The 72,089-nt window shown below is 42.5% G+C and overlaps 2 protein-coding genes across 3 annotated transcripts in view; one reads left to right on the forward strand and one right to left on the reverse strand.

The window, feature by feature from the left end:
- Window positions 1–12,236: 12,236 nt before the first annotated feature.
- SH3BGR (SH3 domain binding glutamate rich protein) lies at window positions 12,237–56,502 on the reverse strand. 2 transcript variants are annotated; one of them, XM_067545232.1, is made up of 7 exons: window positions 56,326–56,502; window positions 42,470–42,655; window positions 33,772–33,852; window positions 21,956–22,030; window positions 21,271–21,372; window positions 15,131–15,204; window positions 12,237–13,098 (listed from the first exon to the last, which is right to left on the reverse strand). In XM_067545232.1, the coding sequence occupies exons 1-6, from the start codon at window positions 56,386–56,388 to the stop codon at window positions 15,172–15,174; spliced, it is 540 nt and encodes a 179-aa protein (XP_067401333.1). In that variant the 5' UTR covers window positions 56,389–56,502; the 3' UTR covers window positions 12,237–13,098; window positions 15,131–15,171. The 2 variants fall into 2 exon arrangements, with proteins under 2 accessions (XP_067401333.1, XP_067401334.1); XM_067545233.1 differs by having other exon boundaries at window positions 12,238–13,098; window positions 56,344–56,502.
- Window positions 56,503–59,658: 3,156 nt separating this feature from the next.
- LCA5L (lebercilin LCA5 like) overlaps window positions 59,659–72,089 on the forward strand; it is a 23,539-nt gene continuing 11,108 nt past the window's right edge. The window contains 4 exon segments of the mRNA XM_067545231.1: window positions 59,659–59,744; window positions 61,751–62,103; window positions 65,037–65,551; window positions 68,791–68,928. Of these exon segments, the coding sequence (XP_067401332.1) occupies window positions 59,659–59,744; window positions 61,751–62,103; window positions 65,037–65,551; window positions 68,791–68,928 (1,092 nt within the window).

Raw genomic sequence — 72,089 nt, forward strand, 5'->3', positions numbered from 1 at the left:
AACCAGCTTGATTATAAGAGTTATTTTATTGCTAAGTATATAAAACTTATGATACTAATAGTAATACCATACAATGAGAGAAAAACAATCAAACACTTACAGTACTACACAATTACAATTGGGGTATTGGAGAAAGCTATCGCAGGTTTGATTACAAAAGTAGAAAGTTATACCTGGACTGAGAGAGGGGGGGGGAGAGAGACCAGTTGAGTTGGGGGAAGAAGGAGGGGGTTGATCTCACCACTCCATGCAGTTCAGAGGTTCCCAGGAACAGGCTTGTCATCTTAGGGTCTGGAGTGCTTTTACTCTGGCAGAGCCCTCAACACGATCAGTCAGGAAGAGAAGACAGGTTACAGTCGAACTGATGCAGAGTTTGGATCCAAGCATCAGAACAGAGGTTTGAGCTTTGATAGGGGATTTGTAGATGTCAGGTTTGTTTATGGATAAGCAATGTCTGGACAAAAGGAGCTGATCATTCCTGGAAGGGCGTCTTTTCTTGAGAGAGGGCTCACAATGCAACCAGGTTTCACTGTTTTGCATATCAATAACTAGAATGGTCTGATAACTGTGGAGCTGGATGTGTACAGGTGTGAGTTCATTTACATTGAGAGCAGAGATTTCCCAACATGCAGTGCTTCCCTGCTTCAGCAATCCCAGAGTTCAGTACATTCCCTGCTTCACCAATCCCAGAGTTCAGTGCGTGTTCCATCTTCGATGTAGATGAGGCTTCTGTTCTCCATTCATGTGCTAACTGAGATGCTTATGAGGCATGGGTCTCACCCTTGATGGGAGGGTTTCAGTTGTGTCTCCTGCCTTTTCATATTGAAATGCCTTTGGTTTCTGGTTCAAGCAGCCTTTGGTTTCTGGTTCAAGCATGGGCTGGTGGGGGGAGGGTTAATTCAGGTGAGCCAGAGAGAGAGAGTTGGGGTTTTGGGCCCTGGTTCCCCAAGAACACAGAGCTGCTAGGTAACAGTGAGCTAGGGACTTTAATGACGGATACCTCCTACACAGTTTTCTATAAGGAGAATGAGTTCCAGAGGGGTAGCCGTTTTAGTCTGTTTTTAGCAAAACAGGGAGAGTCCTGTGGCACCTTAAAGACTAACATATTTATTTGGGCATAAGCTTTCGTGGGCAGAAACCCACTTTGTCGGATGCATCTGAATTCCTGGATCAGTATTTTCACTGATTCTTGTAGATTTTTAATTGAGTCTTTGATCCCTCCATCTTCATTGCTGGGTCTCTGAGCTCCATGTTCCTGGATCCTTGGTACTATTGTTCCCCCCTCACCCCTCCATTTTTCCAACTTGTGGGTCTGCTTCAGTTTCCTGATTAATGCAATGTCTTCATCCAGCATCTGCAGTTTTGCACTCCAAAGCTGTATCTGGACATCCCTTTGTCCTGCATTAATAAAGAAATAATCTGGAACTAGGCCATCTTGTACCATTTGTGCCAGGAAAATAAATAAATTAATAAAAGAGCCCAGCTTCAGGAAATCCCATGCCAGTTTCTCCAGAACCTTTATTTTCCATTGTCTGAATTATAGAAATGGAGAAATGATCCTTGAGTATACTAGGAGAAACTCAAGGGTAACTAACAATTCCTCACATATATCCTTCCAGCCTGATTACACTTCCAAGATCCACTGATTCAAAAATCAGTAGGGAAATAGAATCCATCTAGGATTCAACATTTTTAAAGACAATAGAGCAGGAACAACCCCTTCCTGTAAGCAGCTGCACAGAAAGAATTCTAAACAACTAAGATGGAATCATACAATCTGGATTTGCAGCTGTCACAGCTGTAACATATCCCTTTCCAACTTCCCCTTTCCTTGAATTAAGACAGGGGTGGGGAACCTTTTTTCTGTCAAAGGCCTGATAGTGGCCCTGGCGGCGGGGGAGAATTCAGCGGCGGGGGGAATTCGGCCGTGGCGCAGTTTCACGGCGGCGGTGGGGTTCCGTGGGGGGCGGGGGACAGTGCCTGCCGCCGAAGTCCCCCCGCCGCCGAAAAGGGGCAAACGGCGGCAGGGTTTCGGCGGCGGACACTGCCCCCCCCACGGAACCCCGCCACTGCCGTGAAACCGCGCCGCCGCCGAATTCCCCGCCGCCGCCAGGGCCAGACCAAATGATTTCGCGGGCCTTATACGGCCCGCGGGCCGGACGTTCCCCACCCCTGAATTAGGACAATAATAGTTTCTCTGGCATTGGCCAATTAATGTAAAATCAACCACACAAGCTTCCTGGATCACCCTGCAACCATGCAACACTGTACACCTGGCAGGCTACCATATGCAACACCCTTTTAGAAATCTCTAGAGAGACTAAGGTCTAACAGGCAGGTAGGCTTGACAGTCATGGGGAAACAAACTCTAGGCACATGTGTAGGCCCAAAGTTTGATTCTGTTATACTAATTCTATATGAAATACCCTTATTCTTTTGTTACATGACAAACCATCACAGCAGTCTCTGTGGGGCTTTGCATTTTAAGTATATAGGGTGATCTGTTCACTATTAATAAATTTGTTTAAAACCACCATCTGTTTGTCTGAAACTAACACCTGGTCATTAATTATCCTGTTTCTAAAGTTACCAAAAACCATTCTGTGAAACTGTTGCTATTGTTAAAGTACATATGTTTTAAAATCACTGCTTAAAGTAACATCAGCAAATGTTCTAAAATAAAAAAATTCAATGTTAAATAAAAATGTTTTGTAACAATAATAAATGTTTTAAATAAAAAAAATGTTATTGTTTCTAAAAAAAACCACTTGTGTCTTCCAATTACAAGTTTTAAATAAATGTTAAAAAATTAGGGTATAAATAAATAAATAAGTAATGTGTGTGTGTAAAACCAAAAAGTAACAGAAAAAGGAGCCAACCTCAAATGTTCAAAAAAATAAAAATAACAACTTTTACAACCCAGATGGCTGAAGACTGCCCACCCTGATGACCCTGGGATCTACCTCAAAAAACAAAAACAAAATAAACTATAAAAAATAACAACAATGGTCATGCTTGCAAAACATGGGTGATTAATAATCACACCAGAATGCAGATGCAACATGACAAAGCAAAAGCCATAAAGTGGCATAAGAGCTTACCCCTATAAAAAGGGGACAAAAAATAAGGACTTTGGGTTTGGTTCTACAATCATCCTCCAGGAGCATCGATGCATGCCGACACCCCCGCTCCCTCCCTCATGCTTAGCCACCTGGCCAGTGGACTAACACAAGCAACTGAGGCTGGTAACTATACTCCATCTTTGTAAAACTTTGTGTGTGTATGTGTGTGTGTATTTACGTAGGCAGTTGCTTTTTAAAATTTTTGTATTCACAATAAACATGGTGTATTGCCTTGTCCCCCTAAATAAAATCCTGCTGTTTATTTTATAAATATAACACAGGGATAACAATTTGGGGAATATGCCTGTATTATTTATGAATTCTGAGTGAAAATATAAACTTTCCGTATGTATCTTTACCAAGCTGTAACCTCCATTTTGAGTGTGGGTGGGAGATATTTTCTCTGTGCTTGACCACTGAAATATAATAGTTCAAGACAAAAGGCTGGCCCCGGCCTAGAGGAGCAAATTTAGCAGGGGAGAGGTGGCCTAGCAATAAGATTATCCATTAGGACTGACCACGATGTCACTTGGCAAAGGATTTGGAAAGTTATAAAGGGATAGGTGCCAATCTGTTTGTTTTCTTTGGCTGTTTTTCACCAGCTCAAGCGAAGAGGAACTGAATGTCGGAGCCTGATAAGGGTGTGGGAACTCTGCCATCCTGAATATAGACGTTCCTCCAAGAACTCCCCAAGGAAAAGGTGAGCTAGTTAAATATATGACAGTTAAGATGTTTGTTGTTTTCTTAGAGATCTGTACTTATTCTCTTGGGCTTTATTTCTTAAATAAAGAGCAATGGTTTTGGAATTCTGTGCAAAGTGTTCATGCATTATACGCTATACCTACCACGTGCCCCTTAAAGAGGTAATCCAGAAAGCTTAACCCATTGGGTAGAGTTCTGGGAGAGGGTATACTTAAGCTATGGGGGTATGCTGCAGGTCAGCACTGGCCCTCAAGGCATACGGCAGGAGGGCTGCAGGGCCTCATTTCCATGAAAGGCTAACAGACCGAGAGTGGATTTGTGACAGATAGGACAAGGGAGGAAACAGTGCTTCAGCCTACTGAGACCCAGGGAAGCTTAGAGCACAAAGGGGAGTCAGTGTCTGGAGCCCCGTGCAACAGTCTGGTGAGCTGTCAGCATGGGGAGCCTGGCCAGATGTGTGATGCATGGACCCCAGTTGGAATGTAAGTACCCTGTGTTGGTATTCAGCTTAGTTTAATTCTTAAATCTCCATTTAATTCTTTGTTGCAGAATTGTTTTCCTGTTGGGTGAAGCAGTCTTGAGGAGATAGGGAGCATGGGCTTGATTCTCTGTGGCCTGTGTCACAGTTCAGGGCAACTGTATCTGTACTCTCCCTCTATGGTACACTAAAGGCAGGCACCTGCTCTCAGCATTGTGAGGTATCCAACGTTACAGGGCAGACAGTGAGGCACAGCTCCTCACTAGTCTGGATTGCACCCTGGAATGTGACACCCTGCACAGTCAGCTATGCCTGCACAAAATTGAATGCAGTGTGGATGTAGCCAGTCAGAAAATGGGGGGAGGGGATATCCCCAGTGGAAAATTTTGATGAAATCAGAAAGTCATTTTCATTGACATTTTACATGGGAAAATGTTGAGTTTTTGACAAAACAAAAACATTTTTTTTAAATAAAAAGTCAATTCTAAAATGCCACCATGGTGACTCGTGCTCCCATTCTCCTCTGTGGCCTTGGGTCCCTGCTCAGATTACATTTTCTGTGATACACCATGGTCTCTCCTCTTAATGAGGGGAGCTGGCACACCCTGGCAGTTGCGTGGCCACAGTGCATCATGAGAGATGATGTCCAGCTGGGGAGCTGGGTTCATAGAGGAGAATGGGAGCAGGTAGCCCCCAAACTACAACTCCCACGAAGCAGCAGCAGCAGCAGCATTTCTGAATGGGGTTTGAACTGTTGGTTTTTTCAACCAAAAAAAACAAAATTTTCTGCAAAAAAAGTTTCCAAAAAACATTTTTGATGGAAAATTTTCAGCCAGCCCTAAGTGCAGAGTATAAAACATTACCAGATCAGAATTCTTTCTTCCCTGACGACAGGCTGAATTCACAGAGCCCTGGACCTTGAATAAGTTATTTGCACCCTGAGGAAGTGGGTGTAAAGCATTACTATTCTGATCTGGTAACATTTTACACCTATTTAGGACTCATTTTGATCACATAAGGTGCAGGGCAGTGAAGTATCAGGCCACAAGAAATGGGACTGTTTTCTTTTCCTCCTTCTTTATATAGGAAATAGAGAGCATTATTGGGCAGGAGGCGATGGGGGATGGGGTGTTCCACTGAGATATAAATGCCCTGTCAATGTTTGCCTGTCAGGTCTTCTGGCTCTTCAGGTAAAAGGTATATATAGTTCTGCCATGTCTTATATAAACTTTATTAATATGGCTGTCATAGGGTAGCTGGCCCTTTAAAAGGAAATGGTCTCAGCCCACCCTTGTTGGGGAATTGTTTCAGTGTGTTTGTGAATAGTTCTGATGACTCCTGTAATAACAATAAGATGGCAACTAGGCCAGACCCCATATTGGATCTGATATCCAATATGGAGTCAGACACTGAGATGTCAAGGTGCAGCTGCTTGGCAGGATGCCAGCAATGCAAGTCTGCTCAGAGACAGGGGAAAAAAGGCAGGAAGCCATAGTTAAAGTGCAGTGTGCATAATACCTGAGTGCTGTGTGCAAAAGACTGGTGCCGTGTGCAACGCCCAAGAAGTGGGAAAAATGCTAGTCAGTGATTGGCTGGCATGAGAGCAGACCGAATTGATTTAAGGCCGTCAGTGCCACAATTCAGGGCTGCCCGCCTTAGTGGCAGAGGGACTAGGGTGTTCCGTCTATTTGCGCGTGCGTCAAAGACCAGGACGAGAAGCCGCCGACTGCGGACCTGGAGCCGAAGCAGTCGACTGACCAGATCGAAACCAACACTCTTGGGAAGGAGCGAAGAACCAACCGTGAATATTGATAAGAGACTAAGGGATCCAAGGGTTGTGTTATGGGTAGTGGATCTGGGGTTTATCCCCGCAGTTATTCTTCACTTCAGTGGTTTTATATTTATAATTTGTCACCTTAATAAATTGTCATTTGGATTGAACACCAACGGAGTGATTTGCAGTCTATCCCCTGCTGATAGACCCGGAGGTCAGGGTAAACGAACTTCCCCCGTAACACCCTAGTGAGGAAAATGGTTCTGTGAGCCAATCAGGCCTCTGGGATAAATAAGGGGGAGGTGTGGGTAATGGGAGAGAGAAGGAAAGGCCCCAAGGAAGGAACCAAGACCTGGGAGTTGCTGCTCACTGGAGAGCAGAGGTAGTGGGGGCTAGCACCTCCTGCAGTGGAAATATTGGGGGGGGTGTTGATCTGAGTGTCTGCCCCTGCAATATTTCCTCTATATCTGAGAAGGGTATGATATGGGGCAGCTTGGGCCCTGCTCTTCCTCTAGCCCAGCTTGGAAGAGAAGAGCCACCTGGTTTCAAGGGCTAGATCCAGGCTGGCTGAGTGGAATCACATAATTCGGGTCAGGGTGAGGAATCTCCCCTCCAGAGCAGGAGCCACTGCCAGTTGTGTAAAAGCAGCAGCTTGGACAGAGAGCTGGGTCGATGGCTGCTTTGGGTGCCTGGTGTTGGGGGGCAGGGACACCATGCTGCTGCAGCCATTCTGACCACACCGCTTTCTCAGCCTGCCGTGCCTCTTCAGACCAAGATGCATGCCTGCCCTGCTGCTGCCAGAGTCCCTGACACTGCGTGAGTGCCCTCTGCACCCCGAGATCCTTGGCGCATACCCCCAGCCTCTAGCTTCAGCCTTCCATTCAAAATGAGCTTCTGCTGCTTCTCGCAGGGAGCACCCCAAAAAGCCAAGGAGGAGCTGAGCGGGAGAGACTGAAAAGAGCCCAGGAAAGGCTAAAAGCCACATAGACCCAGGAAGGAGAGTTGTGGGACTCCTGAACCAGAGAGACGAAGGGCTGGGACTATAGGGCCAAAGGGTCTGTAGTTGGTAAAAGAAGGAATAAATAAGATCCCATGAAAGGGAATGTTATTGTGAAGATTCAGGTCTTAGCGTTAATTACTGCAAGGAACCTGAGGGCAGGGTGCCTGCAGGGCCATCCCAGACCAAGAGGGGGGCACTGTGGGGCCACACACACCCACAATGGCCAAGACATAATTAAATATCAGACACAGCTGAAAAGCACTATTTAGGTACAAAGCAATTAAGAAAAACAGTGTACTTACTTGTTGACATCTGTCACATTCTTTTTCACTTCTAATTTTAATTCTTTTGGCTTGTATTCTCCTACATCATTACATTATTTCTTTATATGATGATTTAATACAGTTAGTTGAGTTTTCAGCTAAACAAAAATTACATAACTCTCCACTAGGGTGAAAGGAGAGGATTCTAAATCAATGGTTCTCAACCTGTCCAGACCTCTGTACCCCTTTCAGGACACTGATTTGTCTTGTGTACCCTGGTTTCACCTCACTTAAAAACCATTTGCTTACAATCAGACATAAAAATACAAAAGTGTCACAGCACATTATCACTGAAAAATTGCTTACTTTCTCATTTTTACCATATAATTATAAAACAAATTGCAACCCCCCAGGTTGAGAAACACTGATATAGTATATACAGTAGTATAAAAAAATCATTGACTGTATGAAATTTTAGTTTGTACTGACTTTGCTAGTACTTTTCATGTTGCCTGTTGTAAAACTGGGCAAATATACAGATGAGTTGATGTACCCCCTAGAAGACCTCTGTCTATCCCCAAGGGTACATGTACCCCTGATTGAGAACCACTGTTCTAAATTATAGCTTCTATATTGTTTTGGTATGAGAATATAGAATTTATACTTCCAAAACTAAGAGACCAAGAAGAATGTACAAGCTGAATGTATCTTTGAAATGTACACTGTTAGTCAAATGTGTTCGCTGAGGGAAACAAGATTTAAAACTTAACTCAATGGCATTTCTCTGTTTGTTTATAGGACTGGACCATATGGGCATGTCTACAGTGCAGTTAGACACCCACAGCTGGCCTATGGCAGCTGACTTGGGCTCGTGGAGGGGTCTCAGGCTGTGGGACTGTAAAATTGCTGTATAGATGTTCAGGCTCAAACATCTACACAACAATTTTACAGCCCCACGATGTGAGTCCAAGTCAGCTGACATCGGCCAGCCAGGGGTATTTAATTGCAGTGTAAACATACCATAGATTTCCCCAGAGCAAAGATTCTGCTACCAGATCTTCTTAATTGATACACCAAAGTGGCTTACATCAACTATGGGGTTGATGTAGGGCTATTAACAATACAAATGGAGAGGTAATTAATAAGAAAATATTAATGACCGTATACTTAGCAAAGATCATAGACAGAGTGTAAAGGAAAAGGCTATTACAAACACCAAAGAAGATGCATTTTAATTAAATGTCAATATGCTGAGTAACTGGAGGAAAAAAAGGAAATTAGATTATTTTGTATGTGAAATTGATTATTCAGAACCCTATAACATAATCAGAGATCACTGTAATAAGATGTAATTATACTTTCATCTGTTAACGAACAAGTGAGATTATTAGCCAAAGGGTGAGCAGAGAATACCTTGTAGCATTAATCCTGTTTTTATAAACTTTAAAAGCATGGTAAGTATTATTCTAGTTTTACAGACAAGGAAATCAAGGCTCAAAGAGATTAATTGACTTGTCCAGGTTCAAAATGGCTGGGGTTAAAAGCCAGGCCTGCTGATTCCCAATCAATGTAACCACAACACCATGAAGGATAGATGTGGTCTCGGGAGAAAATGGTGGTTATTGAATCCAACTCTATGTTTTATTTCTAGATCTCCTAGGAAAGGGTACTCCGGAGTTCCCCTCTCTTTTCAATGATACGAAGGTCTGTCCAATTTATAAAAGGATGGTTTATGCGGTTTAAAGCAGAGAAATGTGAATCAGGAGACCTGATTTATTTATTTCTTATTCACCTTCTGCTGTAGCACTTAAGGCAAGTCATTTCACCTCTCTGTGCTTCCATTTCTCCATCTGTACAATGAAAATAATTTAGAGGTATTTTGAGGCTTAATTCACTAGTTATTATAACATGTGAGATTAGTTCCCCTCTTTAATTATCCTAATGTCAGTTAAATATTTCCATGTCCTTCTGGGATCATCAGTATAACTGGAGAAAAACATGCATTCTTTGCTATGTTTGGCTTAATTCCCTAAATTTTCAACTATGCTATTTTTTTAACGTTATCCCTAACTTTAAGTTTCGCTTGCAAGGTATATCTACAGCCTTCTGAAGTGACAGTGGGTTGTTTTCATTTCCAGGTGGGCTCTGTTAAGTGAAACACAACTGGTTTTTTTTTGTTTGTTTGTTTGTTTGTTTTTTTAAGAAAGATTTGTTTCTATCTTCTGTGTAATGTGACTAATGAAATTACCTGTACTAAAAGGTACCATGATTGTATCTAGAGATCTGAAAGGGTACTACTACCACTGCTCCCAGCTGCTGCCACCATTTCAGGCTCATGGGGAATTAGGTACGACTGGACAGCTCTGAGCTGAGATTTATTTCCCAGGGACTTTCCTACTTCAGCAATCAGTTAGGAGGGGAGGAGCCATACCCTTTCTCCTACTTCCCCTTTGAGCTCCGTTCCTCATCCCCTACCTTTTATACTAGACCCAGAGTAGCCATGTGAAAGGCAAGAACCTGTTACCCCAGGCTGCAAGGCCCTTTATTTGTCACAGCCCACCGTATGGTGCATATTTTTTTGAAAAAGTAGTTACTGTGTTTGTATCTGCCATACCTGATATTCCAAGATAGGGAGAGACATCCTTATCTTTCAAGGCCCTCTGTCAACCTCTTGAAACACAAATAAATTTAACAGGCATATCACTTTCATCATGGATACCTTTTCTGTATTAGTAAAAATGCGAAGGATAAGTGAAAAATGTTGACTTTGACTCTAAGGGGTTGCCAGTCTGGAATGGTTGAGAAACCCTAGAATAGATCAACTGCAGCTGACTAAAGAGGAAGATTACTAGATGCTTGTACTAAGGAAACTGTTTAAAAAGTCCAGTTGTCTCCATTGAATTCATCCTAAAGTTTAATCAGAAGAAACTCTTAAAGTAAATAAATGTCATGAAAGATGGTTAACCAAAATAGGATTCTGTAGTTTACTGGTATGATTTTACATCATTTGTTTCCTAACACAAAGGAAATTCCAATATAACTTCCCTCTCTAAATGAAACTAAAGGAAAACACAGGCATTGGGATAGAAAGCATTGTTTCAAATCCAGTGAAATCAGTGGCTCTCACACTTACACACTGGGAGGAGCAGAGAAAAGGGATTAATTCCAGAAACAATGTAAACAGATAACTCTACTTCAATCAGTGTTGCAGAAGAAGGGATGCTGCAACTAAGCCATCTGTAAACAACTCAAAGAGAGAAGATAAGGAGGGGGCATACGGCTGTTTAAAGACACATTTGGGCTCCAAATTCTAACAAAGTCTATCTGTTTATTTCGGGCCTTGTCTACACTGAGGATGTGCCACAGCTGCAATCATCACTGCCCATATCTTATAACTATACAAGTCTAAACCTTTAGCAAAGACAGGCAAAACCACTATAACCTACTGTTTGTACCAACCCCACATACTGCCCACTTGATACTGAGGGATACTGTCTACTGTAGCCATTTTCCATCTGCTGATGGCTGGCCACCAATGGCTGTAACTAAGGCAAATTCCACTGTAGAGAAGGGGCTTGATTCGCTTCACTCACATTGGTGTAAATCAGAAGTCAGTCCACTGAAGGCAATGGAGATGTCCCAATGTACAATCAGTGTGAGATCAGAATCAAGCTTAGGATCTCTGATAGAACTTTAAAACTTAATCTAATAGCTTACTTTGTCTTGTAAAAGAAAGCCTCCACAGAAGTGTGCAATTCACCCCTTCACGATGCAGGACAACAGCATTAGGCTTAGTGCACCACTTAAGTTCTCAGGCCAGGGTTTTACTGGTGTATGGGCTATGTGCCGGTTCTCTGCAGAGAAGAGCTGGTTCATCCATGCTGGTTTAATCCCTCCTCATTAAGAAGGGAAAGGATTGAAAAAGCAATCAATGGATTTAAAAAATAACTTGAGTGCTTTTATTAGAACTGGCTGCAGCCAGGTGTCTCCCTTCTTAGTACAGTTACTGCTGCCTAAAGTGTTCCAGCCAACCACCCCAGAGACCATCTGCCACCACAGGTGCGCAGCCGAGGTTCCAAGAGAATGGGACAGAGGATTTTTGCCTTGCACCCATCAATACATTGTTGTCCTTGTTTGGAAATGTTGTAGGGGAGATTTTTCAAACTACACAAGAGGCAGTTGGGCATCCTGCTCCGACTGATTTTCAGAGGGAATTAGGCATAAAGCTGTCCTTTGTATATCTGAAAATCTTCCACCTTAAGGAACAAGAAAATTATGGCAAGACAGGTCAATGTTGAATATTAAAGATGGCAGGCGGAGGGGCAGGGGAATTGTTGGTGAGGAGTCTTCCTGAAGTAATCTACTTTAAAAAGAAAAAAGGCACCATATACAACTATGGTGGCAATTTAACCCAACCGAGTCTCTAACTTACTGTGACGTCTGTATTTTTCATGACTATGGTGCATGCTTCAATGTGGTTATTAATGGTGGGTTATTTGCTATGGAGTTAGATCAAAAGTCTACACAGAAACCAAGCAGGAAAGGTGAAACAATGGCCTAGATAATGAGCTTCCCAACAAACACAACATCCAGATTTATAGCTATGAAAAGGAAGTCCTCAGCCCTAGTCCTGGTGACATAATTGTTGAAAAGGAAGTCCTCAGCCCTAGTCCTGGTGACATAATTGTTTCCCACAGTTCAGAAGAGAGAGGCCAAAGGGAACATTAAACCATGAGAGATGTCGGGGGAATGAGAGAGTGGCCAGGAGTTGCCCCAGGGTAGCAGCAAAAGCTGACAGGCTAGCAAGGAAACACACGGACAGGGAAAGGCTGCTGTGATCAGGACAGTCTCTTTCACCCAGACACAGATAGGGGGGTTAGCTGGGCTGAAGGGGACTAACAAAAGCTGGTGAGCAAAGATGCAGATGTACTAGATCCAGGTATATAGTGCTTTTATTAGTTATCCTTGGCTCTACGTGCTTTTGGCACAAGGAATAAATAAGGCTTTGGTGTGAAGGCACTGTTTAATCAACTCTCTGGTCACAGGTCCCCGTAGTGAAAGGACTGACAGGTGCTAAATGCAGTTGGACCTGTTGGGGAAACAGAGGGCCTGTAGCCCAGACGGCTGGTTTCAACCCAGGGTGAAGTGCTAGAAGCCAGGCCTGTCGATCAAGAGCGACTAAAGGAGACCTAAGATGCAGTTCTCCTTGTAACTGTGACACGTACTATGGTTAAATTAATGCCTCTGTGGACAAACAGAAGGACTGACCTAAAATGTGTTTATTTAAACTATAGTACAAGGGAAACCACATTTATTTTAAAGGCCAGTTCAAAGATAAGTGACACAAAGTTTGTACACAGGGATTTTCTTTGGAGTTTTCAATGCAGAAGTGTTTTACCTCCTGATACAGTTTCAATGCATAACTATGGTTATTTACTGAGTGCCAATAGTGTGCTTGGCAGAGTACAAACATGGAGGAAGACACAGTCCCTGCCCCAAGGCGCTTACAATCTAAAATTAGAGATAGACAGTACTGTTTGAACATTTAAAGCTAAGTCTGAGATCTTGTCAGCCAGAATTAAGATGATCCATTTTAACAAAAGACCAGAATACCAAATATATATATAATATAGGGCAGAGTGGTGTCTTGTGTTTTGGGTATATATGTCTATACATGTGTTGGGGCAAAAGGCAATGGTGGATTGTTGGGGGGAAGAGGTGGTCTGTATTTTTTCTGGTGCTGCACAGGCTTGTGCTTCCTGGAGAGGAAAAAAGCAAAGAAAGAAAGAAAATTAGCACAGCCCTAGAATTTCACATGTAAAGCACTGTACAACAGTAGGACACATTAATTCCCAAGCAGTGAAGAAACCCAGTGCTGAGATGGGGATAGAGTGGAAGGTGGTAAGGCTGCCTCCTCATCCCTCACAAAGTAGTGCTGAGACACTTGCCTCCATCCTGGCAACTATCATCTGCTGTGTCCTGTGGATGGAAGCCCAGCAACAGAAGTCACTGGGAATTCCATTAACTTCAGTGGACTTTGGATCAGCTGCTGCCTGTACTGCAGAGAGACTGAGAAACCTGCCCCACCAGGGGACAAACTGCTAGAAACGCTGTTTCCCATTCCCCCGACAAGTGTTTCCCAGTTAGGAGCTGATCTGGCCTTTAATCACCCTTGCCTCTTTGAGAAGAAAAAAAAAACAAAGAAAATCTGAGAAATTAAATACAAAAACATACTTTGATGTAACACTAAATCAAAAACCAGACATCTGGTCATGGAAGAATTAAGAGGCCCTATCCCTTCTCCCCTAACAGGTGTAAGTCAGGAGTAATCCTTTGAAGTCAATGGAGTTGCAGTGATGAAGAATATCATCATGGGCAAAATATCAATATGGGCAAAAAAAAAAAGGGAGAGAACTCACCCACATCATACATATTGAGTTTTATGATTTATTAGTTTATACTGCTCTGTCTATACCTTAATACAGAATGGACTCAGCCCTGTAGTTGTATATGCATTCAAAAATGCACATATAACTCCAGTAAGGGTTTCATGAATATTTCTGAGGGAAAAATGAAGCTCTATAGGTGCCATGTGAGTTATTACTGAGAATCTTAACCTTTACATTTCCAGACTTCAGTGTTTAAAGTTGGAACTTTATATTATTATTATTATTATGGAGATTTTTATTTTTTATATTAAAAAGTGCTTTGAATAGCACCGATTATCATTTTTACAAACCCTGTGTAGATTCCAGATGTACAGCAAGGAAAGAAAGTTCAATGTACTGGTGAATAGTACCCAAGTATGCAGCTACTGTACAGCAACTGTTTATTTATAGTAGGTAGCACAAGTCTATCAGATCACTATGACTTTGATCCATTGGCAAAATATCAATATGGGCAAAAAAAAATCTGGGAAGAATCAAACCAATAAAAAAAATTATCCAGAACACAGTATGCAGCTTTATGTATTAAAATAATGATGAATGCCCCTAGGGACTAGCTATAAAAGGACACTTTGAACATATCCACAGGGCCAAAAAAAAAAAAGAGGGTGCTATTCTCTCTGTCTTCTGCTTGTTACCAGCCAAATCAGAGCAGTGATAATGGCAGCCCTCAATGGATGTGAACATCTTTCCCTTCTAGTAAGGAAGTGAGTCCCCTATGATGACATCATTACATGGTTGAGGTCATAACGAGGGGTGGAAAGGGTAAGTGTTGGTCCCAGAAATAATGAGTATGGAAACCCCCAACACTCTTTCTATATTTTCTTTAGGGATAAGGAGAGGGGTTACGTAGAAGGGTCTGATGCTTGGATTCCTACCTTGCTCCTATTGCAAAAGTAAATATGAAAAACAGCCATCTGTTAAATTTAAAGGGGCACTGTCCCCTTATAATCTAGTTTAAAAAGGAGTTGAAAAGTAGCTCCACACACTAAATCTGCTTTGAGGCCTCCTGCTGTTCTTTTGATTTTACAAATCACTCTTCCTGTTTAAATACATATAGTTTTCTCACCCAAGGCTGTCTAAAAGACTCATGAAAACAGGGAAAAGTGACTAACTATACAGGGGGGCAGGAGGAACAGTAAATTGACTATATGCAAAGTGCTGTCACATGTACAAAGTGAACCAACATGAAAAATATTCTTTTGTCTGTAATCTCAGTTCTAGTCACCTCAGGTATTACTTGTAACAATAGCAGGTGACATGTCAGACAGAATCAGGATTTTCAATTATATGAGAGTTCTTTAAGTTTGTTTAAAAACTAAGGCCAAGCTGCCTTCATAATTACCTGGAAAAACTTTTGAAGAAAAAAAATGCCATAAAAAGGTACTAAGACTCTTCCTCCTGTTCTTCTTCTTCTCCCTTGTTTGTGGAACAGGGATACAGCAGGGGATCACAGGACAGTTGAAAGAAAAATGAACAGTCTTGAAATACAGATCCCTAAATTTGTTATGTTTCTAGCAGATGTCACATTCATTAGCGTATAAAACAAAAACAGAACAGAGACATTTCATGCAGGGTTACAGGCAAGCTTTGGGGTATAAAAATCCCTTTTGCAGAACAGTTGGGGGAAAAAAGATACATCTAAGATGTAAATAGATGCTAGGGATTAGATTTTGTATATACCTATATGTAAATAGGATAAGCATCTGGCATTTTGGATTAAACCTTATTCTACAGCAATGAAAAAGTCACTATGCATGCCCCAGAAACTAGGTGATGGCACAGCCTGAAGTCATTCAGAGCCAGATAAGAAGTCTGTGTTTCCATTTCCAACATGTTCTTTGCTTTTTGACATATAGAAGGAATGTCAAAAGTGAAAAAGAAAAAAAAAACCTTTCTAAGGAGCATCAGCCAGTCAAAGAAGCTATTATCTGAAAGTTGCCATTTACATACACACAGGCTGTATCCACTGTGGTGTGTCCACACTATAATAAAAGACCTGTGGCACAGCTGTGGCTGGCCTGGGTAAGCTGACTTGAGCCCAGGCTGGAGGGCTATAAAATCTGGCGTTTGGGATCAGGCTGATGTGTGGGCTCTGAGACCCCATGAAGGAGGAGAGTCTCAGAGCTTGGGCTCCAGCCCACCCTGAATGTCTACACTGAAATTTTATAGCCCCATGAGCCCAAGTCAGCTGACCCGGGATCTGAGACTTGGTTCTGTGGGTTTTTTAATCACAGTGTCATCATACGCCCTGTTTACTCTGTCTTCTGCTGCATAGCAAGTGAAACTTTAAAAAGCAGTTCTACTCTGAAAGTGACTAAAAATGGCATTATAATGTTCTCTCTTTAGTGTCTTTTAGTGACTTCAGGATCAAATCTGCTGCTTTTGCAAGTAAAAAGTACTGCTAACTGCCGCACCTACAAATTGAGCCAGGATTGTGAAAAATCAAGGTGGATTCTTTCAGGATTGTACATAACTAACCATTAAAGATTTAGCAACTAGACTTCAGTTTTTCTCTATCACTTACGTTCACTTTACCATCTAAAACCAGTTTGTGTTATTTTTTGTCCCTGTAGGCATTGCAAAGCCAGTGTGTTAGAAACTGGTTTAACTGGGACATTGTTCAAATAGGATTCCATATTGCAGCCCGAGCCTCAGACTGAGGTCTGATGTTAAAATTCAGAAAGACAAACAGTATACTACAGTAGCAGCTTGTGACTCCAGTCAGGATCAGGGCCCTATTGTGCTAGATGCTGCACAAAACACATACAAAGTCACAGTCCTTGCCCCAAAGACCTTACAATTCAAAAGGACAACAAAGAGATAAAAGTTAGGGAAAAGTAATACAACATCCAAGCAAAATGGGCAGGGTGATCGTAGGCCTTGTTCATTTCACACATGGTGGGAAATGGGGCTTTAAAAAAGGTACCAGGAAAAGGAGGGAGAGGTTGATGTTCATGGTGTGAGGGAAGAAAGCAGGAAAGAAAGAGAAGGTGGGAGTCTAGAGAGGAGAGAGGCAACGCTTGGGGTAGGCCAGTGAATAGAGCAGCATTCATAGTCTACAGAAATCCCAGTGTAGCTGTTCCTTGTGACAAGCAGAAGGTCAAGTACATGAGGGTTGTTTCTGCTGCGGCAGCTACGTAGATGACTTTCAGTGCTGCTGTTCCTGGCCACGAGTGAGTGAGGGGTGGAGCTGCTGAAGCCCAATGGCTCAGTGCATCTGTTGACAGCTCCAGTGATGTGTGTGGCAAGGAAGGTTGTCAGACACTGCACTTATCCCTCCTAGTTCCTGAGGGTGCTGCTGATGTACAGGGGGTGTTTTTCCAGGGCTTTCAGGCCTGCAGTTGGCCTCCTCAACAGCTCACCCTCACTGGCCTTTGCTACCTAGGTGTGGAGCTTTTGAGAACCAGTATCCTGGAGCAGCTGCCAGCAAGGAGTGAGTGGGAAGAGCTGGCAGGCCCTACATTTATCCCATTTGTAGCTAGTTCCTGGTCTTGCTGTTGTAGTTTTCGTTGTGGAGAGGCCTTCCAGAATCTGGGCCCTTCCATACACTCCTTAACTGAGACAGAGCCACAGCTTATTGTATCATCTGTCATATGTTTCTTGGCAGAGATCAATATGTCTTCACCTAGCCAGGACTCCATTAGAATGTTTCCACAAGACTTGTGTTGTCTGATAATCACCAGCACAATTAAACAGGCTGGATTATGTTCTACACTGAGGTTTCCTTTTTAAATTGTTTGAAACAAAACAGTGAATGGAGCTAAAATGTCAATACAAAGTTCATAACGGTGTATTAATTTAGGAGTGAAATATAAAACCACAGCACTGTAACTGGTTTGAAAGAGCAGAAGTTGGTCAACATCAGTAAACTGAAACTCCAACTGGGACCTGACTACAGTTCAGGCAATGCAACCAGATGGTTGCAAGTTACAGTGGGCACTGATAGAAAGGTCACCCTTTCAGTACATAACACATTGACAGCTTCTAAATTAACTGTAACCAATTAGGGAAAAGACCTGGGCATGGTGAATACATGAAAACTCAGTGAAAACATCTGCTCAATGGCCAGATATGATAAAATAAGCAAACAAAATAGGTTAGATTGTAGAATGAAGAGAGAATAATTATGGAACTAGTGTAATATTATATACATTGATGCTACATGCCCACCTTAAAGATGAACATCTACCTCTCTTAAGTACTTATACTTCCTCCATTACCATAGTACCGGAGCATCTGATAATCATTATATCCTCACACGATCCCTGTGAGGTAGGGAAGTGCTATGGCCCCTGCTTTATAGATAGGTAACCATACAGTATCTAAGTGACTTGTCCAGTGTCATATAGGAAGTCGATGGCAGACCAGGAAATTGAAGCCAGGTCTCTTCAGTCCTGGGCTCATACCCTAGCTACTATGCCACCCTTCCTTTCTTCAGTTTTGGTTACCCTCTCTTACAAAAAATATAGCAGAAATAGAAATGGTGACCTTCTAGGAGCAAGCAGAAGTTCCCAAGTTTGATGGGATTTGGAGTACTGTAGGATAGTTGTTTGGGGAGATATTTTCTTTATTTTGTACTCCTTGAAGGAACATTTGAACACTGCTGGAGTCTGGTGGGTGAAACATGCTCTATAAGAGAACTCATAAGAAAAATCAGCTTTATGCCATAACCATAAAAAGATCACTTTAAACACATTATTTTCCCCCATACCCTGCACTTATACTGGCCAAAAGACAATGTTTTCCACACAGGACTCAAACCTATCCTGTAAGAAATGAAGACCAGCAAGATGTTAGCTTTATAGAAATAGCATTACATTATGTCATTACAAAGCCTCTCATATGCAGCTGCTTAATACATTTTAAGATTTCAACAACTTGTTCCAGCATTCTGTTCTCATTTGAAAAACATTAGACTAGAATGCCAGCCAGAACAGCAAGTAACTCAATCCAGCCAAGGGCTGTTCTACAACCTTACCCAGGGCTTCCCCTAAGGTTTTAGGAAAGAGGTATTTAATGGCCTTCATGTGCAGCTGAAAGTGAGTGAAGCTTGGAAAATGAACAGATGCAACTGAAGGATGAAATTCAGGCCTGTGCTGAGAGCTGGCCCAAGGACTAGGCATCACCTAAATCCCACTAGAGCCCTATTTTGAGGGTTTAAATGGAAATGTAATGGGTGCCTAAGCCTTATGCATGGGATTGCATCTGATTCTTAATAATTTAGAATAAGTGAAGAGTGGGAAGAGGTTTGCCGAGACAGGTACATCCTTTGGGAAAACCCTGAAATCAGAGGAATAAAACTTCTGTCTTCATCTTTATGGTCTGTTGCTGGCAAAGAGGTGAAACATCTGTGACTGCCATTCAAAAAGGATAGATTCAGTTCAGCATAAGGTTTCTGCGATCTTTTGAGCCACACAAGCTACAGAAGAGTCTGGGAGCAGAAGCAACAGTAGGTTCATCTATTCAGAAGAAAGATCACCCTGCAGCAGAAAGACATGCTCCAACTCAAACAGCTACAGTCAGGCAGAGTAGTGGGTGGAGGAGAAAAGGAGGGCATGTGGAAAATCATCTCCCTGTCTCCATATACATTGGCAGTCTGTGCCCATTCACTCAGGGGAATTGGACCAGGCCAGTAACTTAAAACACCTAACCAAGGAGGAAGAGGTTCCCTTCTTCCACAAACATAACATAACCATCTCCACCATTTTGGGACTGCAGCATATCCACACACAGCACTCTATCTGGTTGTTGCTGTCCCAGACCGTTGAAGGATAGCTGTATAGTTCCCAGCAAATTTCTATCCATTAGTATCTTTCTGAAGTTAGCAAATTAGAGCAGGACCCGAATGATGTCTTTTACAAATATTATTCCATTGGGGCTCTGCTGGAACTCAAATGATTTCTTCCAGGAATTGTTTTCATAGCTGGTTCTGTCCTTTGCGTGCATCTGTATGAGGGCGATCATGCTCCACCACCTCACGTGATACAGGCAGAAAAAAGCAATAGACGAGCTCTCCCAGTACCTCTGTGCTTCATGTCTTGATATCTGTCACAATGAGCAACTTTACAGCTGACCAATGTGTGCTGCATGAGGCAAGCCCCTTGTTAATTTTTTTGCATTATGCCATGCTACTGAATGTTTTACTCTCTTCTGTGGTCTGTTTTCTATTTGAAAGAGCAGATTCTTTCTCTCAGGTTTCTTCCCTGTGATGGCCAGAATCAGATGATACCCACTCCTTTCCTCCCTGTCATGTACATGGCAATGGTCCCTAAAAAGCATCTATTGGTCAATCAAAAGAGGAACAATATCCAGTGGCACATCACTGTAAGTTTAAGGCTAAGCATTTATTGTGGAGAGCAAACAGCTTTGTTGAGTGAGTGTGTCTGCAATTTCAGTGTCATTAATGGTGATGAAGCTTTTCCTGTTTTTCTCCTGACAGGGTCTTAGAGGTGGGAAGGCTACTAAGGGAGGTCCTGGAGGACTCTGACAAGTCTAGCTCACATAAAGGTAAGTGGATGCTGAAGTTAAATATCAAACCACCATTTCCACCCCCCCCCCCCCCCCCGCCCAATGTTTCCCTTCCATTACTTTCTTTTGTGGAGATATCAGTGTCTTGTACAGACTTTGTCCACAGGAGTGGACACAGCCACAGTGTTTCCTTAATTCCTCCCCAATCATAAGTTATACATTGGGAAGTGGGGGAGGGGAGGAATCAAATTACTGCTTTCTGTTCATTCTATCTGTTTTTGCACAATATGGCTTGAGGGAGTCGGTCAGTTGAAGTCCTCCCTGGTTCTGCTGAAATGGGGGAAGGGCATTGGGAGTCACTGAATGCAGCAGAGGCACAGACTGGTTCATAAGAAGGTTTGGCACTGTCTTATGGCAATGGAATTTGGAGGACCAGCTGCATAGGGTCAGCTGCAACACCTATTGTTCCTGACCATAGTGGCATTGCACCAGTAAGTAATAAACTGGTGGAGATATTGTCCAGATTTGGGCCAAGGCATTGCACATGCAGTGGTACCAGCAATGCTTGTGCAACATGAGGAGCACTTTGGTATGTGGATAACAATGTTTTACAAGCACCGCAGGCGCCTGAACCATTGGTGGCAATAACTTCTCTCTAGTCTAGACAGTGTTTGAGCTTCTAGTTTCCTGATTATTCCTCATACTAGTGTTTGATTCATGGGGAGCGTAAAAAATGTGCATGTTTCTAAGTGGCAAGGGGAAGCTGTTAACTAAAAGACAGCTATTGTCAGTCAAGATTCAGAACCTAGCTCACCCATATTTACATGTTTCAAATGATTTTTTTGTGAATTTGAAGAAAAATGCACACAAAAGCCAGTTGTGGACATTTTTAGATATAGTGAGTTCCCCCCTGAGATTCACGCTGAGGGGTTTAAAGAGGAGAAGTCTGGATTTAATGAATTTAGCTCAGATGTGGATTAAACCCTCAACTCAGAGAAGAAAAGAGAAAATTACCTGTTGCTCTTCTGATGGCATTTCAGTAGAATTAGCGACTGCATCTACATTGTCTTCTGTGTGTGCTTCATTTTCTTCAGTTACTTCAGACTTTTCAGTCTCCTGACAATAAGGGAAAAGCACAGCAGAGAGAACATTAGGTAGCTACAGAGGGGGAAAGAGAGACAACAGATGTACAAAATTGATTGCTAATATGTGCTCTCATAAATTCACTGTTTAGAGCCACCAAGTAATCATTATACAGTTGCTTGCCTTTATTCATACATTGGGCCATCTGAGTTATTTCTTTCCAGGTAAGTGAACAGGCAGCTAGTACGGAGTTCTTCATTTTTAGTGTTGATGCAAGTTTAATCTGCGAGCTGTACGAGATCAAACTCATCCATACACAAACGATGGCTGTATCAGCGTACTCACTCCCCTTAAGACAAAAGAAGCCTCTTTCTTAAATGTGTGAATAGGATTTATTTGTCTGTTCATTTTTTTAAAAAACAACCTCATCTCTAGCTCTGCTGTTAGGAAAAAGGGCCACAATCCCTTTGAATTCAATCGAACTACTCAAATTCTTAAAGTTAAGCATGTGCTCAAAGGTTTTGTTGGACTGGGACTAAGAAGGAATAGAACACGCTGGATGACTGGAATGGGTGAAAGCGAACTTCTGAGAGTGAACAAAATACTCAGTTATTACTTCCACAGCTTTGTGCTCTTCACCAGAAACGTCACCGTTTGGAAGATTCAATGTCTCTTCAGCAGTTTTCACCTCCTGAACCAAGGAAAATGAACAATATGTGAGAACCTGAATGACTCTACAGAACAAAGTTGTAGAAAGAGCAAGCAACTGCTAAGAAAAAAGAATGTTTAAAGATCCCTACCAGTATCACACATTTTAGCAACTGACTCGGAACATCTTCACATTGATAGTATTGTTATTAAAAGGGCATTCCCAAAGCCGTTTGTTGGCTTAGTGTGCCCTTTATACTGCTGGCTTTTGGCCATGCAAACTAACAAAGGAATTCTAGAATGAAAATCATCTTTCTTAAAAAAGAATTCTACTATTATCAGATGTTTTATAAATTTGTTGAAATTCTCTTGCAAAATATTGTAATTCTCATTTTGCTTATGTGAATGATAATTCTCTTTAGAGAAACACTTTTTGTAGTGAATCATAAGATTAAAAGATATAGCTCTTATTGAACATAGACCTTTTTTAAAAAAAGTTTATGCCTTTAGATTTTTTACATCCTTATTGTCAATGGCATTAATGGCATTTTATAAATATTTAAAATATACACAAGAAATGAAGATAAAATAACCATAAAAATATACCACCATACAAAACTATCCCAAGCTAACAGGACACTTACCCAAAAGGAGTTATTAGGAGAATTAGACGGTTAGCAATATTTTACCGCCAAATATATACACACATACAGCTTCACTGCATGTGTACCAAGGGCAGAATTTAACTTTGTATGATGTGTGAAAGAAACTGAACCAAAAACATATGAATTATGAATATAGATAGCATTATTTCAATATGACTATTTCGAACCGAGTCATGACTCTACCACTGCAGAGCACTCCCAAATAATTTGCATTAATTTAAAATGAAGCAGTGTTCATGCAAACTAATGATTCTTTTTCCTGTCAATAAAGCACATCAGTAGGTTATACAGCTACCTTAAGGGTGCACATTTTCTCTTTTTCAATTTCACATTCAGAGATGCTTTAAAAGGAGAATTCTGCATTTGCTCAAGTATATGTGGGATTAAATCTCAAAATCAGCACAGCAAAAACGCAAAGGATTAAGGGATGAGTAACACATATGGGTCCAGATCCTCATCTGGTGTAAATCAGCATTACTCCATTGAATTCCTTGAACAACTGCAGAAAGAAATAGTCTAGCATGGAGCTATCTGCTTTCTGGAGTTCTAGGAGATGAAAGCTATGCTATACTTCTGCTAAAGAACAGTAGACAAGGATTAAACCCATTCTCTCCCCACAACAAATAACCCACTGTCAGTGTTCAAACCTGGTTAACTATTTAGAAGCCATGATGGTACAATACACTGCTTGCTAACTTAAAGTAACAGTCTTCTCATTAACAGCATGCCTCTTCCGTAACATTTGAGAAAAAAAATCAAAGGATCAGTCACTCTCTACTTCTGAATGCACAGAGCCACTGTTTTTAATTTGTCTCAAAATAAACATTCCCAGAAACAATCTCTTGCCTTCTTTGAAAAATGGGTTCCCTTTATTAAAATAGTAGCTGGAATATGCAAGAAATAGAAATATTTTTAAACCCAGGAGCATACTGGGGGATAAAGCTGTAAGAAGCCCTCAAACTAATCTGTACCCACTACAGATTAATATACCAAGTAGGCATTACATTGTGAGTGCTTTTCTGATTGCTGGTTCCATTGTCTTTACTTTATCTCTTCTAATTATTTCTTGAGAACCCATGTAAGTTGGGCAGGGAGTGGTAGATTGTTTTTAAGCTTACTCAGCAGCACAACAGTATTATCTTTCCATGCACATTAACAGAGACTGATAAAGAATGTTGAAAACAGAAATGCCACTCCCATTTTCTCCCAATTCAGCCAGATCTCTTGCATAGCCATTCAGTCTCTGATTATGCACATGGATAAAAGGGACGAGGGCATCAGGAAGATATCTCTCCACCCTGGGAACACCAGAGACTGAGGTAAGTGAGCCTAAATCACTAGAGTTACAACCTTTATTGATCATGGCTCAGATTCATATGCCAAAGCCCCACCACCTGCATTGGAGGTCTACTCCAAAGTCCATTAAAGTTAATGGAAAATCTGCCACTGACTTTTATGACCTTTGGATCAGGCTTAGAAGTACAGCCATCCCCTACCTTCAGGCCTGAAATGATACAGTCTTTTTTGTTTGGAAGTTAGGATTAAAATAGACTGGTTTTAAGATCAGGTGTTCCTTCAGTGCACATAAATAGATTAAAGAGCTTATAAACACACAAACTCCTTCTCTCCAGAGGGGTATAAAATTGTATTACTCATCCATGTTAAATGATACTGTAGGAGATGTAATAATGGTTTTGGAAGGCTAGAGATGTAGCAGCAGATTGAATTATTCCTGAGATAAATCAATAAGTAATTTGGCTCTTTGCAATATCAAATAAGTTTAGGGCCAACAAATCCATTGAAAATAATAATATGCTCAGCACTTAGGGAAAAACAGCAAGTGCTTTGCCCTGATCCTGCAAAGACCTGTGCATATGCTTCATGGTGAGCACATGAATGGTCTCATTGAGCTCAGCAGAGTCACTCATATACTTAAAGATAAGCACACATTTAAGTGCTTTGCTGGATAGGGCCTGCAAGTGCTGTAAAAACATTTATCAATATTATTATTAATTCTTTGTATTGTAGTAGCACTTAGGGATCCCAATCACGGAGCAAGGCCCCATTGTGCCAGGTGCAGTAAAACACAGAACAAAAAAAACAAAAACAAAAAACCTGTCCCTGCCACAAGAAGCTTAAAATCTAAATGTAAAATGAGAGACAACTGGTGGATTGTGAGAGACAACTGGCAGGGCTCCTCAGACAACACTGGTCAGCATGAAAAAGCCTCAGAGCATAACAGCTTCATGCTAATCATCTTAAAACCTCAGTGAGGTAGAGATACTGTGAGGGAGAAGCACACTGACCGACGTGTTGGCTTTATAAATTTTCCAGGTTATGATTTTTTAAAAATCACCAGGGTGTACTAGTTAGTACCTGAGACAAGAAGAGATTTACTGGGAAATACTGTGTAACGAGCTGCCATTACCACCACCACCAATACCATTCTAAATTCAACACATTTCTCCATATTGATGCCACTGGCCATTGGTTTCACCATACTCCCATTAAAATTCACACTAGGGTTAAATTGACAGCCAGGGGAAAGAAAAGCAGCAGCAGCACAATAAGGTCATTTATATGACAAGCTATAACCACTTTGGCCTCCAGTGAAGATGCTGAGAAATACTCTACAATAAATGTTAAAAACAGATGTGTATCCTGAGCTGTAGCTCTCTTTCTAATTCAGATGCAGATTTTAAAAGGTGCTAGATGTAAAGAGATTTCCATGTTTTAATTTTTTTTAAAAAAATGCTATATAGTATTCAACTCCAGATCTGAAAGGCAAGTGCCTTGGTACAGCAGTTAAGTCTGTAGAAACCATTCTTACTTGTTACTAATAGCAACAAAAGGTTATTTTTCTGGCAAAATGTGCTAAGCATATTGTTTTCAACATTTACAGAGTTTTCACTGACTGGACATTTTAATAGTGTCAGATGCAGGCTAGGAGTGAGTGAACTCTTTAAGGGGGGAAAAAATTTGTTCCACAGAAAAAACCACCTAGCTGAGCAGTGCACAAAGTAATGGACGGTGTATGAAGACAGGAGAAACACAATTTCTATCTTTGAACGATTGCTCATATCCTTTCCAATATAGGTGAGTGCGTGCCCCGTGCACTGGTTCCCGGAACTTTTTTGCCCTTAGCAAGCCCCGTAGGGTTGGCTCAGGCGCCCCCTGGAGTACTGCGCTCATGCCACAGTACATAGGGCGCCACCGACCCCGCAGGCCCTCAGTTCCTTCTTTCCGCCCATTGACGGTTGCTGGAATATCTGCCCCTTGCTCTATTAGAAAGTAGCAATCCCTTTTTTTCTAGTTGTTTGTTAGAGTTAAGTACAGTAGTTAAATAAAGTAGATTAGAGTTAGAAGATAGATTGTTAGCCCTTAGGGGCTTAGGGTTGAGCCATGCCTGGCTCAACCTGTTTTAAAGCCTGTGCCATCTGCACCAAGGCTTTCCTAGTGAGCGATCCTCATGACCGCTGCCTCCGTTGCCTTGGGGAGCAGCATCGTAAGGACAAGTGCCGGATCTGCAAGGCCTTCAAGCCCCAGACACAAAAGGAGCAGGATGCCTGCTTGAAGGCGATGCTAATGGAGTCTGCGCTCCAGCCGGACTCCGAACCATCCAGATCTCCGGCAGCACCGAGCGCATCGTCAGTGCGGAGCGCTCCGCCAGCACCAGTACCATCCCATAAACAACCTGCAGTACCGAAGAAAAAGAAGCGGCCGGAGGCTGCCCACATGGACTCCACCCTGTGACTGGTACAGCAGGGGATTACCCAGGAGATGCCCAGCCACGTGCTGTGAAGAGTACTCTGGCACCGGCATCTCCTCGCAGGGAGCCTCCCCCGACTCCTGGGGGTGGGGGAGTGCCCCTGCAAGGGCCGTCGACGCTGGAGGTTTTTGCTGTGGCACGCGCCCTCATGGGCATGCCCATGCCTCCGTCCCCCCCTTGGCCGAGGGTTCCGGGACCGGCGTCTTGGGGTAAACCCATGCTGGGTGCCCCCGGTGGGTGGCGGAGACAGGAGTCAACGTCTCCCCCCAGACGGTCGAGGAGGGTCGAGAGAGTGGGCTCCCCTCCTTGCTCCGACACAGAGTTGTTGAGCTCCTCGACACCGCGGCACCGAGAGCGGTCTCGAGGCTCCAGCACGAGGCGAAGTCGGTACAGTTTTGCCTCGCGCGCGGATCAGTCTTCGGGATCCCGGCACTGAGCCCTCGGCACCGCATCATCAGTCTCGCTCCTCAGAGTCCAGAGGAGGGCGCAGCCATGCTCAGCACCACTCTAGGTCTCCTAAGGGCAAGCGCTGATACAAGACCGCGGCACCTAGGAGGTGTTTGTCCTGCTCCTCCTGCCGGCACCGCAGGCACCGCCGAGACCGCTCTTCCTTATCCCGGAGCCGGTCATCGGGGAAGACAAGTCGGGACCGCAAGTCCCGGAGGCACCGATCCCGCAGCTCGGGGCGCCATGCACACTGGGCCTCCCCCTTGACGGCCCTGCCCTCGCCTCCCCCTCCGAGCCGGCCGGAGAAGGGCCATTCCTCCGAGGAGGAATCCAACTCTCAGGAAGGTCCCTCTACAGGGCCCCTCCCACAGTCCTCCTCCTCTTCCCCGGACGATGCAGCCGCCAGGGATAGGAGATTACCGCTCCCTGACTTTAAAGCCCATCAGGAGCTTCTTAAGAGGGTGGCAGACAATTTAAACCTGGAGCTGAAAGAGCTCTCTGAGGAGGAGGACCCCCTCTTCGGGGTCTCAGGATCAGCAGGCCCATCCAGGGCCATCCTCCCAGTCCACGAGCGGGTCCTGATGTTGGTTAAGGCCCTTTGGCAGACCCCCGCCTCGGTGGCCCCCACCTCCAAGGGCGCTGAGCATAAATATTACGTCCTGGCAGAGGGATTCGAATTCCTGTATAACCATCCTGCCCCAGGGTTGCTGGTTGTGGAGGCTGCCAACCAGCGTGATAGACGGGGGCCCAAGCAAATACCCCCAAGAACAAGGGCAATAAAACACTTGACTTGTTCGGCAGGAAGGTATACTCCACGGGGGCCTTGCAGCTGAGGATAGCTAACCACCAGGCTCTCCTCGGCCACTACAATTTAAATCTCTGGTCCTCCCTCCAGAGATTCTTACAAGAGTGGTCTCAGGACCAGGCGGCGGACTTTGTCACCCTTATCCAGAAGGGTGCGACAGTGGCAGCAGCAGCCCTCCAGTCCGCCAGTGATGCCGCAGATGCCGCACGGAGAGCTATGGCATCAGGTATTGTTATGCGGCGTTGCTCCTGGCTCCAGTCTTCAGGGTTGTCGAAGGAGGCCCAGCAGGCAATCCAGGACCTGCCCTTTGACTGTGCTGGCCTTTTTTTGGACCACATGGATGACAAGCTGCACGCCCTAAAGGACTCCAGGGCCACCCTGAAGTCATTAGGGCTGTATACGCGCAGGCTTCTCGGTGTCAGACGCAGCCACGTCCCCAGCGTCCGCCCCAGCAGGCACCGAGACCGCCTTCCCAACCCGCTCAACCCAAGAGGGATCGGGATAGATATAGGGCACCCAACCGCCAGGACCGCTAAGGCTCTTCGGCGGGTCCCCAGCAAGGGCCCCCTAAGGGAAAAAATAAAAAACAATGTTGATGGTGCGCATGAGGGTGGCACCTCCCACATCCCCCTGGATCGAAATTTTCTTTTTATGAACAGACTGAGGCCATACTCACCAAGTGGCAGAGCATTACCTCCGACCATTGGGTATTGAGCGTAGTGCACAGAGGTTATGCCCTGCAACTCTCGGCCTTCCCCCCAGACTCTCCCCCTACCCCTTCCCTCTTCAGGGACCCCTCTCACGAGCATCTCCTCATTCAGGAGGTGAATTTTCTTCTCCTCCTCGGAGCGGTAGAAGAGGTTCCTCCTCAGGAAAGAGGAAAGGGGTTCTACTCCCATTATTTCCTCATTCCCAAGGCAAAGGGGGGCCTGAGGCCCATTTTGGACCTCCACCATCTGAACAAGTTCATCAGGCAGCTCAGATTCCGTATGGTTTCCCTAGCCTCCATCATTCCCGCCCTAGATCCAGGGGACTGGTATGCTGCCCTCGACCTAAAGGACGCTTATTTCCATATTACTATCCTCCTCAGTCACAGAAGGTTCCTCCGGTTTGTGATAGCCGGGTGCCACTACCAGTTCTCAGCCCTGCCCTTTGGCCTTTCGTCTGCCCTCAGGGTCTTTACGAAATGCATGGCAGTGGTTGCGGCCCACTTACGCCGCAGAGGGGTTCAGATCTTTCCCTACCTGGACGACTGCCTGATCCGGGGCAGGTCCAGGGCCCATGTGAGGAACAGCCTGGCACTCACCTGCGCGACATGCACCAGACTGGGGCTGCTCATCAACAAGCAGAAGTCCACCTCGCCCTGGTGCAGCACATAGAGTTCATCAGGGCCACCCTGGACGCCATCCAGGCCAGAGCCTTCTTCCCACAGCCTCGCTTCGAGACAATGGCCACCATAATCGTTGATCTACACAGGTCCCCCACGATGACAGCCAGGCACTGCCTGCCGCTCTTGGGACACATGGCGGCATGCACGTATGTGGTGAGGCTGGCTCGCCTCAAACTCAGGCCTCTTCAGGGCTGGTTGGCCTCGGTATACATACCAGCCAGGCACTCATTGGACAGAGTAGTTATGGTCCCCACTCAGGTACTGGCCTCCCTAAATTGGTGAAGGGACCTGGGGGAAGTAATGAGGGGCGTCCCTTTCAGAGAACTGACACCCTCAGTAATTCTTATTATGGACGCCTCGGATGTGGGTTGGGGGGCCCACATCAGCAGCGACCTGAGCACCCACAGGCTCTGGTCAGCGCAGGAGCGCTGCCTCCACATCAACGTCCAGGAGCTCAGGGCAGTCCATCTGGCCTGCAAGGTGTTCCTCAGTTTCCTGAGGGGAAAGATGGTACAGATCCTGATGGACAACACAGCGGCCATGTTTTATATAAACAGGCAAGGGGGGCCGTGCTCCTCGGCCCTTTGCCAGGAAGCCATTCGCCTTTGGGATCTTGCGGTGAGGCACAACTTCCACATATCTGCCTCTTACCTCCCGGGGGTCAGGAACGACGAGACGGACCACCTCAGCAGGTCATTTCTACCCCGCCACGATTGGTCACTGCACCCGGAGGTGGTGACTTCCATCTTCCACAGGTGGGATGTTCCCCAACTGGACCTGTTCGTGTCGTCCTGGAACTGGAAGTGCCCGAGGTTCTGCTCGCTCCAGGGTCGCGAGCCGGACTCCATTTCTGACACGTTCCGTATAGATTGGACGGGGACCCTCATGTATGCGTTTCCCCCCATTCCGCTGCTGCCCAAAGTCCTCTTGAAGATCAAGAGGGACAAAGCGGACATCATTCTGGTCGCCCCGGACTGGCCGAGACAACATTGGTTCAGCATGTTGCTGGACCTGTCCATCGCCACGCCGATGCCGCTCCCGAGGCTCTACGACCTGCTCTCACAGGACCAGGGTCGCCTGCTGCACCCAGACCTGGACTCCCTCCACCTGACAGCATGGAGACTCTGTGGCTAACGGAGGGAGAGAGAGCTTGTTCAGTGCAAGTCCAACAGGTCCTGCTAGGTAGCAGGAAACCTTCCACTCAGGTGGTGTACAGGGCCAAGTGGAAGCACTTTATCTGTTGGGCGGACTCCTTGGGCATCCCACCGAGCCATTCACCCATACAGGCGATCTTGGAGTACCTGCTCCACCTGAAACTGTAGGGACTGGCCCTGGCCTCCCTAAGGGTACACCTGGCGGCCATCTCGGCCTTCCACCAGCCGTTGGAGGGGAGGTCGCTGTTCTCGCACCTTATGTCTTTCAGGTTCCTCAAAGGGGTGGAGAGGCTGTACCCACAGGTCCGTGACCCGGTGCCTCCCTGGGATTTGAACCTGGTCCTTGCCACTCTGACGGGACCCCCCCTTCAAGCCCATGGCTACATGCCCGCTGCTCATCCTCTCCTGGAAGGTAGCCTTCCTGGTAGCCATTACATCAGCTAGGAGGGTCTCTGAGATTAGAGCCTTGACCTTGGAGCCCCCCATACTGTCTTCTACAAAGACAAGGTGCGGCTGAGACCCCACCTGGCCTTCCTGCCTAAGGTGGTGTCTCAGTTTCACTATAACCAGGATATCTTCCTCCCTGTGTTCTTTCCTAAACCACACAGTTCGGCGGATGAAAGGAGATGGCACTCGCTGGACAACAGACGAGCCCTGGCCTACTACATCGAGCGGACCAGGCCTTTCCGGAAGTCAACACAGCTGTTCATGGCAGTGGCAGACTGGATGAAGGGCTCACCTGTCTCCACCCAGCGCATCTCCACCTGGATCATCGCCTGCATCAGGACCTGCTACGAACAGGCAAAGGTGCCGCTTTCAGGAGCTGTGACAGCGCACTCAACTAGAGCCCAGGCCTCATCTGCGGCTTTCCTGGAGAGAGTGCCCCTGCAGGACATCTGCAGAGCAGCAACCTGGTCCTCGGTCCACACCTTCACGTCCCACTATGCCATAGTGCAGCAGGCGAGAGAGGACGCGGGCTTCGGCAGAGCCGTGCTGGCAAGAGCAGCTAGACGCTGACTCCTACCCACTTCCAAGGTATGGCTATTTAATCACCTATATTGGAATGGATATGAGCAATCACTCAAAGATAGAAAACAGGGTTACTTACCAGTAACTGTTATTCTTCGAGATGTGTTGCTCATATCCGTTCCACACCCACCCTCCGTCCCCGCTGTCGGAGTTGGCAGAAAGAAGGGACTGAGGGCCCGCGGGGTCAGCAGCGCCCTATGTACCGCGGCATAAGCGCAGTACTCCAGGGGGCGCCTGAGCCAACCCTACGGGGCTTGCTAAGGGCAAAAAAGTTCCGGGAACCAGTGCACCGGGCGCGCACTCACCTATATTGGAATGGATATGAGCAACACATCTCGAAGAACAACAGTTACTGGTAAGTAACCCTGTTTTTCTTAATCCTATTGATTCACCACGTTTTTTTATGATGATGATGATGATGATGATGATGATATGTAGCATGTGCAGTTTCTTTAATCCCCTAACTGCTCTACGGACATTAACTACATTAATTCTCACAAGACTCCTGCAAGGTAGACAAGTAAGTGGTGTTATTCCTGGTGTAGAAGCAGGAAAAGCAGAAAGTTTAAAGGATTTTCCCAAGGTCACCCATGGAGTAAACTGCAAAGACAAAATTAATAGTAGTATGCCTCTGCTTTTATGTAACTTTTCATTTGTAGATCTCAAAGCACTTTACAAAGGAAATTAATATCATTTTTCTTCATATTTACAGACAGGGAAAGAGACACAAAAAGGTGACGTGGGTCACCAAGCAGAAGAAGGACTAGAATCCAGGTCCCTTGAGTTCTACTCCAGTATTTTATCCACCAGACCATGTTAGAACAAAGGACTGTACTGCTATTAATTTAGTGCTTAGACTATGACTCACCCACTCTCTTGATTCATTATATCTATGTCTGCCACAATAAAGATGGCAACATTTAGGTCTGATCACATTTGATCATAATCAAAGATAGAGTTACAAAACCCTTAGATGAACATGACATGCTAGGGACAAAATAGCACAGCTTCTGTAAAGGAAAAAGTATCATGTCTCTCTATTTTGCTAGAATACATGAACATGTCAACAAAATATAGTGGATAGAGAAGACCTTGTAGAGATTGTGTGTATGGACTTTCCAAAAGCCTTTGATGAAGTGCCTCACAGGAGGTTATTAACAAGTTACAAAATCATGATGTGAAAGATAAAACATGAGTTTAGAAACTGGCTAAGAGATAGCAAAGAGGAGGAATAAATGGTCATTTTTCATAACAGCAAAGGTTAAAAGTGGGGGTGCCTCAGGGACCTGTATTAAGACCAGTGCTCCAAGATCTAGAAAAGGGGTGAACAGTAAAGTGGCAAAACTTGCAGAGACTACAACATTATTTAAATTAGACAAAACTGGAGAAGATCATGAGGAAACTTAAAGGGACCTCACAGGAGAAAGGAGAAAAAGGGATTCATAAAAAATAGTCATTTATATGAATATTGGGAACATCCACAGTTATATTAGTTAGGATTAAAAAAAATATAAGGATATAAACCCTCATGCTTCCAGTCAAAGTCTGACCAATAACTGATGAGATTAGGAATAAATTTTCCCTGTGTATAGGTAATTCCACAATTGTCCATTGCAAGGTTTCTTGCAGCTTCCTCTGAAGCATAAGATGTCAGAGATCGGATATTGGACTAAATAACCACTGTTCTGATCTAATCTGGAACTTCTCTTGTTGTTATCTCTATCCCTACTATAGATGGAGTCAGTTTACGGTAATAAGAGTTAATTATGACTCAGTGTTGTGCACAGGTGCTACTTCATCAATACAACCTGCACATTAGTGAGTGGGAATGGAACGCTCCCCTCCGGCACCATGGAACAGCTGCAATTCAACAGGCAAGGGGAGATCAGCTATGAAACAGCGTGCAAGAATCAGCACGTCCAGAACAACAGAGCTGGGTTTTGAGCTTTATGTGGGACAGTGCAGAAGGGTGACTTGTGGCACACCACGGGAATAGTTAAAGGGTCCATGGTTGTAAGGATCCAGTATCTACAGCTCCATCTGTCACAATAAACAGAGTCACAGCCTCCCATTTCTTGAAGGAGCTGTGCTGCTCTCACCCAGATAAGGGAATGGATTCTGTAATCTAGCCCTGCATAATTCTCCCATACAAAACCTGTTTGTTCAAGGCTTTGTGCAATGGGGTTTGTGTGGATTTCACCAATAATTTAATGTAACGTGAATTTAATTAGGGATTGCTGTATTGTTTCAAAGCTGAATATTACAAAATGTATGGGTTTTTTTTAAAGTAGCAGAAGAGGTTGTAACAAATCCCTGGTGAAAGAAGGGGGCTGGAATACTTTCTATTGGAAAGCCTGCATCATATTTTTTCTTAAAAGACTTTTTGCTGCAGCCCCATGCCAGCAAACTAACTCTTTATTGCAGCGTTTGTCTCTGTCCATTACTTGACTTGCTGAGTCAATGCCTATCTTCATCTTTTACTAAATTAGAATGAATGAACCCCAGCAAAGGACAGAAGTTCATACCTTTGAACCTGGAGGAGGTGCCAGACCCAGGAATGAATAAATAATGTTTTCTTCCTTGGCAGAGAAGAAGGATTCAAAGTCCTAGAAAAGGAATTAAACAAAGAACAAAGAATTTGTAAGAAGTTTATGCAAAAGAGAACAGACCCTGCAAATTCTTCCATACAGTGACCCAAATCACTTCCTCTCATGACTAAGGGTTTGCAGAATCTGAGACACAGAGAGAAGCACATTTAGATGAATGTATTTAGTGCCACTTGGCAAAACGAATACACTGCATCTGTGTAAGGACCAGGCAGAATCTGATCTTAAATTAGGCACAACATAGCAATGGCTGAGAAATAAATGAAGGGAGGAGGAAGGACAAGGGTTACAAAAGTGATGGATCATAAGATGCACTTGATATTAAATAAATACATCCTGTTAGTTCCTCTTTGGATAAAGTTGTTAGAATGTAAGTGTCCCAATAATTTGGTAACTCCTAATAATAATAAATTGGTAACTCCAATGGATAACCAGACCTGGGATCACAACCAAGACCAAACCACTGGAGTCATTTAAATACAGTACCCAAGGTAGACAGTAAGAAACACAGCAAGTTCAATGTGTTGCTGGTATCTAATAATACTTTGCACATAAGTAACATTATAAATGGATACTCTACCATACCCAGAGTGGAGTCACCACCTAAATTTAGGTAAATTAAAGACAACAGTATGAAAAATAGAGACACAGCTTATTTTTAAACAAACAATACCCCATAAGGGTTTTATCTGTGGTATAAATTCATATATTTTTATTATACTATATACAATCCTTAGCATGATTACTGCTGATACAGGAGTTTTTCAAGCTGCTCTAGTCTATGTAAGGAGATCAGCACCAGGAACTGCATTTAGCCACACAGCTGAAAGGCAGAGAGGGAGAAATATACTGTGGATTTTATCTGTTCTAATTAGCATTAAAAAGGTGGAGACAATTGTCACGCTGGTTAGATGGGGGGTGGGGAGGTGGCGTTTAGTGTATGGTTTAACATCAGTATGTCAAAATCATAATAATTCATTCCAGAGGGGTAGCCGTGTTAGTCTGTATACAGCAAAAACAATGAGAGTTCTGTGGCACTTTAAAGACTAACAAATTTAATATTTGTAGACATAAGCTTTCGAGAGATTTCAGCTCTCTTCTTCAGATGCAGTAATACAGAAAATAGGTTCACTTTTAGTCCTTTAGGTATGATGTCCATTTGTTTGCACTTGGCTAGAAAGATGATGTCTGTCTGTATCTGTGCAAGTTTTTTCATGGAGTTGGTGGATTTCCATTCCAAACTGTATTACTGCATCTGAAGAAGAGAGCTGAAATCTCTCGAAAGCTAATGTCTACAAATATTAAATTTGTTAGTCTTTAAAGTGCCACACAACTCTCGTTATAATAATTCATGTGAGATATGTCATGTCAGGTACTGTTAGAAAGGTTAAATTGTGTTAGGTAAGATGATAATAATAATTCATGTGTGATATATGTAATGGAAGTTATGAATATATTTAATATACCTGTATTTCAAATTGTGCTGCCTGAGACACACCCTAGACAGGATGGCAGCAGGACGATAGCCTGCTTAATGGCCCATTAAGACACTCACAGAGACCAGGGGCCCAGGGGAGAAACCAGAAATATGCCTGATAAGCCACCAGGACTTGCTCATGTGACTCTGGTCTTCAGTTTGATTCTGGTAAAATTCCACTAACAGCATGGCTGGTGCCAGAGGGTATATAAGGCAGAGGCCTGGGAAACCATTTTGTCTTCAGTCATCATTCCTGTTCAGCCTTCAGCACCTATCTACCTCTGGATCAAGCCATCTGCAACTGAAGTTGTGCAACAAAGGATTGAGATCCATCCAATTATTGGATGCATCCAGAGGAACTATACAAGCCTGCAAACTCCACAGTTCTTCTAGAAACCTGATGTATATGGACTTTCAAATCACTTGCATGTATCTGATTGCTCTAATCCTTTAATATTTCTCTTATTGTTTATTCCTTTCTTTTTATAATAAACCTTTAGGTTTGGTTACTAAAGGATTGACTGGCAGCGCGGTATTTTGGGTAAGATTCAAACATATTGATCTGGTATTGTGGCTGACCCTTTGGGGTCAGGAGGAACCTTTTAGTAAAGAGCATAGAGTTTAAATAACTGGTCTCTTTACTGGACTTAGTGGCTGATTGGGAGCCAGAGACTGGAATGCAGTAAAGCGGGCTGTGTGTATTAGTGGATTGGCTTCTTGAAAACCGGTTTGGGGGAATCAGAAGCACAGTTTGTGGCTGGTTTTGAAGTCTGGCTTCAGTGCCACCCACCAGCGCTGAGAGAATCTGCTCTCCTTTTACAGCCTGCCCTGACCTTGGCATTTTCAGGGGGCTACCCTATGCACGGAAGGGTCACAACAGTATCATAATGTTTAGGCATGTATAAAAATATAGTTATTTTCAGATGTAATGCTTTTTATAAGTAGTAAATAGTGATAGTTTAGAGCAGGTTTAGATAGAAATCCAAAATGATGGCTTCAATGATTTGATATTAAAGAGAAACAAAATGAGGTCTTAGGATAAACTGACCAATAGCAGACAGGTAGACTAGGGTGAAATAAAGGTCACTCCTAAATACCTAAAGGTAGGAAGGAGGTTCTCAAGACAGTCTAGCTCAAGTGACAGGTAAAACTAATTAGCATACCAAAAAACTGATTGGCCAAACAGATATCATCCCACTAGAAGGGGACTACGTTAATGACTGTCATTGAGACCAACCAATCAGGAAGGATCAGAAATCGTATATAAGATGACAGACTTGAGTGTGGGTGGCTTGATGACTAAAGAAGACAGACAGACAGAGAGACAGAGAGACAGGCAGGCAGCAGCATCATCATCATCATCATCCAATTGATGGAACAGAAGGACCCCCTGAGACGAGTCAGAGGTATTTGATAAGAAAGCAGGAAAGTAAGTATAACTCTTTTAAGGATAAGTAATGTATGAGTATGATTGTAAATAAAGCTGAATGCTTGCATCTGAGTAGCCTCTTACATCATCCATTCTATGACTGCCTGATCAACTCTCATACAATGTTATTTCGTTGCAATGTTATTTAATGTGTAATATTGCAATGTTACTTTATATACATGTGTAAGAGATCTGTGTGTTACATTGTAATAGGTTTAGAATTATAGTACAGCATTATATTAAGGGCTTTATACATATGTATGAAGGGTCTTTCTCTCTCAGTATTATATGTTTGTGACGTATTTTTACTATGCTCTGTGCCATGTTACACTAATTATTAATACAATACAACATTGTGTTATAATATGTCACTTGTGTTTTTGTGTCACATTGTATTTTTTCCTAACTATTCAATGCATTGTAATGGATTATCACATTCAAAATAAAGGTTATTTTGTTTTCGAAGAATTGCTGTTTAAGTGTCAATCCTTTGAGCGGAAGCCAGTATCCATGTCCTCCCAAGGGTAAACTTAGGAAGTCAGTTCTGGGGAGTTTCCCAATGAGCTAAAAGGTAAACTGCAGGTAAACCCTTGCAAATCCCCTAAGGTGAGCCACTTCCTGTTACCCACTTACAGAGACAAGGCTTGTGATCAGTCCATTAATATAACTAAGCCACTATAAGGTCTCTTGGGTCCAAATTTTGGGATACCACTGAAAGGCAAGACAAAAATGCATCATATATTGAGTATCAGTTATGCCAGACATTAGGTACAAAAATAAGGGATTTACCTCAAAATATGGGACACTCCTTAAAAATAAGGCACAAATGATCAGTGTATTCTAGATATCCAGATCACAGTGAACAGGAAGTTTATTTTCAATTTCTTCCTTAGAAGTTTTCTTTGTCAAGCAAAAGCAAATTCAGGAAAACCACACAAAGTGCTCAGTATATTTAGAAAGTGACAGAAATCTCTGTTTAGACACCAACAGAAGAAATATTTTAAGGAAGAGATTAAGTAAAGAATATAACTGCCAGCATAGACAGTTTATAATGGATTGGATACTAAAAACTAATGCTAGCCCAAAACATCGAAAAAACATCCTTTTATAATGTGTGAGTTTTCCAGTGGCAACACCAAAAGAAAATTAAAATTGTAGCCATTTACAAAATAGCATTTAAAACTCCTGGAGCCTGTTTTCATATCTTCTGAATAATTTATTTTCACCAATGTATTGGTGAGGAACATCCACTTTACAGTAAGCTGTAATACAGGAGGCACCAATAAAGGATCAGCCAGGAGGTTTAAACAGTTTTACAGACCAGCATGAGAGGAAATTAATGGCGCTATAGCTGCACTGCACTGCTCATTGTGTTTAATAGTCTCTTCCACTACAAAAATGGAGCTTCCATATCAGCACTTAACATCTCATGCTTTGTGACAGGAATGAAGCCCTTCACCCACTGGTCTCAGTCCTGCATTTCCACCCCTCCTTGGCCAAGCCTTTTCTGTGTATGCATACACTCACAGACACACACGAGAGCTAAAAGGGGACCTATGGGGAAGGGAAGAGAGGGAAAGAGGTGGCCAGAGTCCTAGGGAGAAGAAATGGATAGAAGTGAAAAATAACAGGCTCCAGACTAGAGGAAAATGGATGCTAAGGAAGGAGCACAGAAAAGAATTGGCAGAAAGGAACTGATAGAAAGAAAATGATGGAAGACAAAGAAAGTGGGACATAAGAGAAGAATTAAGACACACAACATAAAGGATAAGCAATAAACATTATAAATCCTAGTGCACAGAGCAACGGGACTGTGCTTTCAGCCATAGGTATGCCAGGTAGAAAACTGGAACCAGGACCCCCAACTTGATTGTATAGAATACTATCTGATACTGATATGTAGCTGCTACTGTGAGGTGTGGCCAGGAATAATGACCACAAGCCCCTGTATCCCATAAAAGTATTTGTAGGCCAGTTCTTGAACTGTTGTCCATGTCTTCAACCAGCCCCCACAATGCCTCTTCCCACTCCCTTCATATAAATACTACTCCAGAGTCTGATACCTACACATTCAGCAGAAATGTGCTATTTCTGCTATATCCTCAGGGACAGGAGTAAGGATTTGGCCTATTGAATTTATATGTATTTCCATCCATTATTCATCTAAATAGCATTTCCAGGTGTCCTACCAAATACTAAAATTAGGTACTGTAACAAGCCTGCTGAGCTCTGCTCCTTAAGTATGAAACTTGAGTCCTGCTCACATTAGAACTCCAGAAGCTCTTTTAATTTTTAAGGCTAATTTCAATACTCATTTGATTTAACTTTTAAAATTGGTCATTGTAACTGGAAAAAAGGCACACTGCACAGCACAGCACTCTGAGGTGCTTTCACAAAAGATGTCTTGTAAATATAAATTTGTAGAACCATGCAAATCTTTGTTTCCCAAAATAGCTTTACACACAGAGTCAAATATTGTACATTTATAATTTTCAAGTGCTGCAGCTGGTCTGCCTAGCTTTATAAGGCAGTTGCTCTTTAATGGTATACAGTCACTGTATAACTTCTCTTTAGAGAATCTCAAAAATCTTTATCGCCACACTGGTCGCCGAGAAACTGGGGGAAAGGTATATCAAGCAATACCTTTCATTCGCCTATGTTAAGATAAACAGGCTCTGTTAGCTGCCTCCACCCTCCTTTAACATTTACATAAGAAAATAACTTGTACTGTCAACAATTCTATTTATTTATTGTATTTATTAATTAAACATTAGTAACTAAAATACATCTGCTCTCAGGACAAAGAGGTCAAATCTGCTGATAAAATGGCATCTAAATCCCTTGTGGACCAAAACAACTTTTAAAAATGCTACTTCACACGGGATTTGTGAAGAAACAAATCAGCTGTGCATACTATTTGATATACAATGCTCAGTTCAACATACTTCATAACTTGAATTTACATTCAAGCTCAAAATGGCAAACTAACTATATCAGGTACCTTCTTTGATGCTTATTTATGTTATAGTATTACTTTCCACTGGTTTGAACACATTAGTGTAAGGAGGGGTAATTTACCCATGGCAAGCCCATATGCAAATATAAAAGCACATGAGGCCTATTAACAATTTCTGTCATAAAGTGGTGAATATTTATTATGTAAGAATTGCATATGCCACAGCATTACAAAGCAAAATAATCTAATTGAAACATTATCCATTGGAACAATTGCAGTCAATCTGTGTTTTACTATTTACTTCCATTTATATCATAGATTCCCTCCCACTGAAATGCCCACTCAGAGCCCGACGTGCCTTAGATACATACTTGCCTTCTTCAGTGGGGATTGGACTGGATCTATAGCAATGGTCACTTAGAACTACATGTGGAGCAAACAGGAACATAGGCTTTGACATACAAGTTATGGAAAGAGATCAATAAAAATACCATAGATATTTAACTGAAAACTCAAGCAGGAAACCACATTCATAATGGGACACAAGACAACCCTTGTTAGGAAACCTTTAGCCTTGAGTGACTCAGTAATGCTTACCCTAAGCATTCAAAATTCATGAGCCAGGCAGCCAAAAATCACAAGACTGACTTAAAAATCATGAGATTTAAAAATAATGAATCTGAGGTACTTTTTAACTGCTTTCTAGTTTTGAGCCATTAGGATGCATTTGGGTCACGTTTTCAAGCTTTCCTCTACAACCATCATGGCTAGAACACACACTTTCTTTTTGCTTAAATTAAGTTGAGATTTTCATATAATCACATGACTCCAGGAGCTCCAGCTTGAAGATAAACGCAATATTATCATGAGATTCATGATAATATTGCAAGAGTTAGCAACGCACAAGAGGTAAGGAACTGTCTGAAGCAACTGAGCTGTTAACTCTTGGAAAAAAATATTAAATAAATTGTATTCTGGATCAAGGAACAAATTAGATAATATACATTCTGAGAGAGAAGTCTTGAATTTTTACAGATGTGAAATTGTCTCATTCTGAATGATCTGAGAGTTTGGACTATAACTCAAAATAGGGTTATGTACACAATTTCACATCTGGCTTTTGATCACCTTAAAAGTTAAGGCCCAAACCCAAGCCACAGATCCTTTCTTTACCTATAACAAAGGAAGGAGACCTGTTCTTTGCTGAGAACCTGTGAGAGGAAAGGCTGTCTCCCTGAATCTTTCTGACCTGGACAAAATGTCCCATTTAAGAATAACCATTTTTTTTAATTTTTGTGTTGTCTGATAATCAATAGAAAAGAAACATTGGGCTGAATTTTCAGAAAGGGAGGCCTACGGTTCATGTGCAAAAGAAGTTCACACAATTGTGCACCTACAACTCAGTATGCATTATTATTATGTTGCTTCTTGGCATGACTGCATGTACATGTAGCTAGACAGCTGCCTAAATATCTATTTGCATGTGCAATAGCCCAATTTGCATGCAAAGATAAGCATATATTTTTGCCCATGGAACTTTGAGTACCAGAAATAAAAGAATTATTTTTAACTCCTTTGAGCAGAGACCATGCTTTATTTTTCATTTGTAAAGCACCCAGCTCATTGTGCGCACTACTAGAAAAAAAAATTGTATTCCTCTTGCAGAATTACAATCTTGTGTATTGTAGAATGTTTTGTAAATACATCTTTTTTTTTTTTCTATTAAACTCTGCTACCAAGGTAATTCTAATGGCACAATCTATTTCTGTCATCATAGAGATGACCACTAAAGGCCTGATCTAATGCTCATTAAAGTCAATGGCAGCATTTCAAGCATTGGATGAGCCCTAACGGGCTGTCTGAGAGTGTTATTCACAAATATGTATATGAAAAAAGCTCTATTAAGCATTTACAGTTAAAGTCACTGAGCCTAAACAAACTCTAGTTGTGTTAATGAAATCCCACTATGTGGCAGAGAGGGGACAAAAGGAGTAGAAATACTCTAAGAAAGGCTTCAAAGTTGCTGGAAGGAAGGCAGTACAGCCAAGACAGCAATATTCTGCACCTTCTCCCTGAATTCCAATGGTGCCCTTGTGCACAAATATCATATGGTTGGGACCCCACATTTATTTGCTTGTTTTTTATATGTGGGAGAAGGGCAAGTCAAACCAAAGGATGCAGAACTGGGTGCCAGGACTAGGAAAAGGGACAATTGCTCTATAGGTCCTCGCCTCTGGCTATCTAGTGGAAGTTGCAGTATCACCCATTCAGCACCCTTAATCCCTTCAAGATAGGGCAGAAGTAGAATATAGGTAGGGAACCAACAGAAGAACAGCTCATGAGTGAGCTATGCTGCCAGGGGCTATGGTGAAGTAGGACAGAACACATGATTTCTAAAGAGCTCTGTAAGAGTGGCAGGCTGACACTCCATGCACTACACTGAACCCGCAAGTCACTGTCTCTGCAGAGGACAGTTAAGAAACTTCATGTAGTTCACAAAGCAGAGTTTCCCTAATAAATTTTCCCTCGCTGGGGGTTTTTCTGTGAAAAGGGAGCTCTATTTTCTCTTCCGGGCTAAAGAAAACCATGTACAAATGGTTACTAGAACGATCCCAGCAAGCGAATTTTTGCTAGTGCTATTAACTCAAAAGAGAATCTCAAATTATTTGAAAAGCGGTGGAATTTAAGATACTTCTGAAATGGTCTGAAGGAAGAATGTCTGCAAAGTTACTGAAAGTGTCAAATGACTTCTCACCCCACAGTACTGCTCCTCATTGAAGATCTGTGGAGGGAGGGGGATTCCATTTTGTGGCTTCTTTTCACCTGGGACATTCTCTCTCATCCATTTCCTGTTGTCCTCGTCACCAGCTATGTCCATTTGCTTAAAGTCAATCTTGTTGGCCTCTAAGAAGCCCACTACTTCTTGTTGTTTCTTCTTAATCTAGTTAGACAAGGGGAGGGAAAAACAAGAATTGTTATTTTCATGTAAGCTAAAAAACAGAAGTGTTATATTAAGAACTAGTGCATCAACAAACTAACTGCTTTATCCCATAACTGTTTCCTGTAAGCTAGTTTTTCCTTATGAAATGTTATTTTGCCAAGAATCTTTCTTTTCGGTCTGCCGTTTAACGCTTAGGCCACAGTACAATTAAGGATGCTTGATGAAAAATGTTACCTTAGTTCCTTTTTTGGAAATTTTTCCCACTCCATCTGTGCTTTATGATTTTACAGGAACAACAGGAGGCATTGTATACACCATGTTAGGACATAACTTCAATTTGTGCATGAGCTAAAATTTAAACATCTCACTTGTATGTTTTGATTCTAATGTTCTGAGCAATTAGAACACAAAAACCAGTCCAGCAGCATATGCCATTAGCTTGCAGCTGAAATTGTGATGCTCGTTATTTTCTAAGTTTGTTTCTGAGAGATCTACACTTATAAGGGACTAGTGGCATGAGTTTGAGCCAAGCACTATGCATACTTCCTCACACAGCTCTGCAAATCACATGCACCTAAACTGTGACCAGCAACATCCATGTTCCAGACCTAGGCCTCTCTTACTGCCAATTATGCTAAACGATGTGGTAATTTAATGACTTGTGCAAATGGTTACTAGAATAATCCCACCAAGCTAATTTTTGCTTGTGATTCATCATGTGATTTGAAAGCTGATTTCCAGACATGAAACATTTGAACACTGGAAACCACGGTGGCACCTAGCCAATGTAATTCAGAGTTTAACAGTGAGACAGGAAATAAGCCTGCAAAATAATCTACTACTGTGTGTCTAATTGAATCATCTTGAAAAATTGCAAAAGTACACTGTCAGAACGTATTATTAAAAAGACTCATTTTCATTAGCATTATTGTTAAAAATAATTTTTAAAAAACTTCTCTGTGCTTACTTCTACAAAAACAGAAATAAAATGGCAATGTGCATATTTTTGGGACAAAAATTTAGATTTGCAGAATGGCTAAAACAACTGACTATCTAGGATGGAAACACTAATGCAAAGTGTTTAAAAGTGGTGCAAGTTAATATGCAACTGATCAGTCTAAAGCCATGACTACACTACAAAATTATGTCGACTTAAATTATGTTGGCATTCAGCTGCCACAGTTATTACATCACTTGTGAGTGTCCATACTACACTCCATGTGTCGATGGTGCACATCTTCACCAGGAGCACTTGAATCAATGCAGAATGCAGTGCACTATGGGTAGCTATTCCACTGTGCAAGTCACCACCATCTAGCACCAGGTGTTTTCGGAAATTTTTGCGATGCCTCATTGGGCCAAAATAAGTTGCACAGGGGTGACTGGGAGCATGGATTCAACTTCCCATAATGCAGTGTTTTCCATTCCATAATTTCATCTGCATCACATAATATTTCATGCCTCTTTTCAAAATCCCCACAAACCCACACATCCCTCCCTGCTGTCTGCCCTTTATTGTGAATTAATAAAGATGAATTATGTTCCAAAAAATAGAATTTTATTCAGGCAAATAAAATACATTTAGCACTTAATAAAAACTTAATAAATTAAGGGAACAGAACATATGAAGGAAAGAACGCTCATTTCCATTTCAGGTACACATATACCAGCCATGTCATTCACCGGTCAGTGTATGTGGAGCTGTGATTGTCTTTAATGTTCCCCAGAGTGGAGTGGTAAGGGTAGTACAGCAGCCCCGTATGCCATGTGGAATGTTGGGGGGCAGGGGGAGGATGCAGGGAGGTCCTGACATTGAGTTGTCTGCAGAGGGAGGCAAGCACAGGATTCTTGGACCTGCAGGTCTACCAGAGTCTGCAACATCTCTGTTTGCTGCCTCAGAAGCCCCATTATATCTTGGTGCATCTCCCTCTCCTTTTCCTGCTTGGATTCTCAGGCCTTTCTCCTCTCCACTCTTTCCTTCTCCATGCTGTCTGCAAGAATCATCCTCCAGGCCCAGGTCTTGTTCTCTGATGCAGCACAGCATCAGAGGCTTGCAGCATCTCATGGAACATGTCATCTCGATTCCTCTTCTTTCTCCTCCGTATCTGGCTAAGGCATTCCTTGGGTGTGGAGGCGGAGATCCTCAAGGCAGGGTTGCCAACCTTCCATTTTAATTTTTACTGACATGATGATCTGAAGTTAATTTTGTTTACTGACACAGTAAACGTTTTACCGACATCAATGAAAATACCATAAACAGTAGAATAATGTCACAAAAGTGTGTACTCGCTCGCATGAAACGCCTCAGCCTGATTTCCCTGGCCCAGGTTACAGCACAGCACTGGCTAGCGACCCCGTCTGTGAACCCAGATCACATGCTTCACTGCCCTAGCCAGCATCTGCTGGGAGAGGGCGCCCAGGGGCCAGGGATCAGTCAGTCGTGTTGTGCAGCGGGACTAGGGCTGCCTGGCTAGAGGGATGGGAAGGGGAGAAGGGGAAATGGGGGCGAGGAGCAGGAGAAGGAAAGGCAGGAATGCCGGGCCAGGGGATGGTGGGGAGCGATGCAGAAAGCTCTGGGAGGAGCAGCAGACACCAGGCGCATCCCCCCGGGAGCACAGAGGGGCCCGCTGTGCCAGCCCCGCATACCTGAGCCAGCTGGACATCCACAGGACAGCGGAGCCCAGCTCAGCTCTCCCATCCCCGTTGCGCTGTGCCAAGGGGATCTGCAGCTGCCCTCCGGTCCCAGTCCTTCCATTCACTGGCTGGGCACTGACCTGGGACTGGGACTGGGATGGACTCGGTCTGCTTCCCCTTCCAGTTATCTCAGCTGTCAGCCACCCCAGCCCTCCTTGCTTGCCTCGACTGGGCACCAGTCGGTACCTCCCCACCCCCCAGCAGGCCAGCACCCCTGACCCCAGGGACCATGGCCCCCTCATCCCGTCGGGCCGATTCTGCTGTGCCACTGCTGAGTGGCAGCAGGCAGAGGCAGTTGGCTTGGCGTTGTCAGCCCACGGGTGAGCGGGGCTGGGAGAGTTCAGGGGGGGATGGTGGCTAGAGGCGGCTGGCACGGCTACTGCAGCTGTGCGGTGGGCTGGGCATCCAAACCCGGCCAGCGGTGGGGCAGGAAGAGGAGTGGGCGGACGGCTGAGCCATGGCCGGAGGAGGAGGCAGCAGCAGCACGCAGCTGACCAGCAGGCCAGGCAGGGAGCTGAGCAGTGCTAGTGGCTGGGGTTGGCCAGTGGGGCTGGGAGACAGAGCTCGGACTGAGCTGCAGCTCTTCCCCGCTGACTGGGAGTCTGCTGGGACTCAGGAGGCACTTTTTACGGACTATTTTATTTTTTACGGATTTACCGACAGCAGTAAAATTGCACATTTTTTTACTGACTGTCTGTAAATTTACAGATGATTGGCAACCCTGCCTCAAGGCTCATGCGAGCAGCTACAGATAACAGAGGTACCATTGTCAGTGTATTCATGACAGAAATCAAAACTTAGGCTACTAAACACGCTCCCCTTGATCCTCCCAAGTTTTAAGCACTACATTCTCATTTCTCCTTGGGACCGATACAGCCATGGTGAGTATGACCTGGGGAGCTATGAGAGGGGTGGGAGGGGAAATGAGGGATAGTTGGGGACAGCTTACAGGCATGAGTATATGTGTATTGGGCTATGGAACTGAATACTGGCACCTGTTCTCCACAAGCAGTGGTGATTTTAGCTGATAGCTCATCCCTGAGGGTAACAGAGGCAGAGAGAGCACAGCTGGTGGTAGCGTCCCAATGCCACACAGGCCCATATGCTGCTAGCCTGTGTACTGCAATGGTGCCAGCTGAAGTAATCACTGAGTGGCGTGGGAAAGTGTGCCACCACAGTGGGAAAAATAAGGCAGCCCTCCCCAGAAAACTTCATCACAGGATTGCAAAGTATGTCCATGACAGTTTCATTGAAATCTCTCTGGAAGTTTCACAGGACATCCCAGTGCACATAAACGTGGTCCCTCTTCCTAACTCTAGAAGGGAATGAAAAGCAGATAGTAACTCTACCTCTCTTTGGTTGTTTCACTACCTCTTCTAGCACAAGAGGAAAAAAAAGAGTAAATCAACAGATGTATGAGCATTTTTGCAGCTGCCTCCTGGAAACATTCTCCCCAACTAAACAACTGAGCTGGATGTATTAGATCTTTGACAACATTATTGCTGTTTCTCGATTACATTGCTTACATTTGTGACACTATTTTGTATTTCATAAAATGGAAACAACACAGTCAAGTTTGTAATTCTTGCTGACTCTGGTAAAAATTGTGTGCCTAGGTGCTGGTACTAAGGGTGCGGGGGGTGCTGCTGCACCCTCTGGCTTGAAGTGATTTCCATCATATGTAGGGTTTATAGTTTGGTTCAGTGGCTCTCAGCACCCCTGCTATAAAAGTTGTTCCAGCACCACTGCTTGTGTGTGTTAATGTTTGGACTGAATATTGTATCTAGCAGTCCAGTGTGTGGATGTGGGGGAAGGGAAGAGGAACAAGAAGTCATATAGCAGGCTCCTAGCCAGCTGAGGGCAAGTGAAGCCCTGTGTATTTGAAGTACTGAGCCCTTCGACTTCAGTTTTACAATAACTCATCCATTCAGCAGGCCTGTGCTGAATACAGAATAACTGTATTTTATTACTCTGAAATACATGCCAGAGCACTAGCATCTGGGAGGGATGGGGGTGGGTGAATTTGGCCATATGTAGACGAGCTCATATTGCAAACTGAAAGACAGGATAACAACTCTTGCCATACCGAGCCACAACAGAAGCAGCAGTGTAAGAAACATAAATAATTCTTCGTCAGCCCGTCATGAGCAGATTGTTTTTATAGTGTCAGAACAAAGACCTGGGTCAACCTTGTCTGCCAGCTTTAATGCTGCCGTAAAACGTGCTGACCGGATACCACTGCTGCTGAACATCTATGGACAATTGCTCAGTGGGTGAGCTTTGGATGCCAGGGATAAAAATGAAAATATTTTACTCCACAACAGATTAAATGATCGCAGATGGCCGGGATGAAGCAGCATTACTCACTCAAATTTGGTCCAGCCACCCACCAGTCAGGGAACTGGGCCAAAACAGAGTGATGCTGTGATCCTGTGCACCGAGGGTAGGTCGCAATGCCCAGAATGGGGAGTCAAGTCCAGCCAGGCCCACGGACCAGAAGCCACTCCAAGCGGGCCGGGGGGTCAAAGGAGGACAGTCCCGTGAAACCTGGGACTGCTGGGAAGTATGCATAAGATGAGATTCTGTGGGCCACACCTCAGTTACCCCTTCAGATTGATCTATTCAGAACTTTCATGGAGCCCACCTCTGGCACAAAGAGAAGGCACCCTGTATGGCTGATTCATCTGTACCATCCCCTCACTTACACAGAAGTGAAGGAGACCTCAGTAATGTACACGAGGGCCTTGTATGGGCCCTGGACAAGGACTTAAATTTCACCCTTTGAATGCATGGAAGAGCAGTGCCCAAGGTGTCTGAACAGAGCATGGACATGACGATTTCACCAAATCCGCCTTCATATGTTCTTCTTTCTACCCCTTTCCTCATCTTCCACTCTCTAACCCACTAACCCCCCATCTCACATCCTTTGCCCCTCAGCCTCCTTCTGAATGGGGAGGAGGACAGCAGGGACCCAAGAGTTGAACAACTCACAGTCCAATCCCCTCCAAGGGCCAGGAGGAAAGAAGCTGTTGTTCCACTAATGCCTGTCTAATCCCTGTCCCTTCTGAGAAACAAGAGTGGGAAATGTGTGGAGTCAGGCTTGCACTGGCAATGGAGGGGGAGCCGGGACCTCTGGTGGATCATTTACCTTCATCTGTACAGATGATAGCAAAAAGGGCATGCTATATGTGAGCAGCATTTATTATATTATTATTATTACTGTATTCGAGCAGGGCCTGAGTTATCACCATTTTATAGCTGTGACACAGAGCTATTAAAGATTATGTGGGCAGGGACTATTACTTTTTCTAGGTACAAAATGCCTAGCACAATGGGAGCCCTATTGCGGTATCTAACTGTTACTGCAATGCAAACAATAGATAGCAAATTTGGGGCAGAGATGAGAAGAGAACCCCTATTTCCTGATTTCCATATTTTGTTCCCTAACACAGTATAAACTATTATGATACTTAATATGCCTTCTGACCTGAGATAACATTAATGTGAATCACTCCTTTTAAAACTATATGTAAATAAATAACGCAAAATACAGTATTGATAGCCCCACGCATTTAAAAATCATGAGTCAGGCTCACCACAAAGCACAATACTGGCTTAAAAAAATCACCAGAGATTAAAAAATAATAAATGTTGGGGTCTTTTTTATTTATTTTTGCCCTCTGGTTTCTTTTTTTAAATGTCTCTGTCTTTATTTTACATTCTGTCCTAATATTGTTTGAGCTGAATGTTCAAGCACACTATACCTACGTGAGTCTGAAATTAGACAAACTTTGTTCATCCATGTTTAATCTTTAAAGCCATAAACTAGGAAACGTTAGGTTTGGAGGTCAACTGTTGTTCCTCTTCCCATAGTTCTTGGAACATTAGGTGATGTTACCCGCTGTACCATATGTGCTTAAATTCCTGTGCACAACGAGATGGGCTAATGCTGGAATTACAGCTGTCAACACTGTATTTATTGGCTTTCGTAGCATTAGATATAACCAATCGTATTGTTTGAATACCTATTTTGTGGATGATTTATACTGATGTTTTCCTGTTAATTTCTTCTGATGTGATGCCCTTGTGAGTGCCCAAGGCAACCTGTCTTGTCATTGGAAAGTTTCCTTAAAAGAACTGTGTAGTTAAATGGCCTTTTTAAAAATGATCCCCTTTTAAAAACAAAAACAAACAAAAAAACCCCACCTTTTAGGCCTGGTTTAGGTCAATGCAAGACAGCTTACGTTGACTGAGCTGTGGATGTCTACACTTAAATTTCGCTCTCCCTGACGTAACTGTCCTGCTAAACCGACAAATAACACCTCACCAAGCAGTGTAGACTCAAGGTCAATGCAGTTGGGTCGATGCCATGTCCGTGGAGAAACCATGTTAGTTACATCAGCTGTTACTGCCTCCAAGAGCTATCCTATAATGCCCCACCCTGACCGCTCTGGTCACTGTGGTGAACTCTACTTCCCAGGGGCCAAGCAGATAGGCAGCCACACTTCATCTTTAAAGCCCCACGAATTTTTGAAATTCCTTTTCCTGGTTGCTCAGCTTGACGAGCACACCTAGCAGCTCTCCATTGTTCTGTGCAACTGCCCAGCTGACCAGGCCGGCTCCATGTTACAGATGTGCTCCTGCCTGGAGTTACACAGGAGGTGTTGGATCTCCTGGGTCTCTGAGAAAAAGAGGCTGTACAGGCAGAGCTCTAATCCAACTGTAGAAACATTGACATCTATGAGCAGATTGCTCAGGGGATATAGGAAAAGGGCTACAGCAGTGCCATGGAGCTGTGGCAGGCATACCAGAAGGCCAGGCAGGTCAACAATCAATCTGGTGAGGAGCTGCAGTCTTGTTGCTTTTATGAAGAGCTTCATGCCATCCTTGGTGGAGCCACCACCGCTATCCCCAAAAGCCTTGTGGATACTTCAGAAGAGCTTGAGTCACAGGCCCCACCATGAATAAAGAAGAGGAGGAGGTGGATGAGAAAGAGGAAGAGGAATATGGGGTACAGGTGACCAGGGAATTCAGCTGCGCAAGAAGCCACTACACTTCAGCCAGTCCTGACAGACAATCATGGGAGAGCCTGACTCAGAAGAAGGAACCTCTCGTAAGTGTGCTGTTTGCTTTGAAATTGCAGGGATGGAGCCCCCAAAGTAGCAGCTTCAATTAGCCTTTTCTTCTGCTTTTCCAGAGGGCTCGGAGAAAACAAAGTACCACTCCCCAGCCCTCCTCTTCTAGCACGCTCATTATTTATAGATCCCTGATGCCACAGGGTCCAGAGCAAAGGGAGAACAATGCTACACAAACAAGTGGCAAATTCATCTCTGTGGGACCAAGGAGATCCGCTGCAACACTCATATCATGAAGGAAAATTATTGGTTTTACTGAGAATATGCAAAGTATTGACCCAATCCTGCAAGCACACTGCATGTGGAACTCCCATTGACGTCACTGGCAGTAAACACATGGAGCACTTCCAGGTGCATCGATTGATCTGTTTTTTTCATTACAAATTGATTCACAATAGGCAGGTGAACATAAAAGGGTCAGATATAACAAGGGCTTATAAAGTGACATAAAAAAGATTTCTGAGGTGTCCTAACTGTGAACATCAGAGTAGGTATGGTATTCTGTCTCCTTAAGAATAAAACCTCCTCTTCTTATTTATGATAGTGTACGTCTTAATAAAATGTACTGACTTATTTGATTTCTAAACACTTCAATAGATAGGAAATTACTTCAATTGTTGTAACTTTTTCAAGTCAATCATCTGTTAAATCTGTATGCTAAAATAACTGTTGATCTTCCTCTTTCATTAATGAATTGATCTACATAAACTAAATGGTCCTATTAGGAAATCAATAGTAAAAGAGTAGTTATTTAAAATATATAAAAATTTAGTAAGGGAAAAATATATCCAATAGATTTCACTCCAGAGCTTAGCTGATTTTCACCAACTGAGAATCTGGTCTAAGGCATCAAATGTAATCAGGTTCACTGTACTCGCTTTAGAAAATACTGTCAAATACAGATCCAAATGTTTTGAAAAACAAAAACAAAAAACAATTATGCTAGAGAAACAAGGTGGGTGAGGTAATACCTTTATTGGACCAGCTTCTGTTGGGGCAAGAGACAAGTTTTCAAGTTACACTGAGTTCTTCTTCAGATCTAGGAAAGGTATTCAGAGTGTAACAGCTAAATACAAGGTCCAACAGATTTGTATAAGTAGTTAGCATCCATTAACACCACTTCACCTTGAATGGTCTCTTAGAATATGAGCTAACTAAACTATCTGTCCAACCTTCTATTTAGCTGTGACAATCTTAGGCTTGGTCTACACTCGACTATTTTGTCAACCAAAGTCAGCTTTTTATTATAAAACACACTGGTGTACACACTGCAATCACTGCCCTACTGACAAAACTGCCCTGGTTTTTTTTGACAAAATAAAACCACCTTGATGAGAGGCTTAGAGCTTTTTTCACAAAACTTAAATCGACAAAGCATCTGTATAGACATAGCAGCTGGTTATGTCATGATAAACAGCCTCTGGAAGTGCCCCACAATGCCCATCCTGATTGCTCTGGCCCTCAGTTTGAACTCCACTGCTGTACAGCCACCCGCTGCTTCTCCTTTAAACTCCCGGGAATTTTTGAAATTACACTTCCTGCTTGGTCAGCATGGAGAACTTGCATTTCTTCTTCCAGCTGACAATGACGGCTCCACGCATCAAATGCTCTCCCGCTTGGAGCACACTGGAGCTTCTGGATCTCATCAGCATTTGGGGAGAGTGGGCCGTGCAGTCTCAGCTCCGCTCCAGCTGAAGGAACTATGATACCTCCGGTCTGATTTCTCGTGCCATGGCAGAGAAGAGATATGAATGGGATACACTGCAGTGCCGAGTGAAAAATCAAGGAGCTGTGGCAGGGCTAACAAAAGGCCAAGGAGGCAAACAGTCACTCTGGTGCACAGCCAAACACCTGCCACTTCTACAAGGAGCTGGAAGCCATTCTCAGCGGCGACCCCACTCCAGCTGCAAGACACCAATGGATACCTCCACATGCTTGGGGCCGCGGACACTGGACTTGACCTTGACAAAGTAGTCATTGACAAGGAGGTACAGTTGGATGAGGAACCGGAGCCGGGGACCGGATCATTTAGTGATGTGGGGAGTCAGGATCTCTTTGTGACCCCAGAGGGTTGCAGCCAGTCCCAGTCCTGCAGCTTTGGCATGCAAGAAGCAGGAGAGGGGAGCTCTGGTAAGTGTTTTTCAGAGCTGATGCTGCTTGTTTACAGGAGGCTATGGGGTCGTTTGCTTTGCTAAATACTAGAGATAGTTGAAGGGATAGACATGCACAATAGTAGCTGTGTTTCCACGTGCTTCCCATTCCTTTGTACAGCTAGGCATCGTGGCTGAGAAGCATGTTAATGTATGCTGAAATTTCATGGGTATCCTCCGGTGAGATCTCTAGGAAACTTTCCTGGAGATACTCGCCAAATGTCTGCCTCAGATTCCTCGGTAGAGCCACTTTCTTTCTTCCCCCATTGTATGACACTTTCCTGTGCCAATCGGCAACCACTTGTGCAGGGACCAAAATGGTGCACCAGTGAGAAGCGTAGGAACCCAGTTTGAAGCTGTTCACATGGAGGAGAAGCACTCTAGGAGGGTAGGGATAGGAAACAGAGTGACCTAGACAAATTGGAGGATTGGGCCAAAAGAAATCTGATGGCCCCCCCCCCACCATCGGCAAAACATGCCCAGGCTGATCATGGAGCTGGGCTCTTCTCAGGAGACAGTGAGAAAGGTGTGTTTAATAGTAATGCATTTACTGTGTTAGGGCAACCATAATAATGCTTCTGTTCATTGTTTCTTGTGCTTTTACAGATGTGACCTTCACAGCAAAACCCCCCACACCAGCAGAGTGCCTCCAGCTGATAAGGAAGCAGCCTTGGAGAAACAAAGAGGAGATGTTCCAAGAACTCCTCCAGTCCTCTGAGGCAGCAAAAAGAGAAAAAAGAGCATGGAGACAATCTGTGTCCAAAAGTCAGAAAATTGATAGACAGGAAAGGAGGGAAAACCATGACCAGGTGCTGGTGTTACCTGGGGTTCTGCCAACCCAAAGCTCTTGGTAACTTTACTCTATGCAAGGTGGTGTCACGAAAATCAAATGGAGACACAGCCATCCAGCTGATAGATGGACTGGTAGAAACAGTATAACACAAGCGTGTTCTTCCTTTAAAGCTATACTTTACTTAGGCTCAAGCACTTACACACGTCCGCAATGGGTTAGTAAAACACCCCCAATCCTCAATAATTACCTAAATTTGGGGTGGCTTTCAGATGTAAACAGTGATGGCTTTCCGATTGGCCTGATCTTCCAGCTGTCGTTGGAGAATCCCAAAGCTGAGTCCAAGAAAAGATCCAAAAGAATCCAAACCTCCCTCCCCACATCTATGCTTGTTAGTAGACAATACCACTTTTTTTAATCACTGATGTAACTATTATCAACAAACCTTTCTAATGTAGACAAGGTCTTACCTTTCCCAGACCTGAGGAAGAGCTCTGTGCAGCTCGAAAGCTTGTCTCTCTCACCAACAGAAGTTAGTCCAGTAAAAGATATTACCTCACCCACCTTATCGCTGTAATATCCTGGGACCAACAACACTGCATACAACAATTGTGCTATGCAGATTTACACCAGTTGAGTTTGGGCCAATCAGGCTTTTATTCTATTCCAAAACAATACACATTTGATAGTAACTGTAAATAGCCAAACTGGAGACTGCATCAGTACTACCAGTACAATTTAAATTCTGAATTGATAAAATTCAGAGAAGGACAGTACAAGACTGATGCAAAAAAAGACTTAACTGGGACTTAAGTAATGCATGGGCCTTATACTGGCCCTCTGCTTGAAATGAGTTTCACCCTAGGCCTATATACACATTAAAATTTATTGGAAGGGTACTTTCCATCCCTATTGTTCAATAGTAATACTACAATAACAATATATAACTAATTAGAAAATTATTCAGGCAAAACATTTTGATAAGGAGTAGTTAAGGTTGCAGGCGCATATCAATAGTCCGAGTTAATGTTATTTTTTGAGTATTTTGATGTTAAAAACACACACAACACACCTCTCTAACATTAGAAATCCAGGAAATGCAGAATTAAAGTTGTACTTGTCAAACAATGTGTAAAAAAAGTTCAACTTAAAAAAAAAAAAGGAAACCAAAATGTGTTGGCATCTCACTAGCATAATATTCATATGCTGCTAACAACTAATGAAGACTGGAATCAATAAATGCAAAATTTGGAATGTTCATTTGATATTGATCACCTTTCTTAGCAATAATAAATTGCTTTAGCAATGCTTAAACTGGTGCATCTGGATGATTGATAATCATATGTCATCCATTTTTCAGTGCATCTTCTGTATCCCTTTCAGTGCCTTATCCACAGAGGAAAGGAATCTACAGCTGCCCGCTACGTGATGACAGCTTCATTCAGGAAAGCACTGATGCAGGTGCATAGTTTTAAGCACAAATAGTCTCACTGATTGCAATAATTAATTTAAGCACGTGCCTAAGTGTTTTGGTGAATTGGGGCCTTAGTCTAGAGGTTTATGCTTTTATCCTCACAGATTCAATCCTTGGGAATAACCAACATGGCAGCCATTACAATTCACGTTTATAAAGAAAATCTGCAGCGTAACTTCAGTCATGCTTGCAGCCTTTCACTAAGGATAGCTGATTGGGAACAAAGATTGGTCATTGAAGGAGAGCCATATCTAACATAAGAAAAGAGTAAATCTGTGAAAGGCAGATGGTAATTTATACAGCCATTTAAATAATCTGTGCTTGTCTACGATTGTCAAACCAACAGTATTTTCCTTATTGCTGTTTTCAGACCTTATATCTCAATTTTTTATATAAAAAATAAAAGGTTAGTAAAATGGGACTAAAATGTCCACAATAAAGGAGTTTCAAGCTGAAAAGCTCTATGTTAAGCAAGGTTAGTAAGAGGTTTGCAGTTTTTTTGTTATGATCCACTTTAGGTATTATTGTGGCTCTTACAACTTTATTGCTAGAGACCAGCGACTCTTCCAGAGAAGGGTGGCTTTTCCAGTACTTTTCATCTCTTCTGCTCTGGAAGTTTCTTAAGGAGGTGATGTCGGTGTCCGAAAGCTGGAGATGCAGTTACTGTTATGTGCATGCATTAGCCAGTTTGTTTACTAGTGTCACCGTGATTGAGTGATTGCTGAGGCAGGGCTGAAATCTGAGCTCCTCTGGGAACTGGATATAAAAGGAAATAGTCCGTCCCAGTTCCCACCTCCCTGGATTTCCAGCTCTCTCTTCTCATGTTCTTCACTTCAGCCAACATATTGTGCTGACAACTACAGCAGCAAGGTTCAAAACTTAAACCACAGTATAGTCTTTCAAGAGACAAAAAATAAAAAAGGGTGGAGAGAGAATAAGTGGAAACAAATTTACTCTGCATAATTTTACTCTGCTCACTTTGAAACTGGCTTTTTCCTGAAAACAACATCCCCTGTGCAACAGCATAAACCTTAACAGAGTCATAAAGTATATATAAAAAATAAATGTATAATTTTTACTGCAAACAGCCTAGCTCAATATTTTTAGGGCAACAGAATAGCCTATTTTGTAAACATCTATTGTATATATTCTTTGCAAAGAGATATCAGTCTATTAATTGAAATGATATTTAGACATAAATATATTAATTGTAATTAGAATTAAATACACACAAACCACATTTACTAACTGTAATTCTCCATATGTGGAGGCACTTGCAAGAATTATCTATTAGATACTGGACAAGAGATATCTCACTGTTTATCTCACATTCAGACCTAACTAGTACATACACAGCCCTTACTTAGACACAAGTTAATTCACAAAAAGTCTGATCCTGGTGGAGATAGGGTAAGGATGAAACATACATTATATGAGTCACCTACCGCTGTAGACCCAGAGGATGTGGCTACAAAGACTTTGATCACCATTTCGACTGTTATAAGAGTGAACCACCAGAACAATCCTGTTATCTACAAGTCACCAGAGCCCTGAGAGTGAGCCTGACATGCAGTAGTTCAGGGCAGCCAGAATCCCAAATGAATCTCCCCTCCACATCAATCTAACTGGTTGGTTTTAGCCTCTCCCACCCACTTGTATTCTGGGCTTCCCCAGCTTCATTGGATCTTAGGTATTTTGGGAGCCAAGAGGATTGGTTGGCAAAAGTATCTATAGCAGAGGGACTTGCACCTGCCCCCAGCCTCTTCACTTTAGATTGACTGGGCGACAGTCCATAAAAGGCAAGGGAGAACAGTGCACCAATCAGACAGGGCCAGTGAAATGCTGGAGGGGAGGGGGCAAGGGAAAGAGTGCTGGAAGAGTTCACAAAGCTGCAGGATAAAGTTGAAAGGGATGTCAGCACTTTCATGATAATTCCCTGTATTCAAGAGTTCACCCCCACTCTCTGACTAAAATAAGGAGCCTCAGTTTGAAGCTTATCTGCAGAGTAACAGCCACAAATTCTACCTAACAAAACAATTTGGAAACAATAATTCTGAGATCAGCCTGAAATAAAGCCACAGTTCCAAACACTCTGAACTTTGCTGAAATTCAGATCAGGATACAAATTTTATGGCTCAGTTTTTTTCTTTGAAATATATGTTAGGTCATTGTTGTGGATTAATTTTGAGGTGGGGGAGGTTATGGGGGAGGCATGTGGATGACCCCATGTATGAGATCCTAAAAACAAGTTTTTCAGTATTCTGTGCGGCCAATGAAGATCCATGTTAATTTTTGTAAGAGTGGGGGCCAGTTTTCCCTGTGAAAATATTCTCTCCTCTGAGTAGTGAAATTGTTTTTTCCATGTGACTTAGAGTGACCAAATGTCCTGATTTTATAGGGACAGTCCTGATATTCGGGTCTTTGTCTTATATAGACACCTTTTACCTCCCATCCTTGTCCCGATTTTTCACACTTGCTATCTGGTCACCCTAATCTGACTGTTGCTTTCCATCTCATAGGTGGCTGTATGTCAGTGATGCTGTATGCACATATTGTTTAGCTTTTGGGAATCTTTCAGAATTAAAGGTTTATTAAATGTAAAATATTATCACATTATTTTTTAATTGTAATGGCCGAATTTAATTTAATTGTAACGGCCAACGGCCGTTACAATTAAATTAAATTTGGCCATTACAATTAAAAAATAATGTGATAATAAGCAGACTCAACTCCATTGATTTCAATGGAACTGAGACTCCTAATGCCAGAGATAAATTAGACCTCAAGAATATAGGCCTCAATTCTGCAAAGCATTTTAAACTGTTTAACTTTAAGATCCAAAGCTTCAGGCTCCAATTCTGCAAATACTTAATACTGAACATAGTACTAACTACCATTGACTGCAACAGAGTTATACCCAAACCAGTAAACACTGCACTTGTCAAATAACTTACTACCTATTTGGACCATTATATAATTTGAAAGATACATTGCTCTGTTTGAAAAATGATTTTGGTCTTTATGTAAATGGAATTCTGAAGAAATGTATTGAAAAGGACAACAGAATGGACACTTTGCAAAGTTCACTATTTCTCAGTCTCTGCCACCTGCTTTTCCAATACGGGGATAAGAGGCAGTTCTACAAGTAGAGATGACAGGTCGTGTTAAATAACTTTCGTGGACAATTTTTCTAAAAAAATAAATAAGTAAACTGTGCCAAAAAAAAAGAGATACTTCATGATAAAACTTGACATGCACATGTTTAGCCAAGAGACTATATTTTTAACTAAATTCAACAAAAAATATTTTAGCAATTATATGAATTCAAAGAAGCTTGAACCCTGTTTCTTGATAAATTTGAATAAAGAATACTAAGATAGCTCAAATAATGCCAGACTTCCATTGCACCTGACCTCTCTGATTTTTCCTTCTTTCCTGCCCCACCTTCTGTCCCATCTTTCCTTTCTTGGCTATTTGTGTATGTCATTGTTTTATTATTACCCTCACCCTAACATATTATGTCCTTGTAACATTGTCTGATTTTGTATTGTCTGGTCTTGCAGCTCTGACGAGCTGTAAGGTTGTGTAATTGCATAATTCTATTGGATAGTCTATGAAATGTGCAACATTTGGCAACACATACAAGCTGTAAGTTGTTTACCTTTTTGTATTTTTTGTTTGTTTGTTTCTTTTGAAAATTAATTAAAAAAATCACTGGCCAGACTTTTAGCCAGTTTGGAACTATTATTATAATTTGTTGATTTGTATAGCATCTTTTACAGGGTTCAAAATGCTTTGCAGAATTACAAATGAAGGGTCTAATACATTAATCATTTTCTTCAAGGCATAGTGCCGACTACCATGAGTAGTCGTGCTACCAATAAATATTACATACAGCAGTAAATATTTACAGGAGGGGCCCTTAAGGCTTTTAGTACCTTGGAGGACTGGGACAAAAATGATGAACAGTACCTTACCCCTTTTATTACCCAGCTATCAAAGATAGCCTGTAGCCACTCTGCACCTGGAACTCCCATTTAACAGGAACTGTCCCAAATTTCTATTGATTTAAAACTTCATATGCAAAGTTTCTGCAGTGGAGCACAATTCTTTTTATTGCCAGGTTTGAAGAAAATTGTTTCAGTTGTTTATAATTATATGAGTAAAAATGTTTATTTTTCAGAAGTTTTTACATTAGTATAAATATTTTTTACCCAGATATGCTCAGTTAATTTTATTTCACCCAGCGCTTTCCTTTCTCTGGAGTTTGAGAATAAGGCTGGGTGTATTACGCTCCCCTATCTTTGGGGCTAGCACCAGGGAGGATTTTGCTGTGTGTGTTTCAAAGAGACCTAGGCTTCAGACATAGGCTCCCTACAGCCTAATAGCACTGCTGGGATTATAGAAAGAGAGCCTAGTGTGTTTCTAAGGCGTCAGGCATTGGGGGTTATTATATGGCTCTAATGGAGAGGGCAATGCAAACAATTACTGCTACTGGTTACTGTAAAATAAAACAGGAGTGCCCCCCCTTTACCCCTTGTGGGTGGATATTGGGGGCTCTGGATATTGCTGTCGGGGGGCAAGACATATACAGCAGAGCACATTTATTGCTGTCAACTAATACGCTTAGAAGGAAGGAAGGCGGAAAGAGGGAGAGGAGAGAGCGTGTGTGGGAGGGACTGAGAAGACACAAGAAGAAGGGGAAGGGAAGGTGGCTGGAGAAGCGAACCCCGCCCCATCACTGAACTACAAGCCCCAGGATGCACAGCGCCGGCGTTCCCCGGTTCCCATGGCAACAAAAATAAATGAAAACAGCTTCTCCCGCGAGGGCAGCGGAGGGAGCCGGGTAAGGAGGGGGTGAGAGCCCTGCCCTGTGCGAGGTTGGGGGGAGGCGGGGAGGAGAAGACGGGGGGGGCTCAGAGGTTGTCCTCCAGGGCTGCCTCTGTCTCCATCCCTGGCAGGGTTTGTGGCATCCCAGCCTCTGACTCCCTCCCATTCCTGCCCTGCCCCCACTTGCGCCTCCCAGGGGTGGCCTGGTGGCGCCCCGGGCCTTGGACTGGCCGACTGGGGGGGAAGATCTGTCCAGGCTCCACTGAACCATATAGGAACCTTAACGCCCGCCTCGCTCAGGCTGTGGCAGCCCGTTCTTTCCTTCCGTTGTCTTCACACCGTAATCCATTTCTGCCCCCTGCCTCTGTATTTTTGCTGCTTCCGGATGCCTGGGGCCAAATCACGGTGAAAGGGAGTTTGTAAACCATGTTCTAGTGTAGATCCTGGCCTAATACCAAGGCTAAAACATTATTTCTGGTCCCTCATGGACCACTGCAGTGGTACAGAATCACTGGAGCAAAGTGTGGCCTCTACCACTCCTCCCGCGCCATCCACTCCCAAAACATCCCGAGCATTAGGCATTTAGGGTATTCCCTGTGGGCCAAGGAGAAGCGGGAATTTCCCTGACAAGTTTCATATGATGTTAATAAGATGAGGCAGGGCGAACCACCCCCTCCATAGGAAGCAGAACTTTGAAGAATCATAATTTAAAAATGGCACTGCTGAGATTGTAACTTAATCTGTTGTGCTAGCCCCTCGTAGCTCCAATAAGTAATATGAAGTGAGTAAGCAATACACTCTCTGACTTGCTGTCCCCCATCACAAGTGAATAATAACTAGGGGTATGTGAAATATTCAGAAACAAAAACACTCTTGGGTATTTTTATCTTGTTATGAATATGAAAATTGCCCTATTTTCTGAAAAACTCAGCAAAATTCATAGTTCATGTTGCTTGAAAATGACGGGGAATGGACACATTTTCAAATGCAATTGAGCCTATTTTGTGCAATTTGTCTCTATGGCAAAAACATATGAAAATGTATCTAAGGCAAGTACTTATAAGTCTGAAAGTGTCTTAGCTTGATGTTATTTTGTGGATAAGAGGTTTTATTATTTCTTTTTATCCTCACTATTTAATATGAACACTCTGACTGGTACACTACATTTTTTCCCCTCTTCTGAGACTCCTAGAACATATGCCCATGCCACGTTAAGATCTTAGATAACAAAGATTATATATAATATTCTCTCTTTCTAGAATGTAAGGGTTTGTCTGCACAGCACAATTAGCCTTGAGTTATAACTTGAGCATTACCCCTAACTCAGCTCCCATCCACACACAAAAATCTCTAGCTGAAATTAAATGGTGTTTTAAGCTTGAGCTAGCTGGCCTGTCAGGGCATGTCTACACTGCATCTGGGAGTGAGCCTCCTAGTTCAGGTCCACAGACACATGCTTGCAGGGCTTGTGCTAGCACTGTAGAAATAGCTGTGCAGACATTGCTTTGGCATTGTGGCTCAAGCTGGACTTCGAGCTCTCAAGCCCCCTGCCAGGTTTCAATAGTGAAATGAGGACAGACACATTGATGGATTTTAAGTAGCAGGCCACACCTTTTATTCAATTTTAAATACAGGGGAGGAGCGCTACCTGCCCATCACACATACTCTCCTATACCATGCATTTAATCGGTTCCGATGGAGGGCTTGTACTATATAACCCATAACTTGGGGTACGCTCTTTCACAGCTGACCCCATCAAACTCCCCTACCATTTGAGGCAGGTGTGGGTGGCATTTGTTTTGAAGTGTGGTCACTCTTGAGCTAGGCTAGCTCCAGCACATTAATCTGAATACCAATTTGAACTAATTGTTACAGTGAAGACAAGTCCTAAATTCTTGCCTTATTTTAGACCACCCAATTGTCTGTTTCTATTAGACTTAATGGGAGAATATACTTTTGAACAAGCAAATAAATACAGTGTTTTTTCATGTTTATGTGTATAAACATTCCGACTCCTGATAGGTCATGGAACCCAGTTACGATGTCCTCTACTAGCAACACAATGCTGACCCTCGATGACTGTTTCCTCCGTATGATAGTGCCAGAAGATAGTAAGTCAGAAATCTACACAAGAAGCAGAGGCACTAATGATTCTCCTAGGATCAGGAAGAGCACCAGAAGCAGCCATAGTAGCGGAATGAATGATTATAGTAGGTGCAGTAGAGAATGTGGAAGTGAAAGTTCTCATGTTAACTACTCTGATGATTTTCTCACTGACTATTCTGAATCAGCTGGCAGTAGCAATTATTTAGAACTGTCAGGAACCAAAGAGAAGAAACTACAGAAGAAGAAGAAGAAGAATGGACAGCCAAAAGGTAAAAAGAAAACTGTTGGATTTTTCCCACTAAGAAATTAGATTTTTGACAATAGCCAAATAATATACACCTGAACGTTGGTACTATCCTCCCTTCTTGACAGCTTTTGTCTTAATATGTCACATAAAATAAAAAAAAGCTTTTATTTTAGGTCTATTTCCGTCTCATTTGTCAGCCAATATATGCTACAAAATATATTCCTTCTGTGTAAACACGAACAATAAAGAAAATATCCTCCATCTAACCACATTTTTACTTTCTTGTCTAGAAATGGATTTCCTTAATTCCTACCATTCAAGTGCACAAAGTGACTGTAAAACTGAGAGGCCAACTCCCACCTCTGTCCAAGACCCTCGTGGGGTCCCAAAACATGGCCTCCAGCCCAAGCCTGAACATCTACGCTACAATTTTATAGTTCCACAGCCCATGTCCCATGAGCCTGAGTCAGCTGACATGGGCCAGACGTAGGTGTTTTATTGCAATGTAGACATATCCTTTTGGCTTTCTTCCATGGAGCCCCATACAACTGGAATCCCCAACTCCCATGACCTCATTCATCATGTCTCTACCCTCTTCTTCAAGCCCCTCTTTTTGAGATACTTCTTCCAAAAGGCTTCTAAAACCTAGTCTTTCCCTCAAAGAATTGTTAATAAGACAGGCTGGAGAAAATAAACAAATAAAACCAGAAAACTCTATAGACAAAAATCATGGAATTAACAAGACACAAGCTAACTTAATTCTGTAATCATGTGTTTGCTGCTGTATCCCATCCCCAACCTTCATCTATAACATGATCCAGTGTCTGAAAGTTAAAGCTAGACACATTCAGGCTGGACATAAGGTTTACTTTTGAACATTAAGGGTAGATTGTTTTTAACCATTGGAACAATTTACCAAGGATTGTGGTGGCGATTTTTAAATCAAGACTGGATATTTTTCTAAAAGATGTGTTCTAGGAATTATTTTGTGGAAGTTGTATGGCCTGTGTTATACAGGAAGTCATACTAGAAGATCACAATCATCCCTTCTGGCCTTGGAATCTCTGAATCTATTATGTTTTTTACTTAGAGCCTGCTCTTGTAAATAGTTCATATTCAGAACTCCCATTGAGTTCAACAGGGGTGCTTAACAGGATCTGTCCCTTAGACTGCAAGCTCTTCAAGGCAGGGACCACGATTGCATATTTATCTTTAAAATGGCTAGGAGATTTTGGGTGCTATATAAATTATAATACTAATTCTCTAGCAGTGCACATCCTGGAATGCCTTAGAGCTACTATGAAATTGAATTTATGCATGAAAGCAAGGAAAACAGTCAGATTTACAGTCCCAGCCCTTTTAATTTTCAGCTGTACTTCAGAAAGGAACATTGATACTAAGAATTTCAGGCTGTCAAGAACATTTAGCAAATACTGTGTATAGAATGCATGGATGGCATATGAACCTCCTATTCAGGGAGGCTACTCCCCAGCCCTGCCCCTTCACCCTAAGAACCCACCTCTTCTGCCCCCTCCTTTGCCGGAGTCCCCAGACCCCTACTGCAGCAGCCTGAGGAGTCCTGGCTCACCAGCCAACCCATCCAGCTCCAGCCCTGGGCCGGCCAGGTGCCAGGCTGGCCAGGTGGCCAGCGCCCCAGGAAGCCCCTGCCCTAGAAACACCAAGCAGCTCAAGAGCTGGCCCCAGCTGTCCCGAGTACTGGACCACCAGCCAGCCCACCCGCCCTAGTCCCAGCCCGTGCCTGCTTCGGCGGAGTGGCTGAGCAAGGGCTGGAAGAGGAGCAGTGCGTGCGGCTGGGGCCACAGGGGAAGAGCAGGACATAGTGGGGCAAAGCATGGGAGGAGCCACACCTCACTTTTGGGGAGGCTTAGCCTCCCTTTGCCTACAATACCCGCCGTCCAGGATAGAATGGAAAACTGTATAACTAGTCTAAATGCCTGATAATTTAAATAACACTACATTTGTGCTTATAAGCTATTTTTTGTTTAATTCAAATCAAAAGATGGTTTGAAAGTGATACAACTGTGTGTGGAATTCCTACATGCAGATTTGTTAGGATCTGAACTATTACTATCACTTTGTTTTCTGAATTTTTACAGGTACAGTAAATTTATGTTTTCTTCCTTCATCATTAATTGAATTTTCCTAATCTAGGGCTTCATCCAGCTCCACTGAAGACATTGGGGGTCTTTCCATAGGGAATTGGATCAGGCCTGTACAACCTAATCCTCCAACAAAGCACACATTAATTTCAATTAACTATTGAGAGATAAACTTTCTTTCATATGGCAGTGGGGAGACTATTCTGTAAGCACATCCTACCAGCTCATTCATTGTCATTTGACGCAGAGAAAGCTGTTGCTTACCCAAACTCTTTACTGGAATATTAGCACTAGGGCTATTTAGTGTGAAGATGGTTCCTGGGGGAAGATAGTGGTCAACAGAATGAGGAAGTGAGCAGTGAGGGAACTTTTGGACCTCATATAGATCTGGCTTTAGTTGTAACCAAATGCTGCCTGGAAAAATCCATGCTGTAGATTAGGGGTGGCCAAATTTACTGACCCCCAATACCTCCCTGCCTGCTGGGCAGAATCCTCTAGCCGCACCACCATGCCAAAGGGCAGAAGCTCCGAGCTCCCAACCCCAGTCTGATAGGCAGAGAATGGGGGAGGGCATAGCAGGCTCCATTAGCCACACTTTAACTGTAAAAGAGCCGCATGCAGCTCACGAGCCACAGTTTGGTCACCCCTGCTATAGATGTATCAGCACAAAATATGTAAACAGTGGAATTTTAGTACAGAATTTGGGCACCGTGCCATACATATTGCCTTACAGTAGCTTAGGATAAGTAGTTTGAGTAAAAATATGCATTTATTTTGCTTTCTGTATCCTTAAATTATATGTAAGTCACCATTGTTTGTTTTGGTCTGAATGCAGGAGGCAAGAAGTTGCCACCTAAGAAGATGCAACTCCAGAATACTTCATTTTTAAGCACTCAGAACAATACGATTTCCCAGAAAAATGATGCTATGGCTCAACGTATATTATCTGCAAGACTTCACAAAATTAAAGAGCTGAAAAATGAACTGTCTGACCTCCAGCACAAATTAGAAGCATCAAACTTAGAAAACCAGCTTCTGAAACAGCTTCAGTTTCGGCACTTGAAAGCAATAGGTAAATATGAAAATGCAGAGAATAACTTGCCTGATCTTATAGCAAAACATTATAGTGAGGTAAGAACTCTAAGGGGACTTCTTAGGAAGTCTCAGGAGCAGGAGCGAAATACATCCAGGAAGCTTAGAGAAGTTGAAGCAGAGCTGTTAAAGACTAAAGATGCCTTTCAAGTATTGCAGAAACTTTCAGAAGACAAGAATCTTGCAGAGAGAGGGGAACTTACCCATAGATTATCAATCCTTACAGAAAAAATGGAAGCCAATGATAAAAGAATACAGGTAATATGCAATATGTCCTTGTATGTTTTAGAACGATGATAGGAAACATTTTTTTGAAAGAATAGTGCAAGATTTTTAATCAATGCATATAAAATTAATATTTATATTGCAAGCTAACAACAAAGAAATTCAGATCCATTTGTTTTAATCCAAAGCATTCCAAAGTTTAATGATATTATGAACGAATTACTGATAATTTTAATAAAATCATGCAAAAATGTAGCAGTGAATTAAACTTGGAAATAAAAATTAGTCAAACTGTTAACCTGGTACCTTAAAAATATGGCATACTACTGGAAAGCTGTCTCTAAGACTCCCATTCACTCCTTAGTACAGATGTAGTCAAACATAGAGCAGCTGTTGACTAGTGAATTAAACATGAGTCAGGAGTCCAAATCTTAGCTCTACCACTGATTTGATATGTAACCTTAGGCAAAAGAATGAATTTATTTGAGCCTTAGGTTATTAATCTGCTAAAAGGATGGACAGCATTAAAGGAGGCTGATGTAAGGCTTTATTAATGAATATATCTAAAGTGCTTTGAAATTATTGTATGAAAGCTGCAGTATAAGTACTATTAATATTATTTATTTCAAGTTTTTTAGCAGAGTTTATATTTAATTAATTTATATTGTGACTATCATTGTGATATCTGAGGGTATTTGACCAAAATTAATAAAAACAACTGTTACCAACATTTGAGTAGACATCCTGCACATTGCACCCTGTTAGGATGCAATATTCTTCCAGAAGGAAATAAAAAATAGAGAAGCATGAAGAAACAGTCATATATAATGGAGATTCAGTAAATGAGAAGAACTGGCAGAGTAGCCATTGAGAAGAATACAAATTCATAACAATATTCCCCCTGAGTGTGGCAATCCTCTAAAACCAGAGCTAACAAAATCTCCCATTTGCCCATCTTTGATGCCCCTCCCCCTCTGTATTACAGCAACCCTTCTCCGGTGGAGAGGGCTGTATATTGTTCTTTCTGAAGCTCACTAACACTGCTCTTGTAGGAGACTGCTAGAGAGCTATGAAAGATGTTCCTTCCTTGCCCCAAATGTTGGGCATGCTGTCTTTGCAGTGTTCCCAGGGACTTAGGGGTTGAAACACCAAGCATCACAATACCCAACTTTTAGGTGCTTAGAAAATCGTAGAAAAAACATGGTGATCCACAAAGCCTGAGTTTGAGACTTCCTATCCTATACAATGAATGGGGAGAGATAGGCAACTTAGAATGTGATCTGCAAAAGCCAACACACTAGGCAGGGGGCCATCTAAGCTAGCCAAAGGGAGATGCTGATGAGAGGAGTGTGTGCTGAGCCCCTCTGAGATGGATGTCTAAAAGTGGGCTTCAGGGAGGCGCCTAGATCTATTTAGTGATCCACAAACGGGAATCAGCCACCTAATGTCAGGTGGGCTAGGCCCTTCCTGAAGGAATGAGTGGTGCACCTGCCTCGCACCACACAAAATGGCCACCAGAGGAGTAGGAGGTGGTGGTGGTGCACACCATATAACTTTAACTCAGTGGTTAGAGCACTTACTTTGTGCTCTAACCACTGAGCAGTGGGATATTCTGATATGAGGCTCTGTCAATCTCTCCTTTGAAGCTGTTCCACTGTGAATTAAATAATGAAAGAGTGAATGGACCTGGAGTCTCGCATGTGAGTTCCCTAACCACCAGGCTATAAAATCATTCTCTCTCTCTTACCTGGGAGGTGGGAGAGCCCAAATTCAGTCCCCCTCCTCCAACCACTCTTTCATTATTTATCCATAAGGGTTACAGCTTCAGTAGGAGAGATTGAGGAAGCCCCGCATCAAAATATCCTGTAGCTCAACACCCGCCTGAGACATAGGAGATCCCCTGCTTAAGTCCTTTCTCACCCTCTGGCAGGGAGTGGGGAACTGAATCTGCATTTCCCACAACACAGGTAAGTGCTCTAACCATAGGGCTAAAAGTTATAAGATGGGCACCACTCCTTCCTCCTCCAGCTGGATTTTGAATGGGACGCAATCTGGTATGCATGCTCAGAAGGCACATACTGGATCAGGCCCCATATGCAATTTAGCTGGCCAAATGCCTAACTTCCCTCAGTTCATTTATCACTTTGGGCTTAGATGGGAGATAGGCATCTGGACTCCCAGAGTGGGGCAGCAATGGGCATGTCCCAGAGTCTAAAACTTAGGCACCTAGGGAACTTTTACAGTGGAAAATTAAGTGCCAAGTGAGTTTAGGTGCCTACAGGGTTAGGCAGCAGCCAACTGGAAATTTGTGGATTGCAGTGCTGCCACACATGGAGATTGAGGAGCCTAACTCTGGAGTTTCGATCCATGAAGCAATTTAGGCACCTAATCTTTAACTCTTCCAGCCCAGACATAGGTCATTCAGACTTGAATTCGTAACAGTATCAAACACAAATATTGTAGTAAAAAAAGTAATGTCTTACAGAGCTGTTCAAAATAATGTCCCTGAGAAAGTGTAATAAAGGCATGGGATGAATGAAAATAAAGAGGATCCAGTTCCTTTAATGTCTCATACTTCTTGACTCTTGTTGTCTGTGGGGAAAGGCACAATTTCTGATTTTTAATAAAATCTCAAAACAGTGAAGTCTTTCATTTACCCTTCAGAAATTCATGTCTACACTATCTGAAGAATAACTGAACTCAGCTGCCCTTCTGAAAGCTGCTTGTTTGTAGAGCCCCCACTGAGAGTCAATGGAAAGTCTTGCTCATGGAAAGTTTGCAGTATTGGGTGCTTAGCTTATAACTTTGGTAACTATCCAGTGCATTGCCATCACAGATTTTCCTCTGGGTTCTAAATGATACAGGACCTGATTCTCATTTACACTGCTAGATTGGTATAAAAGGGTCTTATAAATGAGAATATAAATGAGAAGCAAATCCTTATAATCTCCCAAAAAAGACTGTGTTGGATTAACAAATCAGAGATTTAATATATTGACTTATTTTTCATTTTTTAATACCTATGTTTTCATTTTGTTTGGTAAACTTTGTTTTGAAACCAGATTTTGTTCATTTTAGCTGTAAAGGGAGACACTGCATTTTTGTTTTATTACAAACTTCTAATTTCAGATTTTATTTACAGTAGAATATGAGTATTAGAAGTTTCATTTTTCATTATATTACTCTGCTTATTTTTTAAACCTGATGTGAATTGAAATTCTTCGGCAGGTACATTGAATATACCTACACGGTTAAATATATAATGTTTCTAGGGCTTAGAAAAGCAGCTGAAGCTGAACAGTAGCATCTTTAGTCGTCAATTGGCAGCTGAGAATAGAAAGACTGTAGCAGCTCGGACAATCACAAAGAACTTGCAAATGGAAATTAAGTCTCTTCAACAAAAAATTAAGGTACTCAAGGTTTAAAATAGATTTCTTTTTTTATGAGTGCCACATGTCTGACATTATATGTTCCTGTTACCTTCATTATAGTCTTAAATAAGATAACTAAGGAACATATAATGCAAAATGTGTACACTACAAAAATGTCAAAAAGTAATATAAATGAAATTATCATTACTTCTATTTGTCAGAATCTGAAGTAGATCAATAACTAGTAGAAATGCAATTAATAATATGACCTGTTACCACTCGAGGAATCTGGATCAGCATGTTACACTACAACTGTAGCAGAGTCCCACAGGGGTATGTCCTGGGTCTAGTACTTTTTCAACATTTTCATTAATGACTTGGATAATGAAGTGGAGAATATGCTTATAAAATTTGCAGATGACATCAAGCTGGAAGAATTTGCAAACACTTTGAAAGACAGCATTACAATTCAAAACAATCTTGACAAATTGGAGAATTGGTCTGAATTCAACAAAATGAAATTCAGTAAAGACAAATGCAAAGTACTACACTTAGGAAAGAAAAATCAAAGGCACAACTACAAAAATTGGGACTAACTAGTTAGGCAGTTGTATTGCAGAAAAAGATCTGGGAGTTATAGTAGATCACAAACTGAATATGAGCAAATAGTTGTGAAAAAGTCTAATATTATTCTGGGTTCTATTAACAAGAGTGTCATATGTAAGACATGGGAAATAATTGTCCGGATACTGGTACTGGTGATGCCTCAGCTGAAGTATCCAGTTTGGGGTGTCACACTTTAAGAAAGATGTGGGTAAAGTGGAGAGAGTCCAGAAGAGAACAACAAAAATTATAAAAGTTTTTAAAAGCCTGACCTGTGAGGAAAGATTTAAAAAACTAGGTATGTGTAGTTCTGAGAAAAGAAGACTGAGGGAGCACCTGATATTAGCTGTCAAATATGTGAAGGGCTATTATAAAGAGGACTGTGATCAATTGTTCTCTATATCCACTGAAGGTAGGCAGGAAGTAATTGGCTTAATCTGCACTGAAGGAGATTAAGATAGATATTAGAAAAATCTTTCTAACTATAAGGATAGTTAAATTCTGGAATAGGCTTCTAAGGAAGATTGTGGAATCCCTGTCATTGAAATTTTTTAAGAACAGGTTAGACAAACACCTGTCAGGGATGGTCAAATTATACTTCTACCTGCCTCAATGTGGGGGGCTGAACTAGATGACTTCTCAACATCCCTTCCAGCCATTTGTTTCTATGATTCTAGGAGCTTTTTGTTAGATCCCTTTACAGGAATACTGCCAGATCAAAATGGTCCCAGAGTTTACAATCGGTAAAAATAAGCTTTGACAAAAAGGCCACTAGAAATGTTTCTGTGATTTGATTTAAATTCCAATGGAAACTGTTTTGGTTTTGATAAATTAAACATTCCCCAGTAGTATTTGCAACCCAAACATCATAGCATTGTGTTAGTGTATAAAAACCTGAAAGTGACATTGAATAGAAACAAAAAATTCAAAACTCATTATTCTGTAATATAAAGGGTAAACAAATCACATAGAGAAAAGTATAATTAAAATCCTTTCAGTTTTACTAAAGATGTTATTTATACTGTAGCTATGACATATGTTTTATATTTAAATATGTGGTAACAAATTATCCCCTCCTTTGGAAACCACACCCCTAGGAGAAATCAAGTCTCTGAAATAACAGTTGTGGGATTCCTCCCCAGCATCATTCTGTTAGGGTAGAATAGGCTGTGCAGCCTGCCTCAGTGTTGGCATATTCCTGGCATCCTGTGAGAGGCCAGGACCATCTTCACAGAAGCATTGTGCATCTATACCAGTTCTGTACCAACAGCCCTTCTCCTCTCCTGTTCTTTGGCAACATGACTCCAAAAAGAGATTCCCCCTTGCTTCAGCAGCCCCAAGAAATCCTGCGGAAGGACTCAGAAGAACAGTAGAGGAATACGTCTGTCCTATCCCAATGCGAATCACAGGCTCAGGGAGCACCCATTGATCCATAGAATTGATCATTTTTCTCACAGGTCGGTCCCCTCCATGTGCAGATCTGAGGAAGAGAGACAATTATGGGACCATGACTTTAAACCTCACAATGTCACTTAAATGACAAACTATTTTAAAATGCAGTTTGTTTATGCTAATTTTCTATTTCTATTGTAATACTTATCTGAAATATTTCAGTTTTATTGTTAATCCAAGAAAAACTTCTGTAGGCCTCTAAAATTGTGGGTGGTTTTTTGTGCCTCTCTTTTGAATGCCCAATTTATTTAAGTTTTTAGGTGAACAAAACTTGGATTTTTAGCACAAACAGCAATTGGGCATGCCAATCAACCTGCTTTCTGTGCAAAAATACTATTTACGTTCATGTACTCTGTACAACCAGTAATTTAGAGACTGAAAAGTACACCTGCATTTTATATGCATCTTACTCTTTGTCAAACTGCAAAATGGATGCAAAGTAAGAATGAAGTTGAAGTTTGTTTTATGTATTTAAGGAACGTAAAGATATGTTTCACTTTGGAAAAGGTTATTTTTCAATCAGACACCTGTCATGCCTCTCATCCTTACCACTTTACAGAAAAATAGTTTATAAAATATGAACAAAGAAGACACATAATAAATAAAATAAATTGTGGAAACAAAATTTTTGCTCCATACTTTTGAACAGATTACTTGTAGACTATGCAGTATAAACCAATTTGAGCTTTAAATACAGAATACTTAATCTAAACAAGGACATTGAAGAAGAATGAAAGATAAACATTTATTAGAGAAGCCTCCATCTCTTGAATGTAATGTTATTAAAATGATTATGAAAGAGTATAGGTGTGTATAAAGCCTTAAAAGAGAACAGAATTCAAATTCTGAACTGGATCACTAAAGAAAATGAAATTGCTAGTTCCCATTTATGGACATCACAGGCTTTCTGTACAGACATTGGCACAATTCACCTTAGTTGATAGTTGCTCTCCAAGAAAGGCTTTGGACTGAAATACAAGGATTTTCACATTTGAGTAAGGATCAAAGTGCATTGGTACAGCAGTGTGTGAAAACTTTTATAAGGTGTCTGCTTGCAGTACGTTCGTCTCAGGCCACATCTATTTGTTCTCTATTTTCATGAACACTATTACATTCATTAACATTTTTTAAGATGAGGCAGTGGG

The sequence above is a fragment of the Emydura macquarii genome, unplaced genomic scaffold (assembly GCF_026122565.2).
Source record: "Emydura macquarii macquarii isolate MOO-44397 ecotype Brisbane River unplaced genomic scaffold, CSIRO-AGI_Emac_v2 contig_1043, whole genome shotgun sequence".
Lineage (NCBI taxonomy): Eukaryota > Metazoa > Chordata > Testudines > Chelidae > Emydura > Emydura macquarii.

Bases quoted from the DNA above. Each gene is read 5' to 3' on its own strand.
- SH3BGR (XM_067545232.1), bottom strand. From the start codon at position 56,388: ATGGTGATCAAAGTCTTTGTAGCCACATCCTCTGGGTCTACAGCGGTA. The intron at 21,373-21,955 runs GTAATAACTGAG...CCTTATTGTCAG, and splicing joins AAGAGCACAAAGCTGTGGAA to GAGACTGAAAAGTCTGAAGT. The intron at 15,205-21,270 runs GTAATTTTCTCT...TCCACAAACAAG, and splicing joins TGCCATCAGAAGAGCAACAG to GGAGAAGAAGAAGAACAGGA.